This window comes from Durio zibethinus, chromosome 15 (genome assembly GCF_047325235.1).
Source record: "Durio zibethinus cultivar Kanyao isolate XHJ-2024 chromosome 15, ASM4732523v1, whole genome shotgun sequence".
NCBI classification, from domain to species: Eukaryota; Viridiplantae; Streptophyta; class Magnoliopsida; order Malvales; family Malvaceae; genus Durio; species Durio zibethinus.
Window position 1 is genome coordinate 8,287,848 of NC_143176.1, and position 72,089 is coordinate 8,359,936.

Here is a 72,089-nt window from a genome sequence, read left to right on the forward strand (position 1 = left end):
TTTTTTAAAAAATGATCAAAAAATTACCCCGCATAAAGTATCTTCGTAGTCAATGAAAAAAAAATTAAAACTTAAATCTTCTGAATCTCTTGAAAATTGATGACTACTATTTGGAGTACTTGTGGATAGAGGATACTTGACAATTCAACTCTTTTCACTGGTGGGCATATCTCATAGAAAGCTCGACGAGGGTCGCAAGGATTTCTCTTGGGCTCACGAAAGAGATAATTTATCTTTTATTGAAAATGTGATACTTCGATGTGAGTAAAAATTAGCCATTACTTTCCAAATAAGATTTGGGAAGAGGACAAGGTTGATTTTTTTTTTTTTTTGAAATGGAAGGTCTTTAACGGGTATTGGTCTTTCAAAAGGATTTGCATTGAGATTTTTTATTTTAGGTAGAACCTTAGAACTCTAAACTTCATTTTGAGGCCTCAAAAATGACTTTAGCTCTAAATTACCCTTTTTGGGGTTTTCACCTGAGAGCTATATTTTCTAGCACTAAACAACTTAGCAAAATCTTGCCAAGATTACAGGTATATACAAATTTCAAAAACATTGCTCTTCAACCCAAGTGTTCATATTTGATCAAAATAAATTTTTCAAGGTATGTAATGTAGGTCAAGGTTCAGGGTTCCGAAAGAATGGATAAATAGGCTCAAAAATATGTTATTCAGGGTAATTAGGCTAAGGATCTAAAGGAGCATTCTTTGACTTTCTTTTTTTACTTTTTTTTTTAACATTTGGCTTTAATTTCAGCAACTTTATTCATTTTTTTCTTATTTTTTAGGTACATGTTTTTCTCTTTTTTTAGATTTTTTAGATTTTTTTAATTTAAATTCTAATTGAAACTTCATATTCTTATCTTCAAGGTTTCTTTGCTCTTCCATAGAAATGCCTAACTTCATTTTTAGCTATTCACTATTTTGAATTCTTGAAATTTTAATTGAAGTTTTATTCACTTTTTGCCCTAGACTCTCATCTTTAAACACTTTCATTAAAGTTGGTCTCTTGAAGGTATCCTTATTTTGCCCCATAATATAAAAAATGATCGTTGGTCGAGGTTCATTTTGGAACAAAAAACTTAATAGGCTCAAATGGGTAGCAAATGGATAATTTTTATGTGTGAGAAGGATAGAAAAAGATGGTTATTCATTATTTTAAACATGATCACTTAGTTAAAAGAGCAAATCATTGAAGATGTCATTTTTATTTTTTTGTTTACTTTTTTTTATCTTTTTGCTTTTTTACTTTTTTTTTGTTTTTCTTTTTTTTTATCTTTTTATTTTATGATGCCCCATCTTGTCTTTTTCACTTAATGTTCTAATGGCGATCAAGTCGTAAGGGATCGATCACGTAGTTCAAAAAAGCTCTTTGGGCTTTAAAATTTTTTTGGCATTTTTTTGGTGAAAGAAAGAGAAAAGGTATAAAGGTATGAAATAAATTATCTTAGGCAAAAAGGGATTCCTTTTTTTTTAGTTAATCAATGTGCTTTAAGACAAGAAACAAAGGTTACTTAAAAGAAAAAAAAATTCAGGCATTTTTGTATCTATAGTCATAGCAGAATTTTGACACACATTAAATTACCAATTAAAAATTTGAAAGAGTATATGATTTTTAAAATTCAAAATGAACTTTCAAAATTAACCTCTTTTGTTCTTTGCCTAAGAAAAGATTATTGGTCCTTTCAAGTATGAATTCAAACTCACATTCTTTGAAGGATTATAGTTGATAAGTCAAATCACTTGAGTGATTAGGAGCATGAAAGTATTCAAAAGGTGTGGAGGTATTCGATGAAATCTTTACTAATAGTAATCACCATTTCCTTTAAGAATCCTTCCATCTTTATTACAAAAAAAAACTTTTTTTTCTTTTTTTTTATCTTAAAAGTTACTTATATGGGACTTTTTATTCAAACAGATACATAAAGAGAAATTTTCATAAAAAAAAAATCCAAAGCATTCAATTCTTCCAAAATAAGTTAGATAACTCTTAAGGACACCATGCACATGTCATAAATAGTGAAAAGATTCAAAAGAAAATTATCTTATCTTGATTTTTCAGAACTCGAGACCTTTTTCTTCATCTCAACTCCTCACATTTGGCAATCGGATGGAGTCAACTTTCATTGTTCTATCACCTCTGAAGTCAAAATACCAATCTTGATAAGATCTTCAATCTTTTTTTTTAATTGTCTGTATTTTTCAATGGAGTGACCAATTATTCTCATATGATAATCACATTTACCATTGGAATCATAACTAATTGCCAATGGATTGGTGTTGTTTTCAAAGGCACAGGAGTGAGATACTAACCTTTTATTAGTAAAGGTAAAATGTGAGAAATAGGGATGGGTAATTTCTCTTGATCATTTTTTGGTCTCTTTTAGTTCTTTGTTGGTTGAGTGGTAGGTTCAAATATAGGAACAATGTCATGGATGGCCATTTAAGGATGGAAATTTGCTGGAAAGCCCAAATGCTAGCTTGGTTGGCAAGGATGTGGGTTATGAGAGATATTGCCTATGACAAGGTGATAAGATTAATGAAAAGGATGTGGATTATACCAAATGAAACTATTGGGTAGATGTCTCTCCATTGTGATTGCTTGCATTTTCCTTTCATTATTTTCTAATGTACTTCTCTCTTTAACATCTATTACATCTTTTAACTTAATCCTACCACTATTTATTGCACTTTCTATAATTTCACCAGAAATCACCATGTCAGAAAAATTTTTGGAGACATTCCTAATCATTCTTTTATAATAAGGAGTCTTCAAAGAATTGACAAATAGAATAGCAATTTTTTTCTCTGACAATGGTAGTTGTATTTGGGTTGCCATATATTTCCATTTGTGTGCATATTCTTTGAAAGTTTCAATTGACTTTTTCTTTATGTTTTGCAAGGATAATCTATCTGGTGCCATATCTTCAACATGCTTGTATTGGGCTAGAAAGGTCTTAGCCAAGTCATTCCAAGAGTAAATCTTATTTCGATATAGTTGAGCATACCATCTTGCTGTAAATCCAGTGAGACTATCTTGAAAGTAATGGATTAATAACTTCTCATCATGAGTATAGCCCATCATCTTTCGATAATACATGGTGATGTGTGTTAAAGGGCATTTCGTTCTATCATACTTCTTAAAACTTGGAGCTTTGAGTTTTGATGAAATAACAAGATTAGACACTAGACTAAGTTCACTAGCATCAATATTCCCATACACATCATGGCTTTCAATTACTTTCAATCTCTCTTCCAACAGATTAAATTTATCTTTTATCACTGTATCTCTTCATGGATCTGGCACTTTATTCGATTTCTTTTATTTTTTAAGATCATCCATATTAGGCACAATAGTGGAGTCGTTAAGAGTGCGCTCGAGATTGACATCTGTCTAAAATGATGGCAACTTGGTAAAAGGGTCAATATAAGGTTGATGAGTTATTGGAGGTGCTTACGACATATGAGGATCTTGAACATATGTGAACCCAGATGGATACAATGGTGTCTCAACATCTATTTCCTCCATTGCCCTATGTGTTTCAATAACTCTTTTTCCTTTGTCAACTCTGCTAACATCTCTTTTAATTCTACCGTCTGTTCATGTTCTGTTACATTCTTATGGTTGTTTCTTTGATCTCTCCCTAAGCCTTTTCCATTTTGTCCATCTGACTTACATCTTCATTTTTCATGATTCAGGTACTGACTCGAGTGCTATAAGTGCTCAAACTTAACTAATCGCGTTTCCTAGGATAGCTATCCTTAAACCTTTTATTAATTATCAAAAGTCAGAAATGCATGACATGAATTTTATTATCAAAAATCTTTTGGCTTTGAAAGTTTAACAAAAGCATATTCACAATAATCATTTTTATCCTTAGCTAGCATGAAAAACAATGAATTCAAACAGATGATGCATGATGTGCAAGTCCAATTTTATTATTATTAAGGACAAGCTCAAATTCCCTCTTGCAGACATTTCTTTCACCTCAAAAATTTAGTGAAGACATACTCACAACCATCACTTTTTCATAAGCTCTTTTAGATATATAATTATTAAAAATGGACAGAGGCATCAATTCATAGAAAATTCAAGTAAAAAAAAGTGTCCATTCATTCTCAAAAGTATCAAGTTTACACATCATGAACTATTCGAGAGCTATGGTCAAAAAGTGCTAGACCTATTCTCACTCCCCCTTGTTTCACCTAAAAAATTCAAAAAAAGTTTACTATGATTGTTGGGGAGGACAGCCCTTTGCTTTAAAAGCTTTTTATTCATCATTCTGGCCAACCTTACTATTGTCTACAGCACTACCTACTATCTCAGCATGGATCAATGAAAGGTTTTCTTGAACAACTGGCTTCATTTTGGCATCAAAACTTAGATATCTGGCTTTCATCAATCCATGCACCCTATATTTCAAAGCTGTGCAGTCTTCTAAAGAATGGCCTATGACACCAAAATGGTAGTCACATCGAGCATTAAGGTTATACCATTTAGAGAAAGGTGGTTTGTGAGGTTCAGCAGGAATAGAGGCAATAAGATAGCCTTTTAGGAGCAATGGGTATAACTCTATGTAAGACATAGGTATTTGATCAATATGGGTTTTTCTTTTAGCGTTGCCAGAGTTTTTTTATCCTATGGTTAATTTGCTTTGCTGAAAAGATGGTGGTCTTGAGATGAATTAAGAAACTCTGGGTCAAAGATTAGGCTACGAAAATGGTGATGGGATAGCATATTGAACAAACGATTGTGAAATATAAGGTAGTGGATATGGATTCAGGTGTGAAATTCTCAAAGGTTGTGTGAAATTTATGAGATGAATCCTAAGTGTCTGAAAAAGAAGTTGAAAGTAGTCATAAGAAAGATTTGGGTGCGAGTTTAGACTCGGGATAGTTGGTGATGGTTGTTTGAAGCCAATTGACTCTTTCTTGGAAATCAAAATTTTGAGCTCAGTCATCTACTTGACTAGTTCACCCATTCCTCTTTTGAGTTCACTTAAACCTTGATCACTGTTTAAATCACCCAATGCTTTAGCATACTCTGGAAGAGTATTGAAACTAATAGGAGCCAGTTGATCTTGACTTGATGAAAGTGACAATGATCCTTGAGGAGCAATAAACTCAACCATACTGCTACTTTTAACAATTTCTATCAATTGAGCCATTTATTGTTTCATCTCCCGAAGGTCGAGCCATAATTCCTCTTGATTCAACTCCAAAACACTAATCCTTACTTCCAAGTGATCTCTCATTTTTGCCATTCTAATTTCTACCAAGATAGAAATTTTGTTCTGAGACTTAGACCAAAATTCCTATATTACTACCCTTATTGAATGAATGCCACAAAAATAATTTCTAACTTATATGACACACAAAGTATGCTTACGAATACATGAATATGAGAATGTCATGAAATGCATATATACTTATGACAATAGATTTTTATATGTACAAAGACCCAAATAAAAATTTTCATCAACCATAAATGTGTATCCAAAGAATGCAATGTTATGTTGCAGGGATGGTGGGATATGAAATGCAATGTATGTTATACTAAATCCGACTATTCATGAATCCATATGCATGAGATGCAATGACATACTTACATGAATGATGAGATGTACACCTATGACTAATACAACATACTTGTATGAAATGCTTGAACCTATCAAGTGCACGTTACATGAAATGCAATGCTTATGTTATGCCAACCTAGTGAAATTGACACTAACTTTAAATATGTAATGAAATGGAGTGTACGCACTACCTATTAAGATGCGTATGAAAAGTATGTATCATTTATCAACATGTGTGTAACATGGGATGCATGTACTATCCATTGATATGGATGGGATGCAGTGCTCACATTATCCTATTATGATACGCTTAGGATGGGATACATTAAAAATCAAATGAAAATGCAAAAAATGAAACATCATTCAAAAAAATAAAAAAAAAAATCTTTTTTTTTCTAAAAAGAAAAACATTTTTTTCACATGGAATAATTAGGAGTCAAAAAAATTAATTTTTATTTAGCCAATAAATAAAGAAATTTAAAAAAATCCGCTTTTTACTTGTTGGATAATGCTAAAAATAATTCAAAAATATTTTATGAAAATGCAAATTTTGGATAACTACCAAATGAATGAAATACTTGTCAAAAGGGAAAAAAAAAAAAACCTTCAAGAAAATGCTTTTCTCTTATTTCTACAAAAAGGCAATGCTTTATTAGTCCCCTAAGGTTCACTATATGCTGAGTGAGAATTCGTTCATCTAAAGATTCCCAAATTATTCCTCACTAGCATCTACACTGGACTAGTAAGGCACCTCAATCTTCACCCATTACAGACTACGAACGAAAAGGGTTCAATTTGAGTGGAAGTGTTTCACTAGCAAATGTGGAGGTTATCACCTTACGAGAGCGTAACTACTTCACTCCTCATAAAAGGAACGGAGCTCGGGCATAGAACTCATGCTTGTAAATGCATATGCAAAGTATGTGCAGTGTAAAGTATTAATCAAAATAACATAAATAAATCATAAATACAAAATCAAAATAAAGTAATAAATAACATATAATTTATTTTATTTATTAACTTGTATGCATATATATTTTGAAAAATTAAAATAAAGGGAATTAAATTAAATATCAGATAAAACTAATTAAATCCAACAACTATTAATAGCACATAATTAAAATTTTGGCCTGACTATCAAAGTTCCTAGTGGAATCGCCAAGCTGTCATAACGATTTTTGAGATCGTTAGACGTAAAGTGTTTTAAAATCAAGAAAAATAAAAAGAGTCGCCACCAATCTTTTTTAAGGTGTGATTGGTCATTCAAAAGTTTATCTTTTTAATAAAACTATAAAAACGGGTTTAAAGTTTATCAAAAAGATAAATTTTGGTATACCAAAACCAGGTTAGGCTCGGGACTCGATTACGTTTGAGAAGGATTAGCACCCTAATAACGCCCATAAATTGGTACCATTTAATTATGCGTTATTTTCAGTGTTAGATGAAATGGTTTCAATTTGATATTTAATAATATAATTTTTTATTATTTTTTATTATTTATTTAAATTTTATCAAAATTCTTTATTTAGGAGTATCAAGGAAATCTTTAAGTTAAAGAATTATTTTAAAATTCTTCAACATCTAGGCAGAATTTTAAAGATAATACTTTTGATTGATATTTAGCACAACATCCCTTGAAAATGAAAATAACATCCTTTACAGAAGGTAATTGTTGGTAACTCTCCAACATCTAGATAGAGTACAAAAAATTATTTCCTTTGGAATGTTATTTTTATTTTGTTTTAGAATTGCACATTTTTAAAAGTAAGTAAATTAAATTAAAAAATATTTTGTACGAAAAAGTGAATGATGGTGTTATCAGGTAACAAGTAGAAATTAAAGATAGAGGAATGTAAACAAGTGCAAACAATAACAAATAAATGCATGTAAGCTAATAGGTGCTATGTATAATGATGGAATGCAAACTTGAAATTGGATTCTTAAATCTAATGAGATCACCTTGACTCTCCAATATCTAGGCAAAGCTTAGGTGCGATTATTTATATTTAAGATCTCAATTTATTATTATTCTTATTTTTTATTGGTCATTAACCCCATTGTTAAAGTGAATTAAGGACTCATGAGAAAAACTTAATAGAGTAAGATTTCTTTAAATACCCAATATCTAGGCAGCATTCGAAAACAAATTACTCCACTCGAGATTTTCACACATATCCTTAAAGTTTCAAAAAGATTTTGAGTATAGATTTAGGTCCATGTTTTAAGATTTGATGACTTTTTTATGATGATTTAAGGTTTATGCCAAATTTTGGGTTTTCAGAATTTTGGACTTTAAAGTTTTAGATTTTAGGGTTTAGGATTTTGGATCTTAGGGTTTTGGTTTTGAGTTTTAGATTTTGGGGTTTAGGTTTTTGATTAGTTTCAAGGTTTGGAGTGTTTAGGAAATAGTTTTAGGGTTAAGAGGTTTGGAGTTTTGATTTTAAGGTTTTGGTGGGTTTAGGGTTTTGATTTTAGGATTCAAAGGGTTTAGGGTTTTAATTTTAGGGTTCGGAGGGTTTAGGAATTAGTTTTAGGGTTTAAAGGGTTAGAGTTTTGATTTTAAGGTCTGGAGGGTTTAGGGTTTTGAGTTTAGGATTTTGATATTTTAGGGATTTGATTTTCGCGTTTGGAGGGTTTAAGGTTTCATTTTTAGGGTTCAAAGGGTTTAAGGTTTAATTTTAGGGTTCAGAGGGTTTAGGGTTTAATTTTAAAATTTAGAGGTTTGGGGTTTAATTTTTAGGGTTTCAATTTTTAGGTTTTGAAATTTAAGGTTTCGATTTTTGGATTTAAAGAAAACGCGAATATCTTTAAAAATTTTCAACATCTAGGCAGATTTTCGAAGCAAGTTCGATTTTCATAATTTTTAAACATTAATTAAAAAGTTTTCATATATTTCCCTTTTTATGAAAATTTATTATTATTATTATTATTATTATTATTATTATTATTATTATTATTATTATTATTATTTATCCTTTTTTATTAATTTTTTTCTAATAATTTCCTAACATCTAGGCGAAATTATTTTTAAAAGTATATTTTTATTCCTTCCAACATCTAGGAAAAAAAAATAAAATTAAAAAAATATTATTCAATTATTATTAATTTTTTTAGATTATTATTATTACTATTATTTTAGCATTTTTAATTTTTTTAGTTATTATCCTATTTTATTTCATTTTATTATCAATAAAAATAATCTAATAACTATTCTAATAAATTTAAAAATTATCATGCATAAATATTAAAAATATAACTCAAAATAAAAAAATAATAATATAAAAAATTTAGAAATTTAAAAAAAAAATAAAAAAATACCTAAACCGGACCATTGACAATGCTGGTCTGGATTAATTTGATCGGTTCGACAATTCAATTAGCAGTTCGGGTAGTCCAATGATACAGATCGATTCTACCGGTTCACTAGCGGTTCGTTTGGATCGGTTCTAGGCTGGCTGAAGCAGGTCATGGTTCAGGTTGCGCGAATCCCGGGTCGGTTCCAGGTTGACGCGCGGATCCTTTTAGTCCAAAACGACGTCGTTTTGGGTTTTGTTCTTCTATATAAAACCAAAAAAAATTTTTACTTCATTCTCACCCTTCAGCCTAAAAAAAAAAAAGTCAGAGCTCCAAAAGAGCTCTGAGGGCTCTACCGACATTCGATCACCAGTGTCCATGCTGTCTTGCTGGCTGTCGCACCTACCACCACCGGTGATCGAAAAACATAAAAAACTTTCAAACGTTCACCTCGACGTGATCTTTTCAGATATGGTGTTTGTTTTGTCAGAAACAGCCCCGATCGATGTAGATCAAGGCTTGAAGCTTTTGGTCTCCCTTTTTAAAAAAAAAGAACAAAATTAACAAAATTTTTTATTTTTTTGCAGGTGGCTTGGCATTGGGTTCCTCCCTACGGAGAGGACTATTTTTTTTTTTTTTGTGGATTTGTTTTAGGTTTTTTGGTTTTATGATAAGGGAAGGATAAAGAGGCTAGGGTTGTGATTTTTTGGGGTATGAGAGATTTGGGATTTTTAAGGGGTTTGAGAGTTGGGTTTCTAGATAACCGAAGCTTTTTTTTACACAAATGAAAGGAAAATGGTGATCAGTGCTTGGGGGTAGAACGAAGAGATTTCGGGGGTTCCAAAGTTTTCTGTCTGGTGGGAAAGGTTTGGTTTTGTAGATATGTGGGATTGACAGGGTATAGGGCTTTTGGTGTAGAATGAGATGTTAACAATGGTGGTTCAGAGGTGAACAGGACTCTGGTGAGAGGACAAGACAAGGGTGGCAATGGTGCCGTGCACGGCACCACTCGACAGCCCCCTTTGCTTTTTGCTTTTTTTTGTTTGTTTTTTATTATTATTTTTTTAATAATTTTTAATAAATTAATTTTTAATTTTGATTAAACCAATATTATTATTATTATTAAAATTGTTATTATTAATACTAAACAAGAACTGAAGATAGTAGATCGAACCAAAATCAGTGTCTACACACGCACAATGAATGTAATTAAAGAAATAACTAATCATTGCTTTAAGTAGAACTATGATAATGATTGATGACATAATTATGTAACCCTTTTCATAGTCGTGATTCAAACCCTTTGACTTCCCCCTCCCGGAGGCGATGAGTCGTGCTAAGGGTAGCAAAAACAGGTGAGTTTTGGTATGGAATAGACAACTATGATAATGATTGATGACATAATTATGTAACCCTTTTCATAGTCGTTATTCAAACCCTTTGACTTCCCCCTCCCGAAGGCGATGAGTCGTGCTAAGGGTAGCAAAAACAGGTGAGTTTTGGTATGGAATAGACAATTTCATGAGCTTCAAAATGCGTGATTCTTACCCCTCATGGAATCTTAGCTGTTGCAGATTCAAGATTTTTTTTACACGTGTGTGTATATATATAAATTTATAAATTTTATTGATATAAAAATTTTCAGAAAAATTTTAAAGATGTTCCAAAAGAAATTTTTCTTAAAATTTTTTATTTTCCAATTATAAACACTTTACTTATTATGTGGATCCTGGTTGTTGGGTACATGCTCACAATAATTTGGAGGATATATCTTTGACATTGTTTTTGCCATGTAGTTACGGTACTAGTGATGAACATCGGTGTTGGATGATGAAATGTGTTCATGGATATATTTTTCACAATAATAATCTGGTTAGAATTGACAACCATGACCACGTGATGGGATTTGGTATACCTAAAACTCAATAAGATACTATGAAAAATTCAAAGATATCGATATCCAAATCCTATTTAACTTGAATCTTATTTCCATTTACTTTTAAAGTAATGAGATATTATAATGTGCTAAAAAATGGAGAAGCAACAAAATCACTTAGAAAATAAAAAATAATCCTACCAATATTGACTTCAAAGTTAATGATCACTTAAACCCAATATTAAAGAAGAAAAATAGGATTTGTTTTTGTAGATGGATGATTCTTTGAATAGTTAATTAATGTAATGGTTGGGTTTCAACCGATGCAGGGATTATTGCTGTCTTAATAGAAAGACAGGCAAGAAAATGCCGAGGCCACTTGGTAAGTGGAACTTGTGTACTTTCCATTTTCCGTTAAAATTTTGGAGTCCTATCCGGACGCAAAGTATTCAACCAAGGCCGTTGCTAGCTGCAGATATAGCCTATACACCAAGAGTAAACGGGACACATGATTTTGAAGAATATAGCTGTTTCATTATTCCTTCAAAACAAGCCATGCTCTCTTTTTTCAAGAATCCGCATAATGAGGAAAGACTAACGAAACCACACCACTCCAAAAAAAGTGCATTAGTGGAGACAAGAGGATGGATGCAATTACTTTTAATCATCTAGGGAAGATGCTAGCTAGTTTCTATAGTGCCAATAATTTCTTCTACTCTCTCTCTTTTTCATTCCAACCTTTCATGAGATCATTTTTATTCATTTTTTCTATTATTATGATTTTAATAGGTGTGAAGTTCTCTTTTTTTTTTTTTTTAGCCACAACATATGGGTGGGACCTTAGGTACAAATTTTATGGATGGCTAATCTAAAATTTGCAGTTGTCCTTAACAGCTAAAGTTGACATAATGGAATCTAAAATTTACTTCAATTAATTGTTACAATCATTTGTAAAATATAACATCCAACGTGAGAAGTTCAAATTCTAACATTTGTAATTCATTCTCTTATTATTATCGTGGCTTTCTTTATAATAAAAAAAATTAACGTAGTGGAAATATGGGTCCAACTTGATATAGGATTGCAAGACAATATACCATATGCATAGCTCCTGCCATGTTTCAATCTAACATCTTTGTCATCTAAACAGATCCCCAATCCCACTTCCTGCTTTAATGTTTACATGGTAGGTCCTGTAATTAAATACATAGAACCTGAAAAACAATGGGAAAAAAATGGAGGGTTATTGCAATACTGAGTACCTGATTAAGTATCCTAAAATCTATGCAGGAAGATACTATGTTAACAACATTTCCAGGAGGAGGAAAGCTATTGCAACTTGAGATAAATGCAAGTTGATCCATGTTAGACTGAGTTTTCAAAACCCATTTGCAAGCTACTGATAAAGAGAGTTCAAGATAAAATAGACCGCAAATGATGCTTAAAGGCATGACTAAAGCACTGAATTGATTACTTTTTTACCGTTTGACCTCAAATTTTGAAAAAAAAAAAAAAAAGAAAAGAAAAGAACAACTTTTGATTATACAAATATGAACAAAGGAAAGAAATTTTTACATAAGAATCAAAAGTTTTCCTATTTGTTCTGAAAATATATAAACTAAAAACAAGCCATAAAGCCATTACAGTTGAAACTCATTTTTACCAGCTTGGAAGCCTAAAAGCATCTCATTTGGCTTAATTGGCAACTTCATGCACCCACATATAAAATATAAACAATGGATTGATTACTTGTCATTTTCGCCACCTTTAGAACGTGGGCAGAAAGGGGTCTTAATCACTTAAGAACTGGTCTATCAGATCTGGGGTGGCCTAAGGCACTAAATTATATATCCCAGGAATTACTAAAGGACTCCTATTAGTAGGTTCCTGTTGAGGGTCATGTGCTGCTTAATTATAAAGACCAACTTTTGCCAACAATCAATTGATTTGCGATAAAGTATCCAACTCGTAATTATTAAAATTCAAACTCTGATAGAAAAAACAATTTATTAATTTCTCACATTAGACAAATCAAATGCTATATAATAATAAAAACCAACTTTTATTAAAAAAAATTTATTTGATCTATTGATAAAGTATTCAAATTCTAACAAAAAAAGTAACTTATTAATTTCTCACACTTCGACAAATCCAGGACCCCATTTTCATCTTCTTAACTAAATAGGTGTTACATTAACTCTTATAAAGAATTTCATCCATAAACCTTCTCCACCAAGAATAACATGTTCTTCTGTCATTAATATTTGACTCCTTGTCTTGTCCATGTTGAGTAGATCTAATGACTCTCTTTTCCTTTTAGTCACTTAGCATGACATATCTAATAAAATTGCGAAGACTGCATTCATTAAGCCTGAATAACTAATTTGTGGCTTTAGTTTCTTCTTTGAAACCTGTCCAGCTTTGTGAAGGCAATTAGGAGTTGGCCTTTCAAACAGAACACTAAAGATGTCTGCAATACCTGTTGGTCCCAATATTCACATGACACTACATAATCAGTGACGAAAAGGACCAACAAAAGCTTTGATTAACCCGGGGTAATTTAAAGTTAAAAAAGGTGGATTGGAGAAAGAGTTAATATTGAAATTTATAGTTATAATACTATTGAGCTACATTATCTATTTGGCAATGTCAGGTTTGTGAAGAAGAGGGAATAAAAAGAAAAAAGGGTGGTCCAACTTGGACTAAATTTTAATGCCTGACGAAATCTATCAGATTGTGTATCTTAAAACCATTTAATATAAAAAAAAGTTTTATTTTTGAAAGTCAAATTAATATCACCAAATTAGGGATAACATTACAGCATAGAAAAAGACACCTCTATCAATATTATATCATCTGTCTTTTTATATATAAAAATGTGAATTCTAAAAGTATTAAAAATAATTGATCTAAATGCTCTTATAAATTTTTAAATTAATAAATTTATCCCGAAATATATAATTTTTAAATTAAATCAGCTAAAATTAAAAATAGAGTCCACGTGAAATTAAACTATTTAAAATTTTAAAATTTTAATTTCAAAAGTGTTAAAAGCGATTATCTAAAATATCTTTAGTAAATTTTTTTATAAATTTTAATTTAAATAATTTTTTAATTATTAGACATCATTTTATAATTAGACTTTTAAAATGTTTAAAATGATTAATTAAAATACACTTAATTAAATTTTAATTTCAAAATATTAAAAGTGATTGATTAAAATGTTATTAGTAAATTTTTTATAAATTTTAATTTAAATGAATTTTTTTTATTATTAAACTTCTTTTTTATAATTAAACTCATATTAAAACATAAAATATAATTTTTTATATCAAATAAAAGTATAAATAGAACGAGATCAAAGCCTATGCATAAGAATAAGACAACTATATAGAATTTGTTTATTTAGTTGTTCTAAAAATAATTACACATATAATTTATGTTGATAAATAAATGTATTAAAGATAATCATAATTAAGTCATTAAAATATATTTGTTTTTTTTTTTTTGTCTTTCAATTTTTTGTTTTAATTGAGTTGCTAACTATATATGTATTTTAATGATTTTATTATTTGTATGTTTTATGAGTTGATTTGATAATTGATAACATAATTAAATCATTTTAATCCCTTGAAATAATTCTTTAATATATATCATTCTAATGGTTTTGTTTGACCTCTATAATTAAATTTTCATTTGTATTTTTCCTTTAAAATTTTATAATTGTTATTTTTATGAACAAAAACTAATAACAAATCAAATGCAAATCAATTGCACACCCTCCACCAATAAGTAGCATTATGTGATTTGTTGAATATTTTGAACACTTTAATTAGACTTTTCATCTGTAAAATTTGATGATTTAGGAGGTAGTGAAGCTATCCAATAACTCAGGATTAAGTCATGTCAAATTGGCATAAGAATTGTTCATCTTAACTAAAACAATAAGTGATTTAATTCTCTCTTAATTTTTATCTTAATATGCATATATAAGATTAATTTCTATCTTAAGATGATTTAATCTTTCTCAATTATATTAAATTGCTGGCTTTTTTTCTCACCCAAGTAGTTGAATGACTTAACATGAATTATTTTAAATTGAGAATTATAAATGAAGTAAAATTAATTATTTTTAGTGAATTCTTTCAAAATGTGGCAAAATTCATTAGAACCATATCTTGAATATGTTTATAACAAAGTTACATTTTTCTAACGAAATTTATATTGTTAATATTCAAAATGAAATCATTATAAATTGTATAAGTGCCACATAACAAATTTGCTATTTTGAGAATTGGAATTTCCTTAAAAAGAAAATATGACAAGCACCAAGGTTAGGCATTTATTTTATTTTATATTATTTTAATCTTTAAAATTATATATTTTTATATTTTTATATAACAAAAATTTATGTATAATAAAATTTTTAAATTAAAGAAAATTTAAGCTTTCAAATGGTAAAACATACAATTACATTCAACCAATGGAAGCATCAATGAAAGATTATCCAAAGCCAAAAATAATGAGAAGAAAGATTGACTAGTTATGCATAACTTTACCTTTTTTATATGACAAATAAGGTTAGTGTTGTATGATATTCTAATGAAGAATATACAAATTTATTAATTTCAAATTACTTTAGAATTAACATGAAATTCTTTTATTAGGAGAAACATTGTATACTCTTTCATTTTCTCTATTATATTAGTTGAAAATTGTTTACTATTATATCTAAATTTTTTAAGGTTATCTAATATTTGTTCAAAAGCATTAAAATTCATCAAATTAATTACTATTGTTACATTTAATATAAATATATGATTAAATTATATAAAATCATTTTGTGATTTGAGGTAGATTAAAAGTGACTCTTAAGATTTAAAAGTTAATGTTTAACTACTTTGTGATTTATTTTATCATGTTTTTACTCAAAACTATGATTTTTTTGGTTTTCTTTACAAAAACCTTTCTTTTCTCTTTTGTTTTTTAATTCTTCTTTAACAGTTAATTATTTTTCTCTCTCTAGAAATAGAAAAATGCTAAGCTTAGACAAAAAATCATTTTGGTTTTAAACTAGAAAAATAAAAAATTTGCACTGCAACCAAATCTTATATTCTCTATATGCTATGTGATCATTTTCTTAATTGATTTAATAATGGTGAAGAGGAACAACATGAATTGAAATCAGGGGCGGATGCTTACGTAAACCGAGGACAAATGTGGATGGTTATACATGGCAAAAAGGATCTTTGGCTCCCCGAAAATTTTAAGAACAATCAAGTTTGTTAAGGGAATCAACTAATCTATAAGCTCTGGTTTCAATATGAGTGTATAATGTTCAGTTGACTCAGTTAAACCAGCTAATAATGCTCTGAAATTCGAATGGCATGTTTGCAGAAGACTAATAAAAAGGTATTGTAAAGATGTTTTTTGGGAGGTTAAAATCCATTGATTTGCTGAGAGTCACACCAAGAATTTTATTACCTTAACTTTGCTTCAATGTTTATGGTCATGGGTGCATACTTATCTTATGCATTATAGTTTAAGAGGAATTAAAATCATATTATTATTTGTTTATTTGTTATACTAATCAATTATTACTTACAAATCTTTAAAAGCAAGAGATTTGTTATAAGAATTAGGATGCGTATGTCACTTCAATCTTAATCATGTCCATTTAACAAAAATCAAATTGACTTTTTAGTTTCTTCATAAGACTTCAAATCTATAATCAAGTATCAAACCTTTTTTTTTAAATCAACTGCAACTTCTCTCTATATAATTTTCACTTTTAATTTTATTTTAAATTTTTTCTCCTGTTATAATGCAATTTTTTTTTTCAATACAAAAGTTAGATTTGAATAACTTTTAAAAGGTTAAAAATTATTAACTTTTAATCCCAAAATTTTAATTTTATTCTTTTAATGGTATATTTTATTTTTCTTGTTTTGATAAAAATATATATTATGTAGCAGTTGGTTTATTTTTGTTTTTTTTAAATCATTCACAATTTTAAGTAAAATGATTTATTTGATGTATTATGTGTCTTTGTACATTTGTTTATGAATTGATAAAATTTATAATTTTGTAAGTTATTTTTAGTATATTTCTTATATAGATTTATATTGCTAATATATATAGTAGTTTACATATGAAGAAAAAAAATTAAAATTTAATCTAATATTAAATGACTCCCTCAAAATTATACGTTAAGATTCAACACTTATTGAAATGAGTCCTTTTGGTTAAAAGTAAACAACAAGGGAAATCTAGAGGGGGGTTGGCAGGGGCCTTGGCCCCCCTTGGTTCCTCAAAACCATTTTAGGATAAGTATATTTTCATCCAAAAAATGGCAAAAGCATATTTTGTCCCCTCAAAATTAATAATTTGGCCCTTCTTTAGGAACAATTGTAATGATATGGTAAATTTCATAAATTGTTAAAAGTGTACTTGTAGATGCAATAAATAATTTGATTTTCTTTCTTTTTTTTAAATAAAAAAATGTAATCATTATTATTTCATTAAATTTTTTAGTTCCTTAAAATGAAATTTTCATTTCAATTAATTAAACAAGCATGTTGACATTAATTATTATATCAAAATATTTGTTTATATAGGAAAAAAAACAATTAAAAAATTCAACTATCTACATATATTGTGCATATAAAATTACAAATTTAATTGTACATTATAATTTTTTTTATTTTTACTAAACTTTTCATTTGTAAAACTCAACCTTTTAACATACTATTTTTATTCTTTATTTTTTCAAAAAATTATTAGTTAGATTTTAATTGTTGTTAAATATCCAAGAAATTTCTTTTAATCATAAAAAAATATATACTTTTTTTTATTTAATTACATTATTATTTTATTTAACATTAATTCACCTTGCATTATTTTTTTTTTATTTTATCAGTTCTCCTTACTTTTATATCAGCCCTCCAAAGTAAAAAACCTAGCTCCGCCCCTACTAAACAAGGTTAGTTTTTTAGTAAGATTTGATTTACAATTTGATGTGGTTTTTATTTTTTAAGCTACATTTGATTTGGGTGTTTTATTTTTTGTATTTAATTTGACATTTCAATTGAATAATAAGTTCTTTAGTTGAATTTTTGGATGTGGATGCAGGCTTTCTTTAGATATATATATATATATATATATAGTTTGTATTAGATCATGATTATTATATTTTTAGGTTAGAATTTACATGAAAAAAAAAAATTTGTATAATCTGGTTGTGAGCTTTTCTTCAAATTGGGATTTTATGGATTTTTTTAGATAAATTAAATAAGAATTTGAATATGCTTTTGGCTATCTAGATTTTTAAGGATTGGGTCTCCAATTATTCTTATAAAATTATTCATCTATTCTAATCGTGAAACTTTTTTATGATATATGGGAATCAATTGGTTGAATTATTATTATTATTATTATTATTATCTTGTTAGTCTTGCTTCAAGATGATAATTAGCATTGAGTTTTGAATTATGTCCTTTATATAAGATGGAGAAACTTGATAAATTAATATGGGATGTTGATTTGGCTTAATGATTGAATGGTTGAGAATGATTTTTACTTTGAGTTTATTTTATTATTATTTTTTTTTTTTGAATTTAGAGTGAGAACAAGAGAAATTGTTGAAGAAAAAGAAGGGAAAAAATATAAAAGAAAAGTTTTGAAAAGAAAATAAAAAAGTTACGATTTTGGGCAAAAGAACAATAGAACAAATCATATGGTTGTTAAGTGTTAAATTTTAAATCTCATGGGTCACTTTTAATCCGGCTTAAATCACAAGATAGTTTTTTATAATTTACCCAAAAAATTTTATTACAAATTATAATTTAATTAAACTTAAAAGTAATTTAAAAGCATTCATTAACAAAATTCATTTGATAAATCTTTATTTAATTGGCATTTAGTTTTCATAATTTCAAGTTGGATTTTAGACTTAAAGGCAATGATCAATTAGATTAAGCTAAGTTTTATCATCTACTTTTATTTATAGTATATTCAATAATTCACTTATGCATCTAAGCAAATTTGACTCAATAATTGGTGCATGTTTCTTTTTGTTTTAAAACCTAAATTCAAGTCATCCTAAATCAAAATGAAAAAGAAGCATACTCAATTACTTATAATTAAAATTTTACTTTAAAAATACTATTAAAAATTAATTAATTAATTAATTCAACCACAAAGATCATAAAAATGAGAAATTGACTATGAAGAAAAAAAAACTTAAATAAAGAACTTTTAAATTGTTACGAAATGAATTTTGATTGTGTTACTATTTAAATTCACATTTTGGTTATGTTCAATCATTTTGGATTTTATTTTAAATTCAAGCCATGCTACCTGTAATTGTAATACTATCAAAGCAGGTTGGAGATGATGGACTGGTTCACTTGATAAGTTTCTTTTGCAAGTTAGCTTGTTAGTGAAATTAGTTTGTAAGTTTTCTTAAGGAATAAAAAAATTAGAATGAGTTGACTGGAATATTTTATTCTTACTTTTTAATATCTCTTTTCATCAAATTGCCTTGTAAGTAATCTTAGCTGTACATTTGATATATGTGATGATGCCTTTAGAGTTCTCTGTATAAGTAACTTGAATTATTAATTTCTAAGTTGTATATTTTATTTATTATATTTCTTGTATTTAATATTTATTATATTTCTATGCAAAGGGACCGATACCTTCCGTGAATTAAATATTGAATTATGATATTATATAATTGTATTAAAATTTATATGAATGATCTTTATAAGGTTTGTAATTAAAATTTTAACTTAAAAGTTAAAAAGGACTGATCCTCTAAGAATAGGGACTAATCCTTAATCAACAAAGATCAATCCTCAAAATATTACAAAATTACTAAGCATTAGCAATGGAAACTAACCTTTTGATGACAAAAATTCCATCACTAAAAGATGTAAACCAAGTTTTCTAAGCTTTTATCGATGGAATTCTCTTTTGTAATATGTTTTAGCAATGGATTAGTAAATTTTATTTTTTAAAATAGTTAAAAATAATTATTAGTGACAGAATTTTAATTGCTAATACTTTTGGCGACAGAATATCATTTTTTAATTTTTTTGTTTTTAGTTAAAATGAAAATTATTTTTAACAACGGAGTTATAGTATTAGTGACCCTAAAATTCCGTTGCTATAAGGCCAAACATTATCAATGGAAAAATTTTTTACCGATAGAATACTTTTACTAACTTATCACTTTCCGACAACGAAAATTCCATCAGTAAAACTCCTTTTTGTTAGTAAAAAGTCTTTTAATGATGGAAAATTCCATCACTGAAAAGTCTCTTTTCTTGTAGTATATGCTAACAAAGTAAAAAGACAATTCGATATGATCTACACAATTAATAAAATTTCATCAAACTCTCCACTCATCAAATTTTTTTACACACACACTCTCTCTCTAACTTACATGGTTATTTTAACTACATTTTTGTCCAACTTTTATAAAAAAAATAAAAATAAAAATAGAAAGACAACAAAGCAAAGCATGTTGACTCAATTTCGCACCTCTTTCTCTTTCAAACTCCATTATTTTTCCTTTTATCGTTTATAATTTTTGTTAGTCAAAATGAAATTAATTAATTAAGAAGCACATGTTCAAAGTATGACAACTCTATTTAGCACGTTTTTTGTTAAAATATTTTTTTATAAAAAATCATAATTTGAGAATATAAAAAAAATTATAAACATTGTAATTTGAATCTCAAACATAGTAAATATCAATTAAAAATAATTAAATTAAATCATAAATTTATTAAAATTTTACTTTTCATCCTTATTCAAAGAATTTTGCCGTATTTCTTCATAAATGTTATCTTTTTTTAAGAAAAAAATTCTCTTAAATGAGATTATTTGTGGTTATCGTTGAAAAAAGTACATCAATTAACTGGTGTCACCAACCCAATTACGTTGGGCTCTTTCTTCTTATATGAACTGACCTTCTAATTTTTCACATTTTGACATTTATAATTTGTGTTTAGTCAATAAAAGCACCTAATTAACTGTTAATAAATAATAATACAATATGAGGCATGATAGGAAGTTAAATTTAAATGTTTCATTGGTTTGAGAGAATGACTCGTAACTGAACTCCTTGTATGTCTACAGTTATGGACAGTGTCAAGGGTCATATTAGGCATGATACCATAATCCACCGTGTAAACATGGAATTACACATCCAATGCATAAGATGATATAGAGGTCATAATAAACACTTGTAATGCATACGATCTTACTTATTGATGATATTTTGAGTAGAAGAGAATTAAATGACCCAGTAGAAAGATAAATTGGATTCGGTTCAAATTATAAAGAAAAAAACATGATCAAAAGGCATCAAAGATTATTTTTTAAACACATACTAATGTTAAAATGAGTCAAATAGTCACGAGTTTTGAAAGAAAAAAATAAATTATAAATAAAACGTTAAGAGTGAAGGGTTCAAATTGCATATCTAAACTTTTTTTTTATCTTATATAAGAAGCATAAAGTGATGATTAGACCTAAGTAAACGACAATTGATATAAATTTTTTTTGGAGCTCAATGAGGATTATAAACATAAATTACATTTAATAATTTTAAATAAATTAAATTATTTTGAAGTGGTATATTAAAAGGACGTTAATAAACGTAATTAATTAAATAAATTATTTCTATAGATGAAGATTTCTTAATAGATGAGTTATTCAAAGATCAATCAGATATAATGGCCAAAAGCTTAAGCATCTATTCTCTTTGATAATGATGTGACTATCAATCGTATATTAAACTTAATGAGAATGAGAATTGACCTTGTTAATTAACCAATCATATCACAACCTTTAATGTCTATGAGCTACAGGTAGTGTGGATCTCGAACCGTCCATTTTTAAAATTTGGACTGTGTCACACGTGCCAAGTACTACAGAACATTAAGTCAACTCAACCCGCACAATTTATTGCCTCAAATTTGGGCCCATGAAAAATCTGTCTAGTTTTTAGCTAAATAAAATTTTGAAGTGTCGTGTCCACGAGCGACTGTACTTTTGTACAATTATTCTTTTTTTCTTAGGTTAATGGTAAGATTTTTTTTATATATTTCTTTTAGATAGATGAGATTAATTATAATGAAATTAAAAAAAATAATAAAATTTATTATAGTATAATAAAATATACTATTTTCTAATTAAAGAAAATACATTAATTAAGGAAATTTTAGTTGCTGTATATCTTTCATACTACATCAATCATGATTTTTTTTCCTTTTTTTTTTCCAACCACTCTTTTACTTTCTTTTTTCTTTTTGAGTCTTGTAACTTATTTTATATTTTTAAACAAAATTATTAAATAGACTTTAATTTTTATTCAATACTTTATAAAAGACATGAATATGTAAAATGCTTCTAAATTTTTTTTTTTTTTAGTATTTGAATTTGTTAGAATTTAAGCTTTAATCACTAAAATTAAGAGTTTAATATTTTATCAACAATCCAACTATTAGTAACTTCATTCTTGCCCCCATCTCATAATTTTTAAACTCAAAACCTTCAAATTGAAATCTCAAATTCCATCTGTTAGTTTATTTTAACTTGATAAATTGATGGTTAATTTTTTTTATACGTAAAATTGACATAGCCGATAAGGTAGGTTGAAGATAGTCTTGATAAGAAACTAAGACCTTTATGATCTCTTAAGAGCTTCTTAACTACGAGACCAAGGAGTTGAGGATGATTGATGATCAATTTTATAAATATATAACACTTTACTCAGATTTCTTTCATCCTATCTATTCAATTTAAAATGATTTAATTAGTTATCGTGAATAAATGTGACAAATTAAGATAATCTTTTCTATTTTTTTTCTTGTACTTTTCTCTCATACGTTGTAGTAGAACTAACAAGTCGTCTATTTATATTATGTCAAATATTGGCAGAGGTGGCTCCTTGTTGAAGCGAGGCCCCTTCAAAGTTTTTAAACACCTTTAGCATAAATATTAAGAAGGGTTATGTTATTAGGGTTTAAGGATGCATTGGCCTGCCCTAAAGTTTTAAAGTTTATAGTATGTGTATATTGGTCCTTCAAATTAAAATTGTTACTTTTATGGTTTTATAATTTAATTTTATGTATTATTATCATTAAAGAGGGATTAAAATCATATTACTATTTATCTATTTATTGTATCAATCAATTACTAATTACTTAAAAATCTTTAAAATTAATAGATTTGTCATAAGTTTTAAATCACAATTATTTGAACTTAACAAAAATCTAATTAATTTTTTAGTTTTCTCAATAAGACTCTAATTTCTGACAAAGTAATAATGATGTATTTTTTATTTCTTTCTAGCTTACTTCAATTCTCATTTTCATATGATTTTAATTTTTTTCTTTTAATTTTACTTTGGATCTCTATCTAATACTATCCTAAAATCTTTATTTTTTCAAAAAAATTATATTCTAACCCTTTTAAAAAAAATAGGAAAAAATCATAACCTTAAAATTTCAACTTCATTATTTTAAAATTATATTTATTTTTCTTATTTTTAATAAAAAATATTATTTAACGATTGATTTATTTATACTCTTTTATATCAATTTTAAACTATAAAAATTTCAAGAAAATTTTCTATAAGTCATTGAAAGACTATATATTTGTAATTTTACCATGTTATTCTTAAAATTTTTAATAGTATCATAGAAATATTTTTGTTGTACAATTTATATGCTTGGTTTTATTAGTATATTTTATGTGTTTCATTATTTTTTATTAGTATATATATGTGATATAATTTTTTTTAAAAAAAATGAGATAAAGCATAGTATAATTGGCCCTCTCAAAAATAAATATCAAGATCTGTCATTAAATATTGGTAATTTATATATTCATATCATATTTTATACAAAAATTATGTATTACAATTCATATAGACATAAAAAAACATTAAATACATTTTTTGATTTTTGTTAAACTTAAATTGATTTTTTAAAAATTTTAAATCATATCACTTTTATTTTTTTGTAATATTTTAATATCGTATTATAATATCATATTTTAAATTATCAAATTTAAAAGTAATCAGTAATTGTTCTAGCACTTTAATCCAAAGCAAGATATGTATCTAAAAAAAGTTTATTACCTGCATTTAAAATTATCATCAATAAAATATTAGTAGAACTCAAAACACATGTATTTTATAAATGATGAGATAAGACTTAATCGTCTCTTGTACAAATTCAATTGGCTTTTATGAATATGTAAAATTAGGTCAAATTATACAGGATGCTGATAATAAAAACGAAAAACTGTAAACAAATTTTTTGAAAAGTAAAAAAAAATCAAAAATAGGAAAAAACAAAAGGTTAATTCTAATTATTTAAGAAAGAGAAAAAAAAAAAAAAAAAAAAAAAAGGGTATCTAAAGACAAGTGAGAATGAAATGGCTGACGTAAATGAGGAGAAACTAAATCAAAAGTTGGTTACCACAGGTATCGGCATGCGGTTGGACTGTTGTATATCAAGTAACTGAATGTCAGACACAGAGCTGGTCGCAACCCAACGTTTTCAATAATAACGGCCCGGCTATAGCCTATGGTTAGGTTAGGTGCACCACTTTCCAATTGCACGGCAGAGTTGACTCACTGCCACAGTGCTCTGCTCATTGGCACATCCCCCTATAACACATGGGTTTTCCCACTTTTTATTTTACTTTCTTTCTTTAACTTTTTCTTTACATTTGTTATTGGCAAAAGGATAAAAAAAAATTTTTTGGTAAGGGATAAAAAATTTTTAAATAAAAATTCAATAAATTTTCAAAATTTTTGCTATTTTATTATAATTAATTAAATTTTTAAATATTTATTTTCATCAAATAAACTTTTATTAGATGAAAATGGATTAATCATCAAATCAATTTTCGTCCAATCAAAATACAATTATGGCAAAAATAAATATTTACGAGATTAATTAGGTGAAAAATAGATATTTAAAATTTTAATTAATTTAAAATAAAATTTTAATATTTGATTAATTATTATAAAATATTAAAAATTTAAATGATTATTAATTTTTTGTTTGAGTGTTTTTTACTCACTTGCTTTTATTATTTAACACTGTTCCTAAATAATACATTTATAAGTAAATAAAAAATTAAAACAATAATCCTTTTATGTGTTTATTCAAAAATTTTATATAATTTTACATGGATTTTGACATATTTCACATTCAATTTAAAATATATATTTTCAAAATTATTGATTAAAATCAATATATGTGAAATATAATAGTTTGACACATCAAAATTAATATTAAAAAACATGAAAAATAAATTCATAATATTAAAAATAAGATTATTAGGTGTTAAAAATAGATTATAATTTTAAAACATAAATAAATAAATAAATAAGTGAGACAAACAAAGAAACATGTTAAATGCCATCTAGACAACAAATGCCACATAAGTATCAAACATTTGTTTGATGATATGTACATAATTATTTTGTTAAAAATTTTAAATTTAATTTAATTTTTTTAAAACTGTTTTTTGTTTTAAAAATATATTTTACCAATAAACAATACTATAATATCAGTTTTACAAAAATATATTTATATTTATTTCTCTGATTTTAGTATTCTTAGCATAAGTAAGATAAAATAAAATAAAAATATCTGTATAATTTCTTAAAATAATTAAGATGCATAATTAATTCATAGGGAGTTGTTAAGTTAATATATAAGTAAGGGTGATAGTGATTCAAATTGAATTTTATTTTATTTTATTTATCAAATAATATATAAAATTATGGACTTTCAATTTTTGATCTAAGCTCCAATTCACCTTTTCAAGAAATCAATCTGAATTCAAATCGCATTCTATTGGTCGTGGTTTTTTTATTTTTTTAATTTATTTTTCTAAAAGTTATATTATTTTAATATATTTTAATATTTAATAATTTTAAATATAAAATAATTAATTTATTTTATAAAAATTTAAAATATATAAAAATATCATGTCAATAGTTTTAATTTTTTACTTCTTGATCTGAATTTAATATATATATTTAATATTTAAATATAATCCAAACTCAATAAAAAAATAATTTGAATCGAATTGAATATTAAATTTTCAATTTGATTTTTAATTTTTTCAAATTTTTTTCTCACCATAATATATTATAAATGAACACAAAAAAAAAAAAAAAATAACTGGGATCAATCACTATCCTTTATTACCTTATATACTTCCTCACATGTATAAACAAAATCTACTAATATTTATACCATTTTTTCTGGCCAATAATTAATACTTATCCTATGTTTAATTGAACATTGTATAAACATTTATAAACAAAATCTACCAATATTTATAACAAATCAGTATCCAGGCAAAATCTATTAAATTTTTATAAATATTAGTAGATTTTGTTTATAAACAACATCTACATCTACTAATATTTATAAACAAAATCGACTAAGTCTTGTTGGCATTCGGATTCAATTTCAAATTCTCATCATGTTTGAATTTAGTTCAACTCTGATTTTCCTTGATTTGCTTTTTCTTTTCATTGTGATTTGTTCATTTATTCATTTCAATTCCATAAAAAGTACCATCGACTTATATTTTGTGAGTTGTTTTCTCAAAATTATTCTTTTTACACTAACCTTATAAAAAAAATTATGAAATTGAAATTTTATTTGAAAAATGAAAAAAGTGGTTCAAATTTTTAAAATTCATTATCTTTCACCAAATATTTTCAAAAAAATAAAAAATAAAGGCTTCTAAATTTATAAAAGTTGAACGAAAATAGCCCAAAAAGCTTTTACATTGCAACTGGATTATCGCCAGAGCTTCCAAAAAGAATTCAATTTTGGATCCTCTTTAAATATGAACTTGCTTGTGGGATCAGAAATTTATCTGCGGATAAGATAAAAGGAATTAAGAAAAGGGAGTTGGCGTAAAAGATTTTTCTTGCTTCGTTTGATCATTAAGCGGAGCTGGGTCCACAATCAAGGTGTCTATACCTTCCATTATAAAAATCTTAAGATCATGCATCGTTTTGTATATATATTATTTTATTTTTTGATAATTTTTTATTTGTTTATTTAAAAAAAAAACTTATTAAATATAATAATTTTAAATATGATATAATAATAAAATACAAAAATTATATGTAAAAAACAAGAATATAATATAATTTAAAATTTTAATAAAAATAAAAATATATTTTATTATTAATATTTAATATATCAACATAAATTAAAATGTATTAATTTTTTTTATCTTTTAAATGTTAATACGAAATAAATATGGTATAAATAATAAGTCTGACTTTCTCAAATTATTAAGGAATAGGGCCACCAAAATTATAAAGTCAATTCTCTCCCGTAACATTCGAGGTACTTATTTATTTTGTAAATTCTATAATTATATTATATTTGTTCCATGTGCAACTGCCAACGGTCTCTTTTTTCTACACCATGACATGTCTCCATACGTTTTCTTTTGACTGTTTACAAAATCAAAACCATTTTATTCTTTCGAAAATAAAATACTACTTACCAAGCTTAATTATTTAAGAATTTTAAGAAATTAAATTTAAAATTTAATTCAATTAATTTATATAATTATTTTTAAAAATTATAATATAATAAATTTAAAGTTTGAAAACGAATTCTTACTGGCATTTCCTTAAAAGTTTATTTAGTTATAAGTTATTACCGTGTAATGGAAATGGGAAATGTCATGCGGAGACATGATTCCATGAATGACGATCCATAGATGAACAGACAACTCAGGGTCAGGGGTAAGAGGAGAGAGAAAAGTTGAGAAAGAGAGGCGGGGTACAGGGGAGGCTCTTACCATGATTTAATTACGAGCCTCCTCTTCTGTAGTTTGCGAGCTATATATATGCGTGTAAAAGCCAAGCAGTCTTCTGCAGAGGAGAAAACACATAGAAAAACTTATATCTTTTAGCCTCCACAACTCAACTCAACTTAATTCAACTCAACCCAATCCAACCCTTTTTCATTTTGTTTCTTGGGATTCTCAAAATCTCATTGAATGGTCTTTACTTTCCCACGCCATTTCCAATCTCTCTCTTCATTCATTTCATAATTCTAGGCGATTTTAATTGTTCTCTTCTTTTACTTTGCTTTTGATTTGATTAGTAGTAGTACCCTTTTCTTAACTGTTGTTGCTGCTGGTGGCTGTAGAATCAAAACATGAGTGGCGACAAAGCTATCAGTCTTGAAGAGATCAAGAACGAGACTGTTGATCTGGTAAGACTATTCATTTCCCTTAGCTTTTTCCCCCTCCATTTTTTTCTTGCATGTTTCTTCTTCCTGATAAAAAAAATTTGGGTTTTTAATTTCTCAGTTATCTAAAACATCTGTGTTCTGCCAAGCTGTTTGCTTTTTCAGTCCATTTTAGGGTTTTTCTGTTCTTTGGTGTCTTTGTCCTTCCGCACACTTTCCTTCCACTGCAGCTTTGATGAGTTCCAAATCGTTTTTCTTTTTTTTTTTTTAAGACTAAAGTTTAACGATAAAATATTATAGGTGTTAAAATTTAAAATTTAAAATTTAAAATTAATAAATATATATATTTAAAATAATTATATGAACTTACTCATTCGGATTCAAAAGTTTTTTACTTTGTGGTACTGATAATGAAAGAAAGAATGAGTTTTTACCTCTTGCTCTCTCTAACTCCATCAGATTAGTCTTCAATAGTCATTTTTTTCACAAAATTTCCGCTTTTCAGTTAAGGTAAGCAATCTAAAGTACCTAATTTTCTGAATCTAATGTTTTTTAGGTCGAAGGATTCAAAAGGTTAAAGGTCAAATAAATCGAATTCCTAAAAAATCTATTACGCCACACGACAAAACAATTTTGTAAGGTTTTAACTGTTTGATTCATCCAACCTCATGATTTTATTAAAAAATATTTTATAAATTAAAAATAATGTGAAAATTTATATTTCGATTATGTGGTTGACTTTTTTGAACTACAATACGCAGCATGTGCTATTAAAGTGGAGAGAAGTCCTTTCTAGTCCATGTGACAAAAATCAGAGAGTAATGAGATTTTGTCTGATTTTTGAACTGTTCAACCCTTTTTTTTTTTTGGGTGGTAAAGAAATAATTTTGGATTATATACAATCAAATTGTGGAAAATACTACTGGTATTTTCTTTCCAAAATTTTTTCTGTAACCAAACAGGAGCTCCGTTCATTTCCAAAAGTGGATTTAACATGTGAAAAAGTGGAGAGGACAGGTAAGTGACAGAGTTTGGAATTTTTCCGTGGTACTTTTGCCTTTTCCCTCTTTAGAAAAATAGAACTTTCCTTTTCTCTTCCTTTAATGTTAAAAAAATTCCTCTCTCACATTTAATGGCTCTGACACTGCCTGCTTTTCTCTTGGATGAATCAATTCTTCACACAAATTAGTAAATTAAAATATTTTCACAATCTAGTTTTTATTTTTTACCTTGTATATAAAAAAATTAACTTTATTTAAACATTATTATATTCTAATTTTGATACACTGCAATTAGAATGGAGCGTGGTTTGCACGGACAAATCACATGTGGAAAAAGTGGGGGCTTCCCCACAGCCTTGCCAAGGCACTTTTTGGTCCTGTCACAGTTTGACTCAACGCTTTTACTTCATCTCGGTAGCTTACCCCAACTGAATCACGAGTCCGCTTGGTCCCACCTTACCTCGTCGGCTTGTCAGCTTCAGAAAATTATTTTTGACACAATTGAATAAACATGATGCAGATCTCAAAGTCACGATGATTACGATAATTTACGTGAATTTGCGGATATTTTATGTTTAATATGTATAAAATATAAAAATTATTATATTATAATTTATTTTAATATATTAATACAAAATATATTTTTTAAAAAAATTCAAGTATAATGTTTTCTTAAAATTTTAAATAATATTATCATATTCTGATTAAAAATATTAAATCTAATAATTGCTTGGTTTACAGGAAAAAATACCGATCGAGGAAGTGTTTGAGCAGCTGAAATGTACCAGAGAAGGATTGACTGCGGAAGAGGGAGCCAACAGGCTTCAGATTTTTGGACCCAACAAGCTAGAGGAGAAAAAGGTCTTATTTGTTTTGCTTGCAATCTATAGTGGCCTATCAATTCATATTGACTGTAACTCATAAATTGGAATATTATATTTTTTTAATGAATAGGAAAGCAAAATTCTCAAGTTTTTGGGGTTCATGTGGAATCCCCTCTCATGGGTCATGGAAGCTGCTGCCATCATGGCCATTGCTTTGGCCAACGGTGATGGGAAGCCCCCGGATTGGCAAGACTTTGTCGGTATTGTTTGTTTGTTGGTAATTAACTCTACCATCAGTTTCATTGAAGAAAACAATGCTGGCAATGCTGCTGCTGCTCTTATGGCTGGTCTTGCTCCAAAAACCAAGGTAATAACGAGATTTCTTAATACACTTTCTATGGAAAGTTAATTTTTTTTTTTTTTTTTACGAGAAGACAACTAAAATAGGGCCAGGCCAGTGTTTATGTAAGAATTAGCCAAGAGAAATTCTGGATGTCTTAAACCTGTTACATAAAGTTATGCACACGGTGGATAAGTGGCTGATTCAATATTTTTTTTTGGATGTACGTTTATAATATATATATAAAAAAACTGTTGATGGATTTTCCAATTTTATCAACGAAAAAGGTGTCTAGTGGAAAATTTCCTTCAAATATTCTTGCTTTCCAATCTTTGGAAGTGTCCAAGGACACCCTAGATAAACATGTGGATCTGCCCATGTGGTGGATTATCTGAGGGCTAGTTATGTCCAATGCATGTCAGAAAGTTTGTGATAGTTAAGAGTTATTGTAGTTTTGAATGTTTATTTTTGTTTGGAATATGATGAAATTGATCGTGGATTTATATGGCGATGAAATTTAGGTGCTTAGGAATGGCAAGTGGAGTGAGCAAGAAGCAGCAATTCTGGTTCCGGGAGACATCATTAGCATTAAGTTGGGAGATATCATCCCTGCTGATGCCCGTCTTCTTGAAGGTGATCCTTTGAAGGTTGATCAATCTGCCCTAACAGGAGAATCACTTCCTGTGAGCAAGAATCCTGGGGATGAAGTCTTCTCTGGTTCAACTTGCAAACAGGGTGAAATCGAAGCTGTTGTTATTGCTACCGGTGTTCATACCTTCTTTGGGAAGGCAGCACATCTTGTGGATAGCACCAACCAAGTAGGACACTTCCAAAAGGTGCTCACTGCTATTGGAAACTTCTGTATTTGTTCCATTGCCGTTGGTATGTTGGTTGAGATCATAGTCATGTATCCAATTCAGCACCGCAAGTACAGGGATGGAATCGATAATCTCTTGGTTCTCTTGATTGGTGGTATTCCCATTGCTATGCCCACTGTTTTGTCTGTCACCATGGCCATTGGATCTCACAGGCTGTCTCAACAAGGTGCTATCACCAAGCGTATGACTGCCATTGAAGAAATGGCCGGTATGGATGTCCTTTGTAGTGATAAGACAGGAACACTGACACTTAACAAGCTGAGTGTTGATAAAAACTTGATTGAGGTGTTTGTAAATGATGCGGATAAGGAGCATGTTGTCCTGCTTGCTGCAAGGGCCTCTAGAATAGAAAATCAAGATGCTATTGATGCTGCCATTGTTGGAATGCTTGCTGACCCTAAGGAGGTATAGCCATTTCTTCTCTTTCCTGTTCTGTTTCTTGATTCTGCTAAAACCCTAAAATGAAAGGGGAATGTTTATGTTAAATATGTTATTCACACAGGCAAGAGCTGGTATTAGAGAGGTGCACTTCTTTCCTTTCAATCCTGTGGACAAGAGAACTGCTTTGACCTACATTGATTCCAACGGCAACTGGCACCGAGCGAGCAAAGGTGCTCCCGAACAGGTAACCTTGTTATTACTATTTGAAGCTGGTATAAACATTGCATTAATATAGAAAAATTTATGGGGTTTCTGTGTCTTAATTATTTCATATCTGTCAACAGATCTTGGCGCTTTGCAATGCAAAAGAAGATCTTAAAAAGAAGGTTCATTCTATCATTGACAAGTTTGCTGATCGTGGGCTACGGTCATTAGCTGTTGCCAGACAGGTTTTTCTAGAATTGATGATGTTCTAATCACTATTCTGCTATTTCAATTTTGAAAAGTTTCCTTACCCTTTCTCATTTGCTACACTTCCAGCAAGTGCCAGAAAAAACAAAAGAAAGTGCTGGAACTCCATGGCAATTTGTAGGTTTGTTGCCTCTGTTTGATCCTCCAAGGCATGACAGTGCAGAAACCATTCGCAGAGCTCTTCATCTTGGTGTGAATGTTAAGATGATCACGGGTAACTGAATCCTTTAATGAGTTCATCTATGGACAATTCTATCACAAGCACTTCATTCTTTGAGGCAATTGCTCACTTATACTTTTTTTTTTTAATTTCTGGACAGGTGATCAACTTGCAATTGCAAAGGAGACTGGCCGCAGACTTGGAATGGGAACAAACATGTATCCATCTGCTTCTTTGCTAGGTCAAGACAAGGATGCAAGCATAGCTGCCCTTCCTGTGGAAGAATTGATTGAGAAGGCAGATGGGTTTGCTGGCGTGTTTCCAGGTAACTACTTTTGGCATCCTGGCTATTCAAAAACGAGAAATTCTTCATCACTTTTTTTGGGGTCTGGAGTGACATAACACCTATTTATCACACTTAACTTTACAGAGCACAAATACGAAATTGTGAAGAAGTTGCAGGCGAGGAAGCACATTTGTGGAATGACTGGAGATGGTGTTAATGATGCTCCTGCTTTAAAGAAGGCAGATATTGGTATAGCTGTGGCTGATGCTACAGATGCCGCACGAAGTGCTTCAGACATTGTTCTTACCGAACCTGGACTGAGTGTTATTATCAGTGCAGTGTTAACTAGCAGAGCAATTTTCCAGAGGATGAAAAACTACACTGTGAGTTGCTCTCTTGTCTTTAAACATATTCTAAAGATTTATGCAGTATATTTTGCAATGTATGACCGTTTCTTTCTTTACTTCAACAGATATATGCGGTCTCCATCACAATCCGTATTGTGGTTAGTACATAACAAATGATTGTATATGAATTAATTATCCATAACTTTAACATGCGGGTATTTATTCATATATACGACCTTTTATTTCTGATTTTGTAGTTTGGATTTATGCTTATTGCTCTCATCTGGAAGTTCGATTTTTCTCCATTCATGGTTTTGATCATTGCTATTCTAAATGATGGTGAGATTCTATAAAGTGGATTATCATAATTTTCACATGGCTCATCTTGTTCTTATGTTATATGCTTAACTGGCTTGAAAGTGAGTATTGACATCAATCAATTTGAATGTTACTTAGGAACTATTATGACAATCTCAAAGGATAGAGTAAAGCCATCACCCTTGCCTGATAGCTGGAAACTGAAAGAAATTTTTGCCACTGGAATTGTGCTTGGAGGCTACTTGGCATTGATGACTGTCATATTCTTCTGGGCTATGCATGATAATCACTTCTTTACGGTAGGTGGTGCCGAAATTTGCAGTTGATATTTAAGCGATGGATTCAAAGTTCATTTTTTATTTCGGTTTAGTCTCAAACAGTTCCTATCCTCGAATACAGGACAAATTTGGTGTTAGGTCTCTAAGGGGCAGGGAGCATGAAATGATGGCTGCTTTATATTTACAAGTGAGCATTGTGAGCCAGGCTCTAATTTTTGTGACCAGATCGCGTAGCTGGTCCTTTGTTGAGCGTCCTGGACTGCTGTTGGTCACAGCCTTCATGATTGCACAGCTGGTAAGAATTTACTTTTCCCTATATCCAATTTCGAGTGCGATGAAAAGTTGCACAATACAATAAGCTAATCAATTCTTGTGTTTCATAGGTTGCTACTTTGATTGCTGTATATGCTAACTGGGGATTTGCAAGGATTAAAGGAATTGGTTGGGGATGGGCGGGTGTCATATGGCTTTACAGTATTGTTTTCTACATTCCACTGGATCTAATGAAGTTTGCCATTCGTTACATCTTAAGTGGAAAAGCGTGGCTCAACTTACTCGAAAATAAGGTATACCTATCTTGTATTAGATTACTTCAAAAAAATATCACTTTGCTTTCAGTTGAAAAATTTACTAAAACTAGCCCCCGTCACAGACTGCGTTCACCACCAAGAAAGATTATGGCAAGGAAGAGAGAGAAGCTCAATGGGCTCTTGCTCAAAGGACATTACATGGGCTTCAACCACCAGAAACTACAAATCTCTTCAATGACAAGAACAGCTATAGAGAGTTGTCTGAGATTGCTGAACAGGCCAAGAGACGAGCAGAAGTTGCAAGGTACACATTCAGTTACCCTTCCTATGAATTTACTTTCATTAGTAATAGCTAAAATTGTTCATCTTTGTAATTTAGATCGTCTGGCACAATTATCGATTCTAGTACTAACAAAAAAAAAAATTCCACTGTCTGCCTTAGGCTTCGAGAGCTTCATACCCTCAAAGGGCATGTCGAGTCGGTGGTGAAGCTGAAGGGGCTGGACATTGATACAATCCAGCAACATTATACAGTTTAGAACCGGAGCCATGCTTGGAAGCAAGGTTGCAGTTCAATGACATATGCAGGTCATGAAGAGAAATGAGAACTAATTAGTTTAAACTTTATAGACAGGGACAATATGTCTGTGGTACAGCTTTCCTTTTCCTGCCCTGTTTACTTTTCCATTCTTATGTATTCAAGGTTGGAAGAAAAGGGCTGTGTCTTGCTCCAATGAGGAGCTATGTAATACTAAATATTCCATGGTATACAGTTTCTTTCTTTAAATCTTCTCTTTCCTTTGGTCTTCTATGCTCTTGGATTCTTGTGTACACTGTCCATATTTTTGGCTGCTCAACTTAACTAGCTTTGATTAGGGGTATTTATATTTTGGTTTTAATCGAATTAATTGATTTAATTAATTAATTGATTGATCATTTATATTGATTTAATTTGATTAATTGATCAATCACCAAATTAATTTTATTTATTTTAATTTTTGATTAATTTAATTTGAAAACAAAATACAACTAAAAAAATAGGCAGGAGGGGGGTTGGGGGGAGGGGAATTTCTCTTGTTCATAGCTGCTAATGTGATTCGTTTGCTTATTGCAAAAGCCGACTTGCAGTACTGAATGAGCTATAAAACGTAAGTTAGAAGACAATAAAGGCGGTGGATATCCATATTTCCAATTGAACATCTTGAAATATTTGTCCATTTTCGTCTTTCGAAACCATTCCAAGTTCCAACTTGATTTTGGGAATTGAAAGAGGTATCTCAAAGCATAGAAAATATATAATACAAAAGCAAACCAAGTCACAATATAAAGTGAATATGCATGCAATTAATTTTGTAGAGAATGGAAGAAAGAGAGGGTGTCTATGTGGCACCTCTCACTTCTTTCAAAACTCTACTTTTTTTTTTATTGTTTTAAATAGTTTGTTTTATTTTTTATTATTTTTAATTTTTTTTACTTTTTTACATTTTATTTAGTTTTTAAATTTTATTTTTATTAAATAAATTTTGTAAAAAAAAGTTCATGGGAGATAAGGATGATAAAATAATCTGTAATCGGTTGACTTTGATTCGCATCGATCCAAAATAGATGTATTTTTTCTAAATCAAGATTGGGTCTTTTTTTTTTTTTTTGAAAATATGATTAGGTTAGAGACGAATTTAAGGTGTTTCATCCCGTTTTAAGTATCTACTTGGCACCTCTCTTTTTTTATTTTCTTTATTTTTTTAAAACTTGTGATTTTTTTGCTGTTTCTTTTTTTTTTTTTTTGTTAGTTTTTTTACTTGTAATTTTTGTTAGATAAATTTTATATTAAAAAATCAATTGAAATAAAAATAACAAAATAATTCGTATTTGATTGGTCTTAATTTATGCAATCCAATTGTTGCACTTGCTTTTAATTTGAAATAATTGGGTTGAGTTTTTTTTTTTTAAATTGAGCTTGTGTAAGAGTAAAGTTTTTTGTGTTATGTCTCGATTTTAGTATATATAAAAAAATATATTTTATTATTTATTTAATTTTATATTTATAGAAGTATTTTATTAAAAATATTATTTAATATTTTAAATAAATACACTTTAAATAACTTCATCTGTCATTTTCTTTGTTTTTTAATTTTATTTATTAGATAAATTTTGTAATATATATGTATATGCAAGAATGATAAAACATTTTATATCCAATAAATTTTTATTCATTACGATCGAATTGATATGATTTTTTAAATTAAGAATTGAATTAAGTTTTATCATTTTAAACAATTTGGATAAAATCAAGGTTAGATTTGGGGTGTTATACTCGACCCTCTGAGGGATATATAAGAGAATATATTTTATTATTTAATTTATATATATTATATTATAAATATATTATTTATCACCTTAATTTAATAAAAAACTACATTTTTATATAATTAAGTTATAATTTATATTAAAAATAAATACACTTATATTTATTTATATGTTGTCATCTATTAAAATTTAACATAAAAATTTTATTTCTTTCATATTTAAAACATAATTAAAAAAATAAAAATTGTCTTGTAATGAAATACGAGTCTATTTCTGATGTGAATTAATTTGCTAGAAGCAAGAACATTGATTATTGTTTTCTCTTGAAAATTGAGTGTTTTATTTTTCTATTTGAAAGTATCAAAGATTTAAATTTTAGGCTAAAGAGATAAAAACCCGTTGAATTATAATTTAATAATTATTTAAGCTCTTAACATTTTATTGCACTCAATTAAGCTTTTAATTTTCTATTTCGATTCAATTAAATGTTTAAATAAATAAAATCTAATCACATGATAAAATTTAATAAGTAAAGTCTCAAATTATAATTAATTAAATTTTTTTAGGAATCTTAGAAAGAAAGAAACAAAGCAAATAAAGAAGAAAAAAGAAATAAAAAATTTATTTTATTTGATTTTTACATATATTAATTACATCACGTATCAAATTTTTATATATTTTATTGATATCACATGTAATTTTATTTAGTTGACAAAAAAATTAATAATGCTATTTTTTATTTAAATAAAAACTTAATTAGATACAAATAAATATTAAAAAAATTAATTAATTATAATTAAAAAAAATAAGGATGTGTCAATAACATTTTATGGTTATAACAATAATATAAACTTTTCTTTCTAAAAAATAACTTATCAACCAAACGAGATAATTTTATTATTTTAATTTAAATTAACGTATCAAATCGATCTAAAATCTTAAGATTTATGTGAATTTAATCACCTCAATTATCTTAGCGCTAATTTGCCACCTCTTAATTAAGCTTGAGATTACCGAATCAGATTGAACCAGCATTGCCAACTCTAAACGTACCACCTCAAGGTTCGGCTACCTAGGCTGACAACCTCAACTTGCAGTTGCAAATAACTCCCCTTCTATAGAGTAGAGGCATTCAATTTCCTTATCTGTCTTTTCAAGTTTTTTTTGGTTTTTGCCATTAAATGGGACATAACCCTGCATTAAGATTACATTAAGAGGAAAGAGGAAGACGGAGATTTTTTTATATCTTTTTAAAAGTTAGCTCGACTACTAAGTCAATTAACTGAAGGCATCTTTTCAAATTTTGATTCTCTTTATGAGGTGATTTAAACGTGGTAGCACAAATATTAAATAAATTTCTGACCTTTGATTCTAACTAGACTTTAGAACCTGTAATTTCAAGTTACTGTCTCCATCAGACAGTTTGACATTAGGAGTTAGGATAATTTTTTTAATTATAGCTCAAAGACTTATATGCCCTTTAATCTAAAATTTAATTACTGAAATTAAATTTTTAATATTTTATTAATAGAACAGGTGACTAGCACAATAAACTATTTTTTTTTTTAATTTTTCATATGATCTTATTATAAGGTCGATAAATTGTGCCAGACAGAATCTTTTGAATTAATTCAATGCTCGGTAAGAGAATGGAAGAATATTGAATTTGGAAACATAGGCATGAGATAGATTATCTGAACGGAGCATTTCTCGTATTCTTGCAATCCCCGTATCATGGATAAGGATGAACAAAAATCTCAGGAACACTGGCCTATGCTGCAGTTTATATAAGGTTCAATAAAAACTAATGAAAACAGATCATTGCCCGATGCTCACCAGAACTAATCTCCAAACTCAAATTTTCTTGTAAGAAACCAAAAATGTCCATTGCATCATCATCTCAACAAAGTTTCCTGACCAATGCTTTTACATTTACTCACAAACCCAAAACCAAGCCTCTCAATTCTGCTACTTTCATCTCCTGCAGGTACCAGTCAGACGACCGCAAAGATTCTGCCTGGTACTTAATTTCCATGCATCTCACTTTTTCTTTTTTATTCTTTGATTCTTAGAATCTTATTGTGTTCTATGACTGAGGATTGTCTTTGGGTGCTGGATTTTTCTATAGGAGAAATGAGAAGCAGTTAGCAAAGCTAGCAATAGTGACATTGGCAGCTGGGGTGTTGATTCTGGGCTCAGTTGCTGATGCATCAGCTGCTAAAACGGGTGGTAGAGTTGGTGGTCAAGCGTTCCGGTCATCAGCTCCTCGCTCAGCCCCAAGAGCCAACAGCAATTCAAGGTAATTCATCAGTTGAGCTATTAGTGATTTGTTGGTAATTTTGTTTAGGTCACTGGTTTTGGCATCCACTTTATATATGAGATCGATTCGATGTTTTTTTTTTCTTTTACATTATTGATAACTATTGAGTAGATAATGTTACTTGGGTACTTTGATTTCTTAAATTTTAATCTGGTGTTTTTTTTTTTTTTGGGAAAGAATTTAGCACTGAATATGAGCTTTGTATTGAGGAAACGAGTATACTAGGAGAGAGAAGCAGTTAAAAATAGTCAAAATTTCTCAAGTACTTTCATGAAACTATAATGAAACACTAGGAGTACTGTCACTAACCTCTCACGCCGACCAGGAAGGAAGAAATCTCCAAGTCTAGAATGGATCACTCTTGAATTCACTGTACCAACTTTTAGTTGTCTTTTAAATTGTCGTTGTTATGCACTGGATAAGATAGTCCGCAGAATTTTCAGTTTTATGCTGAGGCACTTCAAAATCACTAAATCAGTAATTGATAGCCTTTGCTATTTGATCATAAGTCAAATTCTATGACACCTTGAGTTGAAGAAAATTAATTCGTTTCTTGAACAAAGTGATAACCCACAGCCAAAATTTTCATTCTAGACTGAAAAACAGGACTAGAAACAAGATAGTCACTCGAACTTTGTCATTATGTAGGAGTGGTGGACAGGGAAGTAAGGTGCAGTTCGGTAAGCAGGCATTTCGCCGATATAAGCTCAGCCGCAGCAAAGGCAATAGGAGCATATTCAGCCTCAATAGAGGACTGAGCAAGATGACATCACAAGATTTTTATTTCCTCCCAAATATAGTACATGGCCTCTTGACCCATGGATAGGGATGGGGGATAAGATTGTGACCTTGAGATATTACTGGATTCATCTAAAACAAGCCCAAATGTACATGTGATGAAGCATATATAGGAGGAGAAATGGCTGTTGCACTTGAATAGTGATCGTGTGAGTAACTTGAAGCATATGTAGGAGGAGCAGATGTTTCAATGAAAGTATTAGTAGTAATACATTGAGAGGCACAATTGGCATTAACCCTAGGCTGAGATAAAGGGAAGGACTCTTCGATGACCACCACATGTCTTGACATGAATATTTTCTAGGCAGTTGGATCAAAACACTTGTATGCACTTTGATGAGTAGATCAAGACCCTTAAGAATATACTGCACAAAATAATTTCATTGCTGAACCTGAGGCCATAAGTTATGATTGAAACTAAGGAAGATAAGAAATTATTGTTTCTTAAATTACTCTCTCTAAGGGTCTGTCCAAGCTTATAGCTAAATAGAAGATTCAAAGAGAAAATATTCAACGGCAGAGAAGTTAAATGATCTATCACGAACAAAAAGGTTGCATCATAGTGTTTCAGGAGCTATTGCAATCGGCAGCACATGATGGTAGTTACAACAAATCAGAGAGTATTAATTAACTTCATAATTTGTGTTTGAGGAACATAAACCATTTTGTCATAGAACAGAAGGGTAGTTGGAAATCCTCAGAATAGTTTGGTGTTTTGTCATGGTGGAACCCTTACTTGAACCAAGCAGAAAGGAGCTGTTAAACACTCCTCAAAAGTTAAAACTGTCATGCTGCAATTATATCAATTTCCATCAATCCAAATGCTCTGAATGAAATGTGAACTGATTTTATTTTAGCTTTAGCTTCATCATCAAAATTTGGATCTTTGACTTCATTCATATATTCACTGGATAACTCCATTTTGCTAATGCTTAAGCTAGTGTTTGTCCAGGACCAATATAGATATTAATCCACCAGTTGCCCCACCTCTAGTTGGAGGGTATGGGTATGGTTCGGCGTGCCATTCTCAGGCGGCTGGGGTTGGTCACCATTTTCCTTCTTTGCTCCTGGTCCCAGTGTTGCAATTGGTGTTGGAGGTGGATTCGATACTCATCTTCTTTTTGTTTCTTGGTGCTGTTGTAGCTATTGTGAGGAGATTCCTTGGATCAAGAGAGGAACATAAGTATTAGACTATTAGTAAATAGATAGGCAACAAACATTTTGAGACTTTGATGAATTTAAAAATAGAGATGCTTGATTCACAAATATTTTCAAATAGTACCCATTTCAGTTTTCTCAATTGATGTCTAGAAGAGTCATAATATTGATAGCAGCCTCATCTTGTGCTAGTCATGATAATTCGTATATCTGTGCAAAATAAGAAAACTGCATGCTACAATTTGGGTCGATACATTAAACACGAATTTTTTTTGTTGATAAAATCATATTTGATTTTTGTCAAAATTTTAAACTGTATTATTTTTATAAACACTGAATTTTATCCGAAATATTTTTTAACATGATTGATCTGAGGCTTATCTATGAACAAAAAGTCAAGATCATTTACAAAGGTCATTTAAAATCCGTAAAGACTTCATAAATTTGTCAATTCAAAACACAAAATCAATTTGAGTCAAAATGAGTCAAACAAAGTCAAATTATGTAAATTTTGATCAAAATGAATAGAGTAATGTTAATTTTAAAATTTCAAGACCTCACTGAAATCAAAGTATTATTATATTGAATTTGAAATTTTTTTTAAAACATTAAAATTTTCATTGTGTCTCGAGAAATATCAAATTATCAAAATACTCTTATAAGAGGTATTTTTATAATTTAATCTTTTTGAGCTCATAATTTCGTGAAACCTTTTAGATCTCACTTTTATAACATTTCATTATTTTTGGTGAGTTCGAAATCATAATAATATCCCTAAAAGTATGAAATTATCAAAATACCTATTTGAGGGTATTTTTGTGATTTGGACTTTTCAAGCTCAAAATTTCACAAAACTTTTTAGATCGTAATTTTATAATATTTCATGATTTTTAATGCATTTAAAATTATAACAACACCTTAAAAATGTAAAATTATTAAAATACTTTTATAAGAATATTTTCATAATTTAATATTTTCGAATTTAAAATTTCACGAAACTTTTTATATTATAATCTTAAAATATTTCTTAATTTTTGATGTTTTAAGATCTCAAAAATATCAGACAACCTTTATTTCTAAGAAAATAATCGTAAATTTCAAAATTTTACGTTAAAGGGTAAAATAATCTTTTCCATGGGTTGGAGGGGCATAAAGGTTCAACCTTTGCGGTGAGTAGTCTGAGCCGTTGGATCCTTTAATGGCTTTTAATCCAAGGACCAAGGTGGCCCCTTGGAAATAAGAAAAGGAGGAATTTTGGCCCTTGGATGAGATTTCATCCAAGGGCCCTCATTTGAGTAAGATGAAAATCTTGCATTTCTTGGGTCGGCCGAACAAAAACAGAAGGGGGGAAGTTGCGGGAAGAAAAGAGAGCTAAAAGAAAAAAAACAGAAGAAGGGGAAGTTGAGGGAAAAAAAGAGAGCTAAAAAAAAAGAACAGAGGGAGGAAGCTTCTGGTAAAAAAAAAGGAGCAAAAAAAAAAAGAAGAGAAGCCAAGAGAAAATAGTAAGAGTGCAAAGATGGGGCAGCCCATAAAAAGGGCATATGTTGCCGTTAGCATCTCTGTTTTTTTTACACTATTCTTGCACCGTTCATGGTCTTTTCTGCAAAGTGTTCCTTTTGCTTCTTACATGCTTAATGTTTGACATGAATGTTGATAAATTTTGAAGCTTTACATGTTCTTTGTATCTTTTTTTTTTTAACCAAATAGTTGGAGTTCCATTTCTGGTTTTCTGGTTCAGCCGAATGCTCCCTGCCTCCTCTAATGGCAGCTGCAGCAATCGGCTTCATCCCATAAAATCTTGCCAAATCCTTTTCTCTTCCATCTTTCATGGTCATCCTTTAGTTAGTATGAGTTGAAAAAAAAAAAAGACCTGGAAAGCTGCTGCCAAACCGTGCTGCTTAGCTTCCATAAGCAGTCACGGTTTGGATGTTTTTATGTATACAGGCCATCCCATTTTGACTTGGAAAGAAGGCTTTAACAGAAGGTGGTTTCTAAAGTAAGGAGGTAAGTTGTTTGAGGGGGAAGAAATGTTTAAAAGTTTGAGTTTTTCTTTCTGTTCCAGCTCTTAGTTTCACGTGTGGGTCTGGAACAAGCCATGAAGTTTCAAGCTGCATGTCTTAAAGCTCCATCATTTATATGTTTGCTTCCTTGTGTGTTTAAAGAGACTTAAAGTTTCAACATGTCTCTTGCTTATGGTTTATTTTCCATGCATCTACTTGTAGGAAAGCTTAGGCCATTTTGATTTGTTTTACTAGTTTGTGCCATCTAGTTTCGGTTCTTGTTGTCCTTGTTATCAAAGCTGAGTGTCTCTTCACTGTTTCATGTTGATTGGTGTTAAAATTTGAAATAGAAAAGATGTCATATGTAGGTAGTGTCTCAAGGAAGGTAGGGTGGTAATGGGTGTTCTTGGGAGACCTTGATGGGGTCATTGTTTTCTCTTCTTGGTTTGTAGTCATTGTATGAGGCGTTGCTTGCTGCATGTAGGCTGCTTGTGTTCTTTCATTATAATGAAATAGTGTCAAACAAAGAAAGCCACATATGAAGAAGAAACAAAGGCCATGGCGTGGGGACCATTGTGGCTTTCTTTATTTCTTCTTTGCATTTTTAATGGATTGGTTTAAAATGGAATGCTAACACCATTTAGGCAGTAAAAAGGGTTGACGTGGGACGACAGAAATAGATCTCATATATTTCTTTTAATCTTGATATGAATATAATAATAAAAAAAATGAAGTAGTAACTTTCTTCATTTAGAATATCGAGACAAGTACATTTTTTAAAATATAAAATTTGTTTTCAATAAAATTTATTTTTAGGTGTTTGATTTTAATTATATTCATATAATTTGTTTATGATTATTTAAATTTAATTATAAGTTTAATTTTATATATTATTAATTTTTTTATTATTTGAATTTTCATATTCATTTTAATTTAATATTTTGTGTTTAAATTTATGTGTGATATATTTTGTTTTTAATTCATATAATGAGAATATAAATGAAATTGTTCGAAATGATATTTTAAAAAAATTCGAGTAAAGATTCTCTAAAATATTTAAGTAAGAATTTTCTTTTAAATATTATAATGAAGTATTTAAAAAAATATTCGATAAAAAATTTTGGAGATTGTTATAAATAATGTAATGACTTTTTTAGTAGCAAAATTAATATAATCAAAGTTTAAAAATTAGATCAAGAAAAATATAATTAAGTAAGAAATGACAAAATGAATAAAATTTTTCTGAGGATGAGATTTTAAGAAAGTTCGAATAGAGATTTTTAAAAAATCTCTAGATAAAAGTTTTTTTCTAAAATATTGTTAAAGTATAAAAGTATTTAGAAAAATTTTCAATATAATTTTTATTTACTTTGTTCTTTCTAAAATTGTTATTGATAATTAAATGATAGATTAAAATTATTAAAGCATAGTCATATATTATTTTATACAGTAGTTCGTATAATTCTATTTTATTTCCTTTGCTCCTTTCAAATCTTTGATAATTGTAGAATGTTTCTAATGACTTTTTTTTTTTGCATGCCTATCTACTTTATAGTTTGCATTACACATCTTTAAATATGTATATATATATATATATATATATATTTTATGATGGGATTCGAGAAAATCTATGTAATGATTTTCGAGAATTCTTTAAGTGAAAAAAAAAATTTTAAAAATTGTCAAAGCATTGAAATTTTTAAAAGCTTTTTTTCAATATGAAAATTTTCGTTTAATAATCATTTTCTTTAACTTGAACAGTTTCTTTAAATAAAAGAGTTTTTTTTTAAATAAATGTATAGGTATATTATTACATGATTCTTAATGTTTTCGAATTGAAAAAAAAAAACAAAAAATTTTCGAGAATAAGATTATAAAGAAATTTGAGTAATAATTTTTTAAAAGTCTTTAGGTAAAAAAATTTATTTAAAATACTGCTAGTGTATTGAAGTATAAAGATTAATTTTCGATAAAAATTTTTCGTTCTTCTTTAGAAAGGAATTTTTTAGAAAATGATATTTTATGTTAATATATATATATATACATATATATATATTGAAAATAATTATGAACAACCAAAGATATGTTTTTCGAGGATTTCAAGTAGTAATTCTTAAAATTTTTTAAATGAGATGATTTTTTTTAATATTGTCAGTGTATTAGAATATTTTTAGAATTTTTTCAATACATGGTTCTTATTTATTTTCAAGCTTATTAAATAAATCAAAAATATTTTTTAAATGAAAAATAGAAAAAATTAGTTTTTTAAAATATCAAGGTCCATATCATTTTTATTAATATTAAAAGATAATACATAATTAATTAGTTCCGTTTTAAAAAGACGTCGTGAGGATGTTAATTTTTTCCAACACGTAATCGACTTTCATATTCAATCTATTTTTTGTAGATTAAAATTTTCTTTTTAATAAAATTTTAAATATATTTTATTGTTTTATTAAATGATAAAATTTTTAGATCATCAATCACATCTTAAAAAAAAATTGATAACGATTTTATTTATTTTTTTTTTTCAAATTCATCCAATCCCAGAACCGTTACAACTTTCATATTTTTTTGTATGGTTTTATTCCGTGTCTTTTATGTTATGTCTAAAATTATTAGGCCTAACTTCGGCCATACCTCCACTAGTACATAAAAGTATGCCAATTAAGCTGCAAGAATAAACCGTGGCTATCACTTGTATTTTAGGCCGATAGGTTTTTTCTGCCCAGGATTGTTAATTCAAGTTCATTCATGCATAAACTATTTGCAAAACGATCCATCACGTTGGTATCTCCCGTTGCATTGCTATTTTAGCAGGAATTACTATAAATATTCCTCATCTTCCTTATTAAAACAGTAAAAAAAAGTGAAACGTACAGCATGAACTAGAATTGAATATATCATGACTAGAACAAAAATGATAATGGATCTTAGTTTGAGCCATGACAAATTGATATAGTAAGAAATCTGTGCGAGAACACCTATTCATTTTCTGTCAGTAAACATCTCCGAAAAATGATGTTCCTCACTGTTTTCTTTCAATCAAGCAGTTGGACAGCTGCAATAGCAGGTATTTTTTCCCTCAATTTTTGTGTTAAAGCAACACGGACGGTCATAACTCCAGCTGCAGGGCCGGTAAGACTCACTTGTACAACGTAGTCATTTATCTGAACAAGCTCAAGTTCTCCACCTCCTGTGCCTACGAGGTATGGTCTAATCTCATCAAGAACCTGTAACAAATGAGAAAAAAAAAAAGAAAAAAATGACTGAAAATTCTCGATCAGTAGAGATTCAGTTATCTAACCTTTTCAACGTTTTCTTCATTTAGCTCAAGCCCTGTCTCAGTGTCCATGATCTGCTCTACTTCCATAATTTCGGGAATTTTATCTCGAAGGCGAGTTTCAATTCCCGTCTTTAGGGTCATTGTTGAGCTTGGACATGAGCCGCATGCTCCTTGCAACTTTAATACCACAACAAGGCCATCTATTTCATGCAAAGCCACATTCCCTCCATCAGCCATTAAGCCAGGACGTACCTCATCCAAAACCTTCTCCACATTCTCCTCAGTCAATGGAAGGACACAGCTTGGTGAAACCACTAGCCCTTTGGCATTGGAAAACCACAACCTCATTCAGTTTTACCGATGAGCATATTGAGAAAAGGAAGATGAAGACAAATTAATGAAATTTCAGGCAAGATTCAACTCAAGGTTTTTAAAAGATGCGGAGGTTTTACATTTTTCACTCACTTGGTTCCACAACAATTGATAAAACTAAAAAGATAATTATTCATGAACGTCATAATCTATGTTTTAAGACTGCAAAATGATTATGGCTATGGGCAATTTTTTCTTTATATTTGAACCTAGCTCTTTGATTAAGGCATATATTCACCAATCATTAAGTCAATTGCGTTTACTGTAAGTTAAACATTTTTATCACAACCAAAAGGATGGTTGTGTTGGGATAAGATTCACATGTGAGTAAAAAATCTTACATCATTATGAAATTTGAATGAGATGTCCTATATATATAAGGATCCAAGAACTCAATAATTTAAGTTTATATATATGGGCTCTTTGGTGTGCTTCCGTAGGCTCCAAATGTGATATATCTCTCCAACAACTGGTATCGGAGCCAAAGTCATGGATTCCAATCCCGATAGTATTGCTGAGGGAGATTATTGGTAGATCGAAAGTTGGCCACATCCATCAGCTCCATGTGCTCGAACGCCGATATCAGTGTAAAAAGATTCAATTTAGATGTAGCGAGAAATCCACTTGGTTTCAAACTTGGCAAAACCCAAAGTTATCATTTTCTTTGGATTGCACAACCTAAAAATTTTTTCGAGGATCTATAAGAAGATAAAAAAATAACAGACTATATCAAGAATTATATACAAAAAAATATGAGAATATCTTCAAGTGTTGAGGCAATTGCACATATAGAGATTCAAAAAGGAATTGATCTAATTCAACTCATAATCTATATGGAATTTCCTAAATTATAAATTGAAGTTAGGCTGCGAAAACTCGAAGAACTACAGATGAATATGCAAAAAGAACTTAATTGTATGAACCAAAAACTCAACATTGCTATTACAAGAATTGCAAATCCTTACGGGCACCCTAATATTCTTGCTGAATTTATAGCTGGACAATTAAAGAATCGAGCTAATATCAAAGTGAAAAGGTTTGACTTGGATGCGGTAAGTATATGATAATATGCAGAAGCGGAACATCTAAGTGGACAATGTATTAAGTCAACTTAGAGTGTAAGCTTGAAGAGGCACTGAGACAACCTAGGCAACAAGGTTGTGTGCTATGATTGAGTCGAGCTTGAGAGTCACTGAGACAACTTAAGCAGCAAAGTTCTATGCTATGACTGAAATCTAAGCTTAGAGGGCATTGAGATAACTTAGACCCATAGAGAGACAAGATTGAATGCTGGGCCCAAAGGGTATTGAGACAACCTAAACCCACAGAGAGGCAAGGTTGAATGCTGGGCTTAAGGTGCACTCAGACTATCCAAGACGTGAGATTGCTTAATCCAAAATGAGGTTTTGATAAGATTTACTCGTATGGGGAACCGATGTGAGACTTGATTAAAACTCACAAGTGAATGGGGAGATTGGTGGGTTAAGGTTCACATATGAGTAAAGAATCCCACATCACTAAGAATTCTGAATGAAATGTTCTATATATACATCGAGGACCCAAAAACTCAATAATTTAAGTTTTTGGGTTAAGTGGTGTGCTCTAGCAGGCTTCAAGTGTGACTTATCTCCCAACATGTTCTTTCTTTGTTTCAGATTTAAATAATAATAATAATAATAATAAAAAGGGAATAATATCTTTGCTGGGAATTTGTATTACATGCCAAATACAGTACCCATTAAAACGAAGAGGACACAACAATCTAATTAACCCACAAAAGTCGCCAGCTGTTTTTTAACAGAAGAGCTTGCAGCTTGAGGATAAATGAAGGATTAAATGTGCCGAGAAATCCCATACTTTTTTGTTGCCCTTTTTTAGAATAACCGACACGATTCAATTGAACTAAGCTCTGAGTTAAGCTCTGGGTTCACCACGGCTGTTTTTGAATGTACCAAATTTCATCTATGAAACCTATCACAGAATTATACTCAAAATTTCTCCATTTTCAATTCTTAGTTTTCTTCAGGAATATCATTATCAAATGAATTATCTAAAAACCCAGCAAACATTGCTCCAACTCAATCATTAACACAAAAAGGAGAATATTGCTATTCCATTATAATTACCTCTTTGCTTTCTCCGAGCACGGCTTGAATAAAAACTCAGAAATTGTCTGTTGTTAAATTGGCCCCTGAGGAAAGCATTATCCTTTGAGGAGAACCCACCTGAACCTGAAACGGGGTTCTAAAGATAAAAACAGCAGCACATTAAAAACTCACCAAAGATTGCATTAAAGACCAAACAATGAAACTGTAAGAAGTTAAAGGACTTAAATTGGTACCTTAAAGAGGGATAAAAATGGAGGTAAGGCTTCTTTAGACGAAGAGAGACATGGGTTCAATGCTGCAATTGGTCTTGCTTTGAGTGCTGCTTGTGTCTGTGTCGAAATTGCACTCATTTCTGGCTTTTAAAATTTTTTTTTCTACGATCGCTAGAAATGAAACCCCATTTGAAATGAAGTGGTAATTCTCCAACAGGATTTAACTATACTAATCAGAACCTATGTTTAAGTCTACCTGTGGATTTTTACAGTACTTTTTGATTGGCTAATGGAAGACGATAAACGAAATCCGCCACGAGTGGGCAGTCTTTTTGTGGCTAGGAGTGCCGATTGCACGCGGGCTATACCGTTGAAGTTACATGTAACAGAACTGATTCGTGGCAATTCCATTCACCACAAATTAATGAATTACTACTAATTTTTCAATTACTTTCAAAATCCTACAAAAACTTTCAAAGGTGTATCGTTTCATTTTTCTAAGTATTATTTTTTTAGCTCAAAATATTTGATATGTATTAATTTTTATGAAATTTAAAAGATTTTTTTAATTTTAATCTATTTAATATTAAATTTTAAATTTTTTTTATAAAATTAAAATTTTATAATTTTTAACATCAAAAAATAAAAAATATAAAAAAATAAAAATTTTAGGTATTAAAAAAAAAAGCGTAACTTTGAAACATTTAAAAAAAATGGACAAAAAAAAAAAAAAGACAGAAGGAGTTATATTTTAATTTTTAGGTTACGTTAGTTAGTAAATCAGTTCATATATTAAATTACATTGGCAGAATACTATTATACACAAATCTACTTTGATAGCATATTAAACTTTAGGACCCACATCTCACTTAAAACTTTTATTTATTCAATTTTATATTGATTTTATTTTATTGATATTTTATTTATTTTTTTCATAAATATTGTAGCGATATGTGAAACATATTAAAAGTGATTTAATTAGGATTGCAAATTTTACCAATAAATGTAAATTCGTTAAGAAATAGTTATATATTCAATATATATGGTGGCAAAATTGAAATGAATTCAAAATATTTGTTTAAGTCATTTGAACTTAAACTCGATAAATTCAATTAGATAAAAAAAATCTAATAACTCAAATCAATTCAACTCAAATTCAAATTATTCAAATTTTAAATTATTTAAATTTAAATTAATTTAAATTTAAAATGATCCGAGCTTGAATGACTTGAAATATTTACTCAAAATGATCGATTAATTAACTTAATTTTATATCTCAAATTTATTTAGTTTTATTAATATTTACTAGTAAGTAATAAATATTAAAATTAATTATTAATTTCTAAAAAAATTTAATTTAGAGGTAGATTAATAATATTATATATATTAATTTTAGTAATATAATAATCTTATAATATATAAGTATTAAGATTAGTTGTATTGAACAATTAAACTTTTTAAGTTTTTGTTAGGATTTTAAAAAATTATACAATATAATTTATACTTATACAATTATATTTACTTTATTATACATAGAATTAACATTCAAAATCTAATACTATAACTTAAAAGTTAGGAACAAGCCAACTAAGTCATGCCATGTCAATGGCCAATAGGCAATATGTCATTTTCATTTTTTATTGTACTATTTGCTATTAAAATATTAAAATTATATTAATACTATATCAAGTACTTTTGATATTTTGAAAATTCTTTAAAATATTAAAATTAGATCATTTTTTTAACATTATCTTACTCTTTAATGTTGATTTTTCTTGAAACTATATAATTATTTATTCATTTTCAACTCATTACTAGTAAGAAACGTGTAGAAGTATGATTGTATGAAATGTCAATATGAATTATTAATTATAAATTAATAATTAATATATGAAATATTAAAAATAAATATCAAATATCAGTCAATAAAATTATTAATAATTTTTATCATGAACAAAGTTAAAATATATTTGACATAACATAATTTTATATTAATAAATAACTTTTAATTGATTTAATTTTGATATTTAATATTTATTTATTTAATTATATTTACTTAATTTTAAAAATTAAGAAATTGAACTTGAAAGACATAAATATTAAACCTAAAATGATCTAAATCTAAACGATCGTACGATTAAATATAAATTAAGGTGGGCCTTGGACCTGACGAGAATTAAGGTTTAGACTTCTTCTTGAACGTAAGTTTGGTCGCCTCAGTATCTACTGTATTTATTATCTTTCAATTGAGTCGTTGTTTGATAAACATTTTGAAAAATTTTTAGAATTTTTTTTTCAATATACAGTTTTTTTTTTAAACTCAAAATAATTCTTAACATATCTTTAAACCCTCCCTAACTCTTGTATTTATCTTATTGAAAATGACATTACATGTATCAATTTATTGGAATTTACGATCTTAAAAAGTTTACTCAATTGATTTTAGAGACGGTAAACCCTTGCTGTCTCTACGTATTGAGGCAATTAGTATTAATTTCTTTTTTTTTTTTTTAATTTTAAAATAACTCATCCAACAAATGGATTCTCTTTTTGTCTAATTTGATTTCTCCCTTTAAACACAAATGATCCCCTAACAGCAATGCAATCAGGATTTAAGATTCTTGTCTGTTCGATCTCGGGAGCAATGTCTCCTCCATGTGATCTTACTTATTTTAATTACTTTTAGTTATTAAACAAGTAACAGTCCAATCACTTTGTTCTTTGTATCAAATGGCTAAATGAATGCTAAAAAATTTGGATATTTTTAACAACAATGATTGAAGGATGAAAAAAGAATTAGGTGAAACGTAATAATAAAAGAAGCACTAGATCAACAAGGTGGGATGAGAAGACATATTGTTAACGTGAGGGATTGCATGGGATCCAGAGAAGATAAGCTTTTCGGTTTGGCCCAAAAATATAGAGATTCCTTTGGGCCCTTCAATTAAAATAATCCAAATCTTTTTGCCAGTTTGTTTTTCCTTTCCATTGGTTAAGAAGTGATGCAATGAATGTGGGAACTGAAGTGTCTGCAGCAGGCTTTAATTTTAAGAATGATGCGTTTTAAGAATCTTCTGCTTTGTTTATGTATGTCCATTTTTGTATTCGTATTAAATACACATAAAATATAAGAATTATTATATCATAATTTGTGATGATATGTTAAATATAAATATATATTTTTTTATTTTTGTCAAAGAGAAATTAATTTTTTTTAAGGGAAGGGCATAGCCCTTATATGGGAGGAAGGAGAGAAGATTTTGTTTCGAAATTAGGACTTTTATATCCTCATAAAACCTCCATAGTCACTAAACCAAGAGGTGGAGGGCCAAAAAAAATTATTTGATTCATTTAAAGATTAAAATGATACCAATCTTCTATTTCTTTTTTAAACTAGTTGTTTTAAATATATAAAAAAACGTGTGTCATTATCTTAACTTTACTTATGAAATTAAAAATTTTCATTATCAATGTATTAAACAATTTTTTTTATTAAATCTATATATAGTTTTTATCAAAAATTTAAATAGTATTATTTTATTTATTTATTTCATATTATTTTTATATTGTATCTAAAATTATCAGATCTATTATTGTTCTTGTTAGCTGGCCTGGCTTGCTCTACCATGATTTTTGCCTCCTTTATATTCTTTTAATTATATCATTTTTAGTTAATTGCATGGTAATTTAATAGCTTAGCTAGGGCTTCTTACATCAAGCACCAAAACTAACAGTGGTTCTGTTTTGATTTGATTCCCACGAGCTTGCTGTTTAGTTAATAATAAGGGATAGTCAAATAAGACTATGTTTGGCATTACGATTTGAGCTGTGTTTGATCATTAAACTTGTGTTAAACAAAATAAATTTTGTGATAAAAAATTTACATTGCAATGAAATTTTTTAACCCAAACACAATTAAATAATAGGAGATCTAATCTATTGCGATTGCTTTCAGTTGCAATCTTTAACTTAATACTAAACTGGACCTAAGCTGTTTTGTTTTTTCTTCTTTTAAAAAGTAAGCTATTTTGTTTTTATATGATCAATGCTCATTAACAAAACTTTTAGCAGTACAAAAAATAAAGAAAAGAAACAAATGTGTTCAATATTTTGGTGTTGGAAATATATGTCCCATTAAAATAAATGGGTCCATTTTTATGCTCAAAGCATCCACTTACGAGTAGTTAGAGACAGTTACCAGCTTTATCCTCTCAAAAAGTTTATGCTCAAAAGCCTCATGAGATTATATTAATTATTATTATTACTATAAAATATATTATTAATTACTAAATTCGTGTAAGTGGAAATCTTAATCAAGTAGTGGTGTCCTTTTTACTCTAATATGGGAAATTTTACCTTCAAAATATAATATGCATAATTATCTACAAATCAAACATAAGAGTCAATTGCTTGTTTAATCAGCAACCTATAATTTACAAAATGTGCCCCTCTTGAAGAATCTCAATTAATCAGTTTATCTGTGGATTAAAGCATAATTGTTAATTTTGTTTTGATAATGGTCTATATGTTTTAATTATATTAAAAAATTATACATTTAAGAATATTTTTTGTATTGAATTTGGTATTGGATAATACCAATTGTTTTTGTTAATTTTCAGTTGGTTTTTGGTAGATTAGTTTATTTTGATCGATACTTAAATGTGAAATATATTTTATAATTTATAATTTATTTTTTGTTGTTTAACTTTTTTTAACTTAATAAAAATTAAATTAAATGACAAAATAACTACTAAAAGTTGAATTTTTTTATTTTTTATTGTAATTTTTTTATTTTTTATTTTTTATTTTTTCAAATCAAAATTCATAAATATTTTAATCTCTTTAAAGAAAGTAATTGTACTTCCTTTTTAAAATTTAATAATTGTGAAGTCAAAGTTAATTTTTTTCATTTCTTTGTTTTTATCTGAATATTTGTATAAAAAATACTTATTTAAATATCATATGATCAGATTAAACGTTTAAAAATATCATAAAAAATTTATGATATTAATTTTATAATTTTAAACTTAATTATTTGATTTTTAAAAATATTACATATTTATTTTGTAAATTATTAATAGTATTATAATGTATAAATCATATATATTTATAAATATATTTATACTAAATCAAAAAATAAAAAATAATATATCAAAATTACGGATATCGATATATATCATATTTTTAAAAAAAATTCAAAACATTATTTGATACTATATTAATAATTTTGCATCAAAATCAAATCACAAAATGAACATTCCATTTTCTCCACTTGGATGGCAAACAAACAATTTTACAATAGTACTTAGGGACCATAATGTGAAAGAATTTTTGTACTTTGTCACGTTTTGTTGTCAGTGTAAGCTTTTGTTTGCTCATAAATCACTGTTAATGACAAAGGACAGAAGCTTAATTATATCTATTCCACACAAAAATTAAACCAATACTAACAAAATCTAACATGTTTTTTTTTTATTTTTTATCTATTGATTAATATTGTCAAAACTCAAAACCACATTGATTTCCTCGATCGATTGGTTCATAAAATACTTGAGAGCGCGCTGTGAAAATGATGCCTTTAACCATAAAATTAGATACTTTCATTTTGGGTTTGGATCGCATAATTAGATTTTTAAAGCGGAGCTATTCGTATTTTATGTTGCTGTTTAAAAAATGCTTATATAGGTTTAAGCCTTTTCAGCCGAGCAATCGTGGTTTTCAGCAATTGCATCATGTGAGATTGAACTAATGTCATGAACAATTTGCTCAAATTAAAAATTTAAGCTGTCAAGGCAGATTGAATATTCTTTGGTACCATACAAATTTATTTGCAATTATTTAATAAAAGTTTTAAATATCCATATGGGCACATGGATATGTGTTTGTATCATTGAATGTTTGAAAGTAGTTATACATGATACATACATAAATGATAAATTTTACATTTGATGCATTTTCAATATATAACCTCTATGCAGTATTAATAAATTAAATGATATCATTTTATTAATAAGCAAATATCAACTTTAATATAAACATATAAAAAATTAATATTTTTTTTAAATTATTCATTAATGAGGTGGTATAATTTTATTCATCTCAATACTGAGATGATATTATTTGATTCATTAATAGTATATAAAATTTATATATTGATAATGCATTAAATATAAATTTTAAATGATATGTATCGTAGATATGTATGATGTATTTTATGTATGTATTACTAGTAATTTTCAAATTTTTTATATTTGAAATTATTAAAAATTAAAATTTGATATTAAAATTTAAAATGTAAAATTTTTATCAATAAAACACAATTAATGTTGCAAATCTCAAAGTTAATAGGAATTATGGAAATCACTATTTATCTTCTTATGTAAAGTGCTTAAGCATCCAAAATAGAATGTTTTATTGAAATTAATTCACATGGTGTAAAATTAAAAAATATTTACATATTTTTTTAATAATTGATTTTAATATATCTAAAGGATAAGATTAAACTATTTTTTAATTTTTTGTGTATTTTTTTATTCATTGAATCTATTAAAATAAATGGTTTAAAAAATGTATAAAATATTTTTAATTTTACTTTGTATAAATTCATTCATTTTTTTAATTAAAGGTTAATATTTGATGTGATATTAAAGGGTTAATAATTGATATTTATGACATGTTAATATGTAATAAATAAAATTAATACATTATTAATGTATCAAATTTAAATATATTACATAAATAAAATAAAATAAATGAAATGGGATTAGATCAGGAAATTCTTTGTGTTTTGTGATGATGATTGATTGGAAGAAACGTGAGCATTTCTTCTATAATTATTATAATAAAATTAATTATTTACAATTCAAAATTTTATAAAATTTATTAAAATTTGATGTGAAATTTATATTTTTATACGATGTACAGTCATTTATTAGGATAGAGCAATTATAAAATTATAATAAAAATAATTATAAATTATATGCTCGGATGAAAACATCGAAGGGATGTGAAGAATGGGGTCCACAATCTTGCGGCTTGTAGCCGACAGAGCGTGCTCATCCCTCGATCCAATCAACCATTACCCATTGACCTTGAGTTTGGCAGCTTTACTTCAACTTGCCGCGAGCTGCTTTTGTCCGCTTTCTCCACTCATTCACATTTTCTGCTTCCATATATTGTTTATTACTTATTAATTATATAGTGGAGTCGGATGAATTAAGAAAAGAACATCAAATAAATTAGATATATAGTGCAAATTTATTATTTTATGAATGACCTAAATTTATCATCATTTTTTAATTGATTTAATTTCACATACTCACAATATCATAAAATTTCAATCGGGTATGATTAATTAAAAAATTATGAATAAAGTGTCATATTTTAAAAAAGAAAATCTTATGCAAATCAATAAAAACTGTTTAATCTATTTATAATTATATCATAATATAAGGATCATATAAAAAAAAATCTTGATCGAATTTGTCAAAAAAGATTAAAAATAAAAATATTAATGAATTAAATCGAATCGAAACTGACACAATTAATATCTTTAAAAATTAAATTCAAGATTAGATTTAATTCGTCAAAATTCATTCATTTAATTAAGATATTATTTAAACAAAATTATTTTTATATTTTAATAACATAAAAAGATTTTAATAAATAAAATTAAATAAAAAATTTTTTATTAATCAAATAATATTTTTGACTAAATACGATTTAAAATTTTTTATCTAAGCTCAACCTCCAAATCATCAAATTTATGAATAAATTTAATTAAAAATATGATAATAAATTTATACCAATAAAAAGATTATTGATAAAATTGATTAAGTACTCGTAAATTCAAATCTTATCGCATTAAATAAAAAAAAAAGAACTAACATGGATCATGATTGTGCACCTTTTCTCGTTGTTTTGTGGGATTCAGAAATACCTGTCGGGCTCTCCTATATAGGTAGACCCTTAGTTGTTTTCATATTTACATTATTGGTTGTCATAATCCATCCTATATCCCATTGTCTTTCTTTATCCCTTTTGCTCGTTGAAACTTATCTAAACTTTTGTTGTGTTTGTGTCGAGAATAGATCCGAATTATTCAATTTAATGAGTATATTTAAAAAAAGTTAAATTGAAGTCCTTCAGTAAACTGTTTATATTTTTTTATCTTTTTTTTTTGTTCATCCTTTTTTTTAGGATGTTTTAAAATTATATCTTTCTTTTAACATTTAAAATTTTTTATTGTTTTTTATTTAAAATTATATTTAAATTTTTTTATTTTTTGACATTAAAAATTATAAAACTTTAATTTTTTAAAAAAATTTAGAATTTAATATTAAACATGTTAAAATTAAATATATTTTAAATTTTTAAAAAAAATTAATATATAATAAATATTTTGAGGTGCAGTAACTGTTTGATAACATCTTTTCACTGTAGAGTTGAAATCAAAGAACTTTTTTAAAAATGGACAATAATATTGCTTAATCCGCTCAATTATTTCTTTAAAAAAACTTGCTTCCTGTGTGTTGGATAAATGAAATCATAAATGCCCAATGAGCAGGCAACTGTTGACCAGGACTTCATGTTACAGCGAACACTGTGCAAGACTGAATCTTTCAGAGGGCTCATCATCCGACCATTCAATAAATGAACAAACTGTAGTGAGCATCTTTTACGGTTGAAGGAATTTTAAAAACAGATGTGAAAGAAACGAGATTCTTAAGCAAAATTTGTCCAGGGGACAGCGTTTTCCATGACAAGCCCATCTCACGGGGAAAAACAATTCTCATAGGAAATGACATCGTCTTCCAAGAAAAAGGGAGGGATTGGGGAATCTCTAGGGATGGCATAGTGGCGGGGCAGGTCGACTTTTTTTTTTTTTTTTTTGATTTGATATTTTAATGCTTTTATTTAATATTTGATCTGTCTTCACTCTAAGGTTGTAATTGAAAAATTTGATCCCGATCCACTTGAAAATTATTTATCTGAATTTTATCTTACTCGACCTTAATTTAATATATTATCTATTCAAATTTATTGTAAATATAATAAATTATAATCTAGATATATTACAAGTATGAATAAATTTAATATAATTACTCACAAATTTAAATTTAGTATATACATTTTTTTTATTTAGTAAAAATCTCATAAATTCTTAACATAAATAATAGAATTATAAAATACATAAAACATAATAAATCAAAACTCACAAATTCTCACAATAGATGATAGAATTATAAAATATATAAAACTTAGTAAACTAAAATTTAAATATCAAACAAGCATAAATTAATAACTAAAATTTAAATATAATACATGATACAAGATAAACATTAAAAGCTTAAACTACTACAATAAAAAATTAAATTGTTTGAATATTCTTTCATCCAATATGATGACAATCTTTTAAGACCACAACAAATTATTTCATCATCACTAAGCTTTATATCACCATTCTCCTCTAAGCACACTAGTTCTATAAAATAAAACAATAAGATGAATAAATAAATATCATAAAATAATATATTTAAAAATAATAATATAAAAAATAAATTATTTAAAAAAGATAATATTATTTACTAAACTAGTTATCTTTTCCTTAATATCACTATCATCAACATCCTCATAAAAAGAATTTTCTTCTAATGAAATTGACCATACAAATGAAATAATAAAATATTAACAAATAATATATAACAACAAAATATAATAACTAACAATATGTTAAAATAAAAAATAAAATTACATAATATGCATTATTGTACCTTTTTCTTCAACCCTCTAACTAATTTTGACAACATGTTAAAGCTTCTATAATTGATAGATGAAGTTTATTACGTTGTGCATTCACCAACCTCTCTTAAGTACTAAAAGTAGACTCTGAAGCAACAATAGAAACTGGTATGGCATAAATATCTCTAACAATAAGTTGTAAGATCGAAAATTGAGGTCCAGTTAATTTCCACCAATTCAATAGATCAAAATCTCCTTTTCTTGGTATAACTTCTTCATTCAAGTAACGATCTAAGTCTGATTTTACTTTTGATTTTTTCTTTTTTTTTTCCTTTGAAACAAAATCATCATAGTCTCCTAAATTTTCTAATTCAGTAACACCAACACCATCTAAGGATGAAAAGCTTGAACTAAAAGGTCTTTCTTCTTTTTTCAAAGCCAATTTCTCCTCATACTCTTTAAGTAAATCCCGACATATTTGCACAATCCTTTCAATTTCAAATTCAGCATTTTCTCTATAAATCTTTTCAAATTAATACTCCAACAACTCTGTTTTGTACATTGGATCTAAAATTGTAGCAACACTTATTATACCATGCACATTATTCTAATATTTTTCAAATTTGCCTAACATGCTCACAGCCATACATGAAATAATTTTATCGTATGCATAATCCATTCATTCAATACCAATCTGATTTTACAAATATTAGGAAAATAAAGATTTACAGTAGCATATTTTATGCCAGAAAACCCTTCAGTGATATCATAAAACAAATTTAACTTTTCATAAATCTCGGTTGCAATGATCCAATCATTTTTAGTTGATAAATATTTGTACAAAGGATCACCATGTAATTACACACAACGAGGAAAAACATCTTTATAAAACAAAGTTGTTTGAAGCATCAAATAAATAGAGTTCCATTGTGTTTTGACATCAACACATAATTTTTTTAAAGTTGAAATGCGCAATTAACGTGCTGCTTTTTAAAAAAATTTTCACCTCTTTGGTGTAGCACCCCAAAAAAGGACATTATCACGAACTCTTTCAATTCTATCTCCAACACACTCAATCCATCTTTCACAATAAAATACAAGATGTATGCACAACAACGCATATGAAAAAAAATCTTATTAATCAAAAGTGCATCACAACCAATTCTATCAATTAACAACTCAATAACACCATCATTCACACTACAATTATCCACTGTAATAGATTAAAAATTTCTATCAAAATTTCACTCTAGGAAATATTTCATCAAACTTGAAGTAATTACCTCTTTCGTATGTGGAGTTGGCACATATTCAAACCTAATTAAACAATCAATTATTTACACTAATTAATAATTAATTCAATAATAATGGTTACTTAATAAAAAATAAATATTATCAAAATAAGATAATTTAATAAAATATTCTTGATGATACGTTTTTGTAAGTTCTATTGATTATCGATATAATGAGCAGTGATAACCATGTATCCTTTTTTTTGCTGATTAGCAGTCCATATATAAGTTGTGATAGCAATTCTTCCTTCTTTAGCTTCTAACTTGGATATTATTTTTTCCTTTTCCTCTTTGAAAATCTTCAAAATATCACTCTTTATAGTATTTCGAGAAGGCATAGCAAACAAAAGGTTAGAGATTGTAAGAATACTTTTTGATTTGCACATAATCAACTATTGATAAATGATATTCGTACATGATTATCATGTTGGCAAGCTCCCTCTTTGTGACATTTTGATCAAAAGAAAAGTTTTTTAGTGTTACTTTTTCATCTGCCTTCCTTTGATTTGCTAGCAGCACTTGTTGACGAATTTCCATTTGAAATCACTTGCTGCACCTCTCTGAATGCTCATGTAAATGACTTGTCCCATTCTTCGAAGCACCACTAAGTTTTTTCTTATAATAATTGCATATTGCCTTCCATTCATTATTGATCTTCTCTTTTTTAAAATGTTTTCATACTTTTGATTTTAGCTTACTTGAGTTATACCCACTATCATCAATTTTAGCACTCTGGTTCATCACACTTAATGATTGAGTTGTATTTTCATCAGATGTTGGAATTGGAGTTTGCTGAATTGGTGATTGATGTGAAGTAGAAGTAGTAGGTGTTGGGGAACATGAATTATCTTCCAAATTAGACATTTTACATTCATTCATAAAAAAAAAAAATTAGAGTTATTATTTTTTATATTAACAAATAAAGCAACTAAATAAATTAACTATATAAAACCAAAATAAAAAGGTTTATTAACAAATAATTCTATTGAAACAATTGAAAAAAAAACTTAGAATCTAAGTATAAAAAAAATTAGACAAGTTCATTCTATATAAAAAAAAAAAGATTATCTTACCATGTACAACTTAGCATGCATCTTTAGCCAAATAAGGAGGCTAATTAACATATAAAACAAGTTAAAATATCTTCATTTGTCTTATCAAACTTAAAAAGCCAAGAAACTATGTAAAACAAAAAAAGCCAAGAAACTATGTAAAACAACAATAATAATAATAATAATAATAACAATAACAACAACAACAACAACAACTAGCTAGTTCATCAACTTCCTAGATTATGAATGATTCCTTACATTAACTGTAACAATTCTCATGTGTGAGTTGATTAACTCTATAAATGTTCCAACTAAGAAGAGATTGGGACTAATTTTAATTATAGATATAGGTTTTGTATTTGCACCATTGCAAGAAGCTTTTCTTTATAGAGAAATTTTGCTCACAACATTAAAGTATGGAAGCTAACATTTATATCCTTGAAAAAGATGAATTCTATTTAAATCTCTTGGAGAGAGAGTTATAAATTTGACAATCACTTAAGGCATGTTATATGGTAAAACCCTTTTTATCAACAGCCACATGTTAAGGCAGCATGAAACTATAATTTGTAATTAGATAATTTGTTTGACAAGTAAAAGATGGTGAACAAGTTAGGTGTGGGCGATGGGAATACAGAATACATTGATCGTTAGGTGCTAAGTGCATTGTCAGGTTTATATAGAGAATACTGATGGGCAAATGGAATAAAGCCAGCCTAAAGACATGCCTTGCTTGCAAGAGCAGTCTTTGAAAAAGCTAAGGGGCCTGTGTATTCGGATAAATGATAATATATATTCCCATGAATGGCCCCACCCCCAAGCTTTTGTTTGCACAGCAAAAAGTTAAAGAAACAGACAATGGCATCTACCCAGCGATGGTTTTTCCTGTCAAGATGTACTAGTCTTTAAAGATTAAGCTATTAAAGGGAGTTTAATTTTACCTTGTGACATCACAAAGGCTATGTCATTTTCATGACCTATCCTGCTACTTCCTGTGGTGTGGGACTATATTTCTTTTCTTTTTGTTCACATTGTTACTCCTCAAATGGTTTCCCACTTCAAGTTAGAGCTAAAGATAAATATACTTTAATTATTTTGATATAATCCCTACTGCAGTAAAATCATGGAGCATGGAAATGATTGGTGATTCCTATATTGCTTTACTGTTTTTTTTTGCATTCGAAGTTATCAAAAATCCAACTTTGATAAATGAATCTAATAGTTCAGCATTCTATAAAAAGAACAAAACTGTTGGTTTAATTATAAATAAACCAATACTAAATAAGAAGGATAAAACTTTTGGCCTTAAACTATTAAAGATGAAAAGTGCCATGTGATTTAAAATTATGTTATTATATGCCAAATAATGCTAAAATTACAGCTAAATATGTCCCACAGAGGCATCTAATTCCAGTTTTTCCTTTTTACTTTAATTCTAGAATCTAATCCCACTGAGTATTCAATTCAAAAACCAAGCCATTAAGGCCTCAGTACGTTCAACCCTTGTTGTCTTGTCTTTAAGCTATTAGCAAGTATTTAAGAAAAATACATAATAAAAAAGATTGATACTTGTAAATAAGATATGTAAAAGAGATGGTTTTAGCTTACCTCAGATCTGCTAGTACTAATGGAGATTACTGAGAGGAAAGCTTGGCTGTTGCAGTTTTTGTTTTTCAAAAGGGGAAACGGCAACTCCTAGGGCTAACAGTTGGCTCATCTTCCTTCTTTTTTTTGTTCGATTGACTTTCTTCTTTTTGGCTTGAAGGCTTCCTTTGCTGAATTAGAGGAAAGAATCTAGAAATAGATGAAAGCTAAAAAGAGGAAGAAAAGTGGGATGGCCAGATGGGTGGATGAGCAGATCGGGAGACCTAGACAAAGCGGCCAAAAGAAATCAAAATTCAAAAACCCTAAAAAAAATTACATATATATATTAAGGGTATTTTGGTAAATATTTCGGGTCGAGTTTCATACAAATTCGACTCTGACATTTCAAAAAATAAAATCGACTTAACCCGACCTAAAACCCACTTTTTTTTTAAAAAAATCCGACCTTAAATGGTCGAGTCGAGTTGGAACCCAACGATTTCGGGTTGATTTGTCGACCTTAGGAATCTCTCATTCTCTGTGTATCATTAATTTGTTTCAGAGCACTATCATTTATGATCAAAAGCCTTCAAAATCTTTATCAATTTGTTAAATCAAATTAAGGAAAATGGAGCTAGGTAAGATGAGCATGCATGGCTCATTAGCCATGTGCCTACCTCACATGGCTAGACAGTTTATGTTTAATTGACCTTTTATTTTGATTTTTATCATAAAAAATTATAATTTGACGATAAAAGAAATAATTACATGTATTAAAATTTAAATTTTAAACTTGAAATAATGTTTATATAATTTGTATTTTAATGTTCTTAAATTTTATGAAATTAATTACACATGTATTAATTTATTTATCATATTTGGTTAGTCTCCTCTCCTGGGATCACCATTCATTAATTAAGTTGACAATCCCATAATTTTTTTTATCTCCAAATAGAGTGTTTATCACGGTTATCTGAATCTTGGTTTCCTTTTTATTCCTTTCTGATGCCTTCCATTCTCCATATGATAGTTTGGTCAATCAAGAATTGATGATTTAACCCTAAATATAAGTTAAAAGAGTCTAGTTCGTGGCCTTTGTTTTTAAATACAGTAATTGGAGTACAATGGAGTAAAGATTCAGATTTTCCTAATCCTTCCAAACTCTTGTAATAGGCTCCAATGAGCTGTTCCATTTCAATCAAACATTTCCCCCCTACAACAGAACTGTCAACGGTGTCTGTGGCAGTTGAATTGTATTACTACATGTCAAAGATAAGCAGGTTCAAACCTAGCCAAAATTCTGAAAGCATCGTCTCGATAAAAACTCACAAGGGGACAATACTTTCAATGGTAAATTTGGGATTTTTTTTATATCACTTATAATATATAAAAATATTATAAACAAAAAATAAAATTAATATATTATGATATTTTTACAATTGTTCACAAAGAGTTTCATATTTTGAAAAACAGATATAATTATATTATTTCTAATACTATCAATATATCATCTTCCATATATGTAATTAAGTAATCTTTCAATCAAGAAATATTGCTAATACTATCAAATTTAATTTCAACGCATTTATCAATTTTTTTACGAAAAATATTTTTTTTTTGAAAATGTACAAAAAAATATTTTTTAATTATTTTTTATTTTTAATGTTTGGATTTCCAGATTCTACCTTATCACATAGATCCGCCACCTAAGACCTTGGAGGAGCATCAAATAGTCGCTTTTGTGGAACCAGCATGCGGGGCAGCTTCATTCAGCTACCACTTTTACCAGAAATGCCGGTATTGTCAAGTGCCAATCAAGTTAGGTAAGTGGTCCCTTTGAAATAGTTAAAATATGTTGAAACACAAAAACATTGTCAGCTCGTCCCTTTTCAGGCTTATCCAGATTCAATTCATCTCTTTTTTTTTTATTTTTTTACTGTTACGAGTTGGATTTTCGCAAACTATACAAATTAGGTGGTTGTTATATTGTGTACAACGCATACAAATTGTACTATAGGATACACATGATTTCAAAACCTTGCTTTAAGCTCTAGCGCATTGACGATATACTTGCACATGTGTCTCAATAAAGATGCGTGAGTCATGCATATAGCTTTAGCAGCACGAAGCTAAGGTAAGTAAAAGTTTGATAATTTTAAATATTATATGATGATATGATAAAAAAATAATAAAAAAATAAAAATAACATGATTTAAAATTTTAATAAAATTATATATGAATTTAACAAAAATAAAAAACAAACAAATTTTTAAAATTTACACATATTTAATATAAATTTTAATATTTTACACATATTTAATATGAAATAAATAAAAACGAACATACAAATTTTCAGATAAAAGCCATGTTGCCATAGGATTTTTAGTGGAGAAACAAAATAGCTATTGTAGAAGACAAGCCATGGCATGCTTTTGCAATATAGAAAAATGTTGAAGCAATCATGTAATTTAATAACCTGAAAGCATGTGGATGCTTGTGGTTGTGAATTCTCCGGATCAGAATTTTTTTGAGTTTGAAGGTTTTGGGAATTTTTTTAATTAAACGGGGACAGGTAAGTTTTGGACCTTTAGCTTTTGGAAGAAAGTGAAGTATATTGGTAGTTTCCCTTCTCCCTCTCAAATCGCCAAGTGCTTGATTTTCGTTCCATCATCTGTATATCTTTGAAAATTTTATTTAGTAAATCTAATTAATAATAATTTTATATTGTCAGTTTTCAAGCAACTTTTGCTGTCTGTTCTTCCCAGGAGGAATTGAGACATAACAATAAAGTGATGATAAAGCTTTGCTGGGTTTTGAAAGACATGAAAAAAAAAAAAAAATCTTTGTTAGGGACAAACAGGAAAGTTTACGCAAAAAAATAAGTGTCAAAAGGTTTTGTTTTAGTTGATGATTTTGGTGATATTTTTTAGTTTTTATTTAAAGCCTTAGAAGGGGTGATTCCATTCGATACTTTCAAAAGATATATACATTTATGGTTGAATTAAATCCTCTGACAAATATATCTAATTAATGAAAAGTGGTTTTATTTTTAAAAAAAAATATAAATTACTTGTATATTTAGGATCCATTTAGGTTAATCGTAAAATTGATTTTGATGAAATTAAAAATTACAATAAATACGAGATTAATTATTATAAATATTGGATTAAAATCAATTATGAAATATATATTTAAATGTAAAAATTATAACAAAGAAATGAATTATAGTGAAAAGAAAAAATGACAGGATATTAGACTAAAAAGTATATATAATAAAAATTTAAATTATTTAATACTTATAAAATTAATAAATTAATAAATTATTCTATGTTAAACAATAAATTTGAAAATAACTAATTAAAATTTATTTATTAATTTATTATATAATAATTTAATTATTTATTTATTATTTCATAATTTTTAAGTAAAAAATTATAAAAATAAAAAAAATAAAAACTGCTAAGTTGTAGGGATATTTTGGTTTCTACAACTTAGGGGGAAAAAAAAGAGGGACCGTGAAGTCCACTAAAGATGTAATGGTCAGTGGCTGACCGGAATTCATAGCACTGCACCAAAAATCCATTTGGATCACAACTGAACAATTGGCACGGAAACAAATGACAATCGTCCTCCCACAAAGGGTCCGATTGCATCCAACTAGAGCCTTGGAACTTTCGTCCCCTCAAAATAGATACATCCTATGTAATACAGAGGAAATGCAGCGGTCGCCATGGATGGACATGTAAAATAGAAATTGTAAGCTTTTTCATTTTTAAATAAAGATATCACAGTCTAAGTTTGCAGGTATAAAAATTTAAATCTCATATTTACTTGATGTCAACTTTTAAAAATGATTATATGAATTAATTGAGTTAAATTTCGTATATAAATTATAAGCTTTTGACTATGTTAACTTCACTGCTATATTTTCTGCCTAAATAATTTAATGCTGCCAATAGAGCGTACAACTATGTAAATGAAATCTCAGGATATATCTGAATTTTTACTACGATACAATCTCAATCACCAGCAGTGGACTGGGTAGTGGAACCATTGAATTTCCACGAATAAGAAAAACAAAGAGAAAAGGCCAATAAAAATGAACTTAATTGGTTTTGGTTTTGAAATGTTCCAAGGAATAAGAAAGAAACACTAACTTTCCATATCATTAATGCATATCTTGATTTCCTGCGAAGACTTGTCTGGAATATCTTGTTCACGGGTATACACTTGCTCATATTCGGGACTGTCATTTGTTTCTATTATAATAACACTATGGTCCCATTCTTTGATCTTCTTTCACAATACAGTTTGGCAACTCAAATATACAATCCAATAAAATACCATATATATGTTCAATACAATCATATATAAATAATAATTCAGCTTTCTCTCTCTCTCTCTCAGAAATTAATATTAATCTCACAAACACATTGATCTTCCAGCTTTTTTCTTGCCTCCCTCTTTCACAGCCTGTCAAGCTTGAATTATTAACACCATGACTATATTTTTTTAGTCATAGTAGTGCTCCTTGTTGCCTGCTCAATTCGCCATAGTCAGACTGCTTAGATAGCTCCGTCCATTTTTCACCAAAACATAGGTCATGGTTGTTGCCCTTTCAGGTGATTAATTTCTTCTTTTTGGGTATTCTTGGCTTTTGCTTCTTTACAAGATTGACTTATGGAAGAAAAGAGATGCTTGAGTGAGGAATATGTTCAATGAACCTGTTTCTGGAGAACCACAATTCGGCAACTTTTTCTTGCAGGTAAAATCTTTTAGATCATCAAACGTTCTTCCTCCTATCTACCTTTTGATTGAAGGAGAGTTTTGCTGTTAGTGTTCTTGTGTCAATCTTTAGTCGTTAGATATTCTTCCATGGAGGCTGCTAGTGCTAGCTGATGCCAATTATGCTAGATTTTCTTGCAGTTTTTGAGTGTTCTATAAATGTTTTTTCTTTCTATGCATATTGATTATCTCAGATGCTTGAAACTGAAAGAAAAAGGTCTTTTTCTTCATAATAATTTGCTGTTGAAACACTATAGAAGCTTGTGTCGTCATTATTCTTCAACTGCAAATTACTGTATGAACTGAATCTTTCTCCCTCAAACCCTTTTTACTGTTGAATTATAAATAATTTTACGGCTTTTAGGTCTTTATGCTAAGTTTCATTACATATTAACCACATCTCCAGTGAGATTTCATCATGTGTGCAAATAAAAAAAAAAGTGCACTTTTTGTGAACAACTTCTTGAAGATGAAGACTACTGTTAAGGCTACTGATGGCAACATCACCAGAGAGAGAGAGACACCCACAATTCATTTTTGGTCGCTTTATTGCCCACATCCCATTTTCTTTTTCACCCGTCTTCATTTTCAGGGCACTGTTCAGAAACACTGCTTTACTATAAAAGATGAAAAGGGTTAAAATGCAAAACTTATTAATCCAATTATTAAGATTCCCCAATGCAAGTCTGAACAATTTTAATGGTACCCCTTCTTTCATTGCTGAGAAAAAAAAAAAAAAACTGTTTCAAAATTTTCTCATGTGCAGAGATATGGGCTGCATTTGGTACCCAAAAAGGAACCACTAAAGTTTTGGTCCATATATACTTTCGGATATGTATACAACTGTAGATAATTTGAAGAACCAATTCCCACCCCCTTCTAGATGCATGGATTTGTTAATTTCTTCCAATTGGCAAAGTTGGAGATGACTCAGCCAAATGAGGTTGGTTGAGTTGTTGAATTTGTAAGATTGGAATGCTTCGCTTGAAAAGTTTAGACTGGAATTATGCTGCTACGAGATCTGCAGTCTAATCTAATCCTGAAATGATAAAATCTCTCCTCACCCTAAACTTTTCGGTAAAAAAGAAAGGATAGGACTCAAGATTTATTAGAGTTTTACATTAGTCCTTGGTGCTGTGATGCCACTTTGGACTCCTGGACTTGGATTCAACTAGACTCTTTCTCCAATTGCATGCAGTGGCTTTTCATGAATCACACCTACCCCACTTTAAAAGAGTAATCAAGGACATACAAGGAAAAAAAGTTGTAAGAAAAGGAAAATAAAAAAGTTCCTAGGAAAATTATTCTTTTGTATGAATTTTTGCTAATTAATTCTGGTAGCAGCTTTCAGCACTGTATATGTCTAAGCCATAATTTTTTTGTATGATTTGTTGTAATTGGATAATAGGTTTGTCGTTGTCTGTCTTCAATAAGTTTAATGCTTAAACTATTTCAGGCATGGGAACCAAACTTGAGTATGCGATAAATCCATTAGAAAGTTCACAAAACAGAAACGGCCGCAGCTTTACTGTGTATTTCGTGGATGACTATTTCCGAACAAGAACGCTGAAGGAGAATTGTCAAAAGACTGGATTGGACAGGTTTCGCAGCTCCATGGACAGGGTGCTGGATAGGCACAACATGGAATCTATCAGAAAGACAATGCAGATGCATGAAGATATCTTCAAACACCAGGTATGGTAAAACATTACATTATGTTACATTCAAATTCCAATTTTTGCATTGGCATTTTCGGAAAACAGAAAATTTCTCTTTTCTTCAATAAATCTAAGATTTATGTCTCAAGAGGATCACCATTCTGCAAAGGTTATGATTAACAAAGTGTCAGAGAAAATGTGGTCAAATTATACAGTTAGTGTCTGTACCGACAAAATATTTGAATTTTTTTTGTCTCTTTATCATAATTGAGAAAAATCTCGTCTTTAAGCTAATTGAATTTGATAATGTTAGTCCAATTGATAATGGTGTTAATTTACATGACCATTGACTCAGCTAACGGCAGTGAAGTTAAAAATGCATGATTTAAGAACCATCATATTTCAGCTTTCAGCAAACCAATCCCTCAAAATAATGTCATAAACAATCAAGGAAGTTTATCACTCGAACGCGGTTGTGGAAAAATAAGAACCTAACAAGAAAAAAACTGGGAATTGCAGGTACGAGAACTTCACCGGCTGTATAGTGTTCAAAAGATGCAGATGGATGAATTGAAAAAGGAAATCAAGCAAAACAGATTCTGGGCTACTCCTATGACGAGCTCTGATATTAACCAATCCCAATTCATTAACCAGCAATTTTTAACAACACAAACTACTTGTGGGTACAATTTCCAGGGTCAAGGTGATCCGAGCTCAAGGGAGAGGAGTGGCAGTTGCTCTGCTGGTGACACCATGAAAATTTCAAGGGGCTTTGATCTCGAGGGGCCAGTCGGGGAAAACATCTCGGCTGAAGCCAGTGCTGTTGAAGAAGACCAAGCAGGGCCTAGCTCCCTCATGCACTCCAGAATTAACCAGATGACCATCGAAGACTCTGATCGTGGTGTTGAACTGACACTAAGCATTGGAAGCAGCAGCTCAAGCAAGAAGATGCCAAAGAACTCCAAGCCCCATAGTCAAGAATTAGCACGCCCTTACTCTCATCAGTCAATTCATAAAGAAATTATGGAGCTTGATTCATCAGCTTCATTTAAATCAGACAGAGGAGAGAATTTCAGTGACCCCAACACTCCAATGATCAGTTCTAGCGCCACATTGGATCAGGAAAGTAAACGACCTCATTGGCTTTTCCCAGGTTTAAGCATAAACAGGACTTGAACCGTTGTACAATTTTTATTTTTTATTTTTTAACTTAATTTGTATGTGTGTACCCTTGATCAAATTTACTTGGCTCGTGACTTGAGATCCCTAATTTTTAGTTTTTCCAACTTAACCTAATAAGTGGATAATTGAGGCACCCATTTTTTTGGGTGCACATTGTTGTAAATAGGTCAGTCGCCAATAGCATTTTTTGAACATGTCCAATCCATTGGTTTATTATTAGTGCGTTTTTTCTCTGCCATTTCTTGAAAGTTCAGGGTCCAAGGTTCGGGTGGCAGGATTTTTTTTTTTTATTAGAGGTTGTCAGAATTTAATTGCTAATCACTTAATTAAAAGTCTGACATTTTATAAATAAATTTCATCTTTATTTTCTATATTGGCTAATTATTTTTTTATGTATTAATAAAAATTAAAATTATATTTAATTAATATTAAAAAAAAGAAATCAATTAATAACCAATAAACTCATGTAAATTTAGACAAACCCACATAATTAATTAGATCTGTAAGTTTCAAAACCTCATTTTTACCACTTAAATAAGGTTTTAATTTATTGATACATATATATATATATAATAATAATAATAAAAAAAAAATTTACTATCTACTCCTTACATATAAGTTATTATTCAATATGAAGTGAATTTCATAATATTACTCGTTAATTAAAAAATGTCGGTCGTTAACAATAACAACTTTGGGTGTTTTATACTCTGTACTTGTAAAATTCAATAAATCTGTACATGAGCTATATGCTTCCGAATTTCTAAATGAAATCTGATTGTGTTTGAAAAGAACACAACATCATGGGGAACAAAATCTTGGTACAAAATTTGGGTACTTGAGTTTTGTAAGAAAATGCCGGTTTCAAGATCGTAATCACTACTCTAGGTTGTCAAGCATTGGATCTTAATTATCAACAGTTAGGCAATGATCCATATTCATTTAATCTGGCATATTAAAGCATAATAGCATGAATAAATCACCTGCCGTCTTATCGTGCAATGATTAAGGGGAATTCTTAATTAAAAAACAAATAAAAAACTTCAACTAAAATTAGTTAAAAAAATAATTAATTAAAATATTGGTTCATTCGATTACTCTTAAATAATAACGTACAATTAATTTAGAATTCAAATCTTGCACGATTTTTTTATAAAAAAAAGGTAATGAAATAATTCTAATTGAATAATTATAAAATTCAATCAAATAATTTAAGCATTAAGGCCAAAATTTTCACGTAAAAAGGAAAATCTAAACATGGCCGTAAAGGTGTAAATATAATTACAAAATGGAAATATAATAATATCAGCTAGAGTGAGTATAAGACCAATACAAAAAAATTTCAGAGTGAAGAACAGATCAATTTTGCAGGTTAGCGGAAAAATAAATGTGATCAGAGTGATTAGAAAATTTTATCTAGCGGAGAAACAGTTTAATATATGTGAGCAAAATTTTCTATTGGATAATAACACATACAATTCAAAATTCAAATCGAAAGCAAATCTTTGATAGTTGGGATGCAAAACTCAATTTGTTCGTAATTGAATAAGATGTCAGATTAAACAACAAACCTTGACCCTGAAATTTTCATATACAGTGCTGGACCCGATACCAGTGCCGTATTCCTGAATCAACTCGCCAAAATCGGATATGACTGGGAATTGCTACAATTCCAACCATGTCAGCAGGCTGCGGCAACCATTGATTTGCTTGTTATTTAATCAGCAAAACAACTTCCTTAAAAGTCCGCAAATTAACTCAATTGATTTAGTAACTACCATTAAAAATGATATTAAGTAAGTTTAAAACTTGAATCTCAACATTTGTAACATTTTTTTTTATTTTTAAGCTGCGACCTTTCATTTTTTTTTTTTTTTAAATACAACTCGCTGGTAGACTTACTCTGCCGAAACAGTAATTATGCTTACTGCGCTAATCATTGCAAATATTCGACTGGTTTTTTTTTTTTGGCCAATCGACTGATGGTCAATCCTACAAATTATGCATATGATGGTCTAACTAAATTCTAACTCCAAAATAAAGATAAACTTTGTCTGCCTGTAAATGGTCTAACCCTTGGAAAGCCTGCTTTTTATATGATCTAAACATAAGAAAGATGATTATCCTTTGAGAAAAAAACCTAGAAGTACAACAGGAAATTAAGCATCAAATGTTCCAAATATTTTACTAATTCAACTGAAAATATTGCATGAAATTGACATCAATATGATCCAATTGAACAGTTTATCTTATGAAGTATTGTGGACTCCAAAATCAATTTTCTTGTAGTAGCCATTTTGATGCTTCTCAAATTAGGTCTTCCAGCAGATGGTAGCATTCAAAAAGACATCACCCGTTTATCTCTATGTAGTTATAGTCCTCATGTATCTCGAGTACCA

General features: G+C 28.6%; 3 protein-coding genes and 1 pseudogene across 5 annotated transcripts; 3 read left to right on the forward strand and 1 right to left on the reverse strand.

The window, feature by feature from the left end:
• The first annotated feature begins 27,701 nt into the window (after nucleotides 1-27,701).
• On the forward strand, nucleotides 27,702-34,645 carry LOC111302361 (plasma membrane ATPase 4). Of its 2 annotated transcripts, XM_089744564.1 has the most exons (17): nucleotides 27,702-27,830; nucleotides 27,980-28,045; nucleotides 29,764-29,883; nucleotides 29,977-30,213; nucleotides 30,708-31,469; nucleotides 31,567-31,689; nucleotides 31,790-31,894; nucleotides 31,986-32,130; nucleotides 32,237-32,401; nucleotides 32,507-32,745; nucleotides 32,835-32,867; nucleotides 32,967-33,048; nucleotides 33,166-33,326; nucleotides 33,427-33,600; nucleotides 33,689-33,871; nucleotides 33,958-34,139; nucleotides 34,278-34,644. In XM_089744564.1, the coding sequence occupies exons 1-17, from the start codon at nucleotides 27,828-27,830 to the stop codon at nucleotides 34,372-34,374; spliced, it is 2,877 nt and encodes a 958-aa protein (XP_089600690.1). In that variant the 5' UTR covers nucleotides 27,702-27,827; the 3' UTR covers nucleotides 34,375-34,644. The 2 variants fall into 2 exon arrangements, with proteins under 2 accessions (XP_089600690.1, XP_022754017.2); XM_022898282.2 differs by lacking the exon at nucleotides 27,702-27,830 and having other exon boundaries at nucleotides 27,857-28,045; nucleotides 34,278-34,645.
• A 3,304-nt stretch (nucleotides 34,646-37,949) lies between these two features.
• Nucleotides 37,950-40,538, forward strand: LOC111301970 (uncharacterized; annotated as a pseudogene). Its single transcript, XR_016328190.1, has 3 exons — nucleotides 37,950-38,162; nucleotides 38,271-38,441; nucleotides 40,213-40,538. The product of XR_016328190.1 is annotated as an uncharacterized LOC111301970 (transcript).
• A 4,703-nt stretch (nucleotides 40,539-45,241) lies between these two features.
• LOC111301746 (nifU-like protein 3, chloroplastic) lies at nucleotides 45,242-48,727 on the reverse strand. The gene is made up of 4 exons (XM_022897664.2): nucleotides 48,418-48,727; nucleotides 48,203-48,320; nucleotides 45,726-46,024; nucleotides 45,242-45,651 (listed from the first exon to the last, which is right to left on the reverse strand). Exons 1-4 carry the CDS (start codon nucleotides 48,532-48,534, stop codon nucleotides 45,460-45,462), a joined length of 726 nt encoding a protein of 241 aa, XP_022753399.1. The 5' UTR covers nucleotides 48,535-48,727; the 3' UTR covers nucleotides 45,242-45,459.
• A 17,631-nt stretch (nucleotides 48,728-66,358) lies between these two features.
• Nucleotides 66,359-69,904, forward strand: LOC149514653 (ras guanine nucleotide exchange factor Q-like protein). The gene is made up of 3 exons (XM_089744284.1): nucleotides 66,359-66,830; nucleotides 68,307-68,545; nucleotides 69,028-69,904. Exons 2-3 carry the CDS (start codon nucleotides 68,309-68,311, stop codon nucleotides 69,682-69,684), a joined length of 894 nt encoding a protein of 297 aa, XP_089600410.1. The 5' UTR covers nucleotides 66,359-66,830; nucleotides 68,307-68,308; the 3' UTR covers nucleotides 69,685-69,904.
• The last annotated feature ends 2,185 nt before the right edge of the window (nucleotides 69,905-72,089 follow it).

Bases quoted from the DNA above. Each gene is read 5' to 3' on its own strand.
- LOC111302361 (XM_089744564.1), top strand. The intron at 32,402-32,506 runs GTAACTACTTTT...TTAACTTTACAG, and splicing joins GTTTGCTGGCGTGTTTCCAG to AGCACAAATACGAAATTGTG. The intron at 33,872-33,957 runs GTATACCTATCT...CCCCCGTCACAG, and splicing joins TCAACTTACTCGAAAATAAG to ACTGCGTTCACCACCAAGAA.
- LOC149514653 (XM_089744284.1), top strand. From the start codon at position 68,309: ATGGGAACCAAACTTGAGTATGCGATAAATCCATTAGAAAGTTCACAA. The intron at 68,546-69,027 runs GTATGGTAAAAC...TGGGAATTGCAG, and splicing joins AAGATATCTTCAAACACCAG to GTACGAGAACTTCACCGGCT.
- LOC111301746 (XM_022897664.2), bottom strand. From the start codon at position 48,534: ATGAGTGCAATTTCGACACAGACACAAGCAGCACTCAAAGCAAGACCA. The intron at 48,321-48,417 runs GTACCAATTTAA...TTTTATCTTTAG, and splicing joins CATTTTTATCCCTCTTTAAG to AACCCCGTTTCAGGTTCAGG. The intron at 45,652-45,725 runs GTTAGATAACTG...CATTTGTTACAG, and splicing joins ATGAAGAAAACGTTGAAAAG to GTTCTTGATGAGATTAGACC.